This window comes from Haliaeetus leucocephalus, unplaced genomic scaffold (genome assembly GCF_000737465.1).
Source record: "Haliaeetus leucocephalus isolate CR32 unplaced genomic scaffold, Haliaeetus_leucocephalus-4.0 Scaffold1, whole genome shotgun sequence".
Classification (NCBI taxonomy): domain Eukaryota; kingdom Metazoa; phylum Chordata; class Aves; order Accipitriformes; family Accipitridae; genus Haliaeetus; species Haliaeetus leucocephalus.
Window position 1 is genome coordinate 14,858,260 of NW_010972437.1, and position 72,089 is coordinate 14,930,348.

Below are 72,089 nucleotides of genomic sequence, written 5' to 3' on the forward strand. Positions count from 1 at the left end.
GTTGACAGTATTAACTGACTCTTCTTCTAGTAAAGAGACAAAGTGACTGTCTGTGCCAAGCAGACAGGAGCACGCTCTCAAGGAAGTGCAGATAGTACCACAAATAACTCACCTGACTTTATGTTGGCCTTGTGTAATCATTTTCTGCCTTAGCTTAAAGAAAAAACAAGTATCAAAAATAGCATCAAAGTTTTTTATAAGCCTTAATGAATTTATGCTCTGTAGAATTTTTCTTCATCTACAGAAGCAAAAACTGAGTCTAATTTGCTCTTGTTCCCTATAAATGCCCACATTCCTGTGTTATGTCTGGCAGAGCCAGGAATAGATCAGCTGTTGTGAGTCCATATCCAGTGCCTTAAGTACATCACTGACCTTACTCTACTAGCATGATATCTCTATTCCATATGTTGTTTTAAAACCCTTACTTGGAGCTACTAACTCTTAGTAAGAGCTTTTCGATTCTTGCCCACTCAATTTAGTCATGCTTTCTTTAGTGGCAAGAAGTAGAAGTGGTTTATATTTTGAATTATCTAAAAAGTGTCTGCACAGTGTTTTCAGAACTGTATCTGGTAGCTTAGTGACAAAAATAGGAGTGAAAAGCTGCATGAACATAGTCATTTTACAGAGCTCTCAGGCAAGTGAGCTGGATCTGATTTCCTTCCTGTCCACCAGCATGAGCAAAATTCTTTGCAAACCTGCCATGGACAAGTCAAATCTTTTACTTGTATAAAAAAAAAGAAGTGGTTATATATGTTTCCCTGAAGGCATAATTGGCTTTCAGAGCCTTTCGGTATCTCACATTTATCAACAGAACTCTTGACTTTCACATCGTGAAGTGGTTCTGCAAGGCTTGTACTTAGAAGTTGAGATGTCCTTTGTTTTATTTTGTTTTGTTTTATTTTATTTTAATTTTATTGGTGTTTGTGAAATTTAAGAGATGAAACTATTCCTCAATGTCATTTTTAGTACTCTTCGGTGCAACTGATGTGTACTTTCATTAGTATAAGTAAATTACTGTAGTATTTCTGTTCAAAATCAAGTCATATCTGAATATTAGATTTTTATTACAAAGTCTAACACAACACTTAAGTTTTTGCTCAGTTCCTAAATAGGTCTGGTCTGTGTATCTGACTGGAGAAGATAAAATACAGATAATCGCACTGAGGAAAATAATCCTCTGCTTCACCTTGCAGCCAAATAGGTCAATATTATTCATAGAATAAAAAGCTGCATGTGCTTTTCAAGAGCCAAGGACCTTCAGTACTCAGGGGTAAGGAAAAATGGCTTGGGTTATTTTTGTTTCTTTCCCAATAAAGCCACTAATGCGATGCACCAAGATTTACAGTTACTGTTTGCCAAACATTTTTCTGTAAGATCCAAGGAAAAAATACAGTAGATTTTTTTGTTCTGGTGCTGCAAACATATGCATGTCTAATATTCCTGTGAGTAAAATGCTTACAGGATCAGGCTCTGGTACCACAAGTTGTTTTCTGAATCTTACAGCAAAATTTTGAAGCTACATTATAGAATTTTGAGAACATGCTCCCATAGGAAATAAAAACTGTGTGCCTGAAAGGTAAAAACCTAATTGCAAACACTTGACATTTATCATAGCTATCTCTAGTAGAAAAAGATGTTCATTCCAAATGTTACAGAATTAACACTTTAAACTTGATCTCTAGAATAGTTTTTCATTCTTCTGATTTCTCAAAACAGTAATAAGGATTTTGGACTGGAGTTTAAGAGAGGAAAAATAAAAGTAAATAAATACAGTACCTTAAACCTAGAAGATTAGTTGCTATGGACCTGTTGCTGCTATAGACTCAATGTAAAATGAGTGAAAGTTAAACCGGAAACTTTATTATTAACAGAGCTGAGGAAATGCATAATATCTACTGTATTTTAACTGGTTTTATGGCTTTATTAAAAGCTCTTGTTTTAAAGCTAACTGAACAAGGATCAAATGTCTGTCTCCAAACAAATTCTCGTTGTGACTTGGCATCAGTTTCTTACCAGGTTTTTTCCATCTTGTATGTCTCAACCAAGGACAACAGGTTTTGAAAGTTTAGGAAAATATTTGTCTTCACTTCCTATTGCTTGTCAGTATTTTATGACTATTTGAAAGCTGCAGGTAAAATGCCAGTGCATTGTAGGTTTTAGTTCCTGGGAGGGAGCCATATTCTTTTTGTATTTATGGTGTTTGTTCTTGTTCATCAACAGAATTTACCTAAGCCCTACTGATTTTAGGATTTTGAGAAAGTGATTTAGCATGAAAATAGATGCTTTGAATCCATGGATTCTAAAGTGTTTTACTGGTGCCATTGGCCTGTTACATAGCTTTTGCCACTTACAAAACTGTCAAAACAGAAAATTACATGAAATCATATTGTTTATCTTTAACTTGCCAGTATATGGTTTCATATGTCTTGGAGACAAGAGTTTTCTTCTAGATGTTTTGGGATTACTGCAGAGTTTGCTCATCTCCAGTTACTGAGGGAAAAGCACTATTAATATGATCTAGTGAATTTTAGCATGGATTATTGTAATATTTGCCAAGTCAGTTCTGAATGCTTCTAGGACACATACATTAGGTGTATGCTAAATAATATACTTGCAGTAACTTCCTATGAAACTACAGTAGTCTGCATATCTGATACATTATTGTTTGAGAGTTATGATTGCCTAATACAAATAATTTTTGCGGAATGTCTGCAGTCTTCACCTATGGTGAGCAATGTTTCTGATGCAAACTGCTTGTTCAAGAGTTACGAAAGAAATATCCAATACCACAGTTCTAGCATCTGTTTTAATAATTTGGTTTACAACAGGATTATTGCTTAGTCATGCTGCATAAAAACAGAAAACTGTTTTTCTGCTATTAAGCACGTTATGAGACCTTTAAAAAAAGATTATAGCTTGCCTTACCATATAAGCAATGCAAAATTTTACTCTTTTTGACGAAGAAGGAAAGAAAAAACCTTGAGTTCCTTAGTAGAACCACATTAATGAAACCAGACTTGTTATGCAGATATTTGATACATAAAGTAAATATGTGAGTGGGGTGATCAACAACTTGAGTTCATAAAACAGTCTTAAATTTCACTTGTAACATTTTATGTGACACATTTTCAGGACTTTGTTGCGTTGCAAAGGTAGAAATTGCATTATTTTAAGTAAAAGGGGAGTTTTGCTGCCACTTTGAATAAAGGTAGTTAAAAATCATAGAATTAAACTCTGGATTCGTGCATCTATTCTTACGCTCAGTTACTTTCCTGAAACCCTAAGATCAGAAGCACTGAAGAGTATTTTGTTTGCTGGAAAAAGCCAGGGAAAAAATGCAACACTGTAACCACTGGCTGTAAAGTGCTAGAATACAGTCTTTACCCATTTGCTTTTTGGTTTTGTTTTGACAGTGAAGACAAGGTTCTGAGTGATAGAAATGCATGTTGTTCTGGTTATTTTTATAGCCAGAGGTATCAGTGTGGGCCTTTCCAAGGACAGAAGATGAGTTTTCAAGCTCTTCAGTTGGTTGATTTCTAGTTACTCCTACCCCAGTGTCTTCTGTAATTGGCTTTGAGTAGGACTGGATTCACATAAACAGAGTGACATTTACTACGTCCTTAGTCTTTTCTTTGCACTGCCTCTCCAGTATTTGGGTTATGAAAAGTTAGGCTTCAAGGAATATTGCTAACTACTTTGTTCTGCTTCATGTTATCACCTGGATGAAGGTTGGCGAGTTCTCTGAAAAGCAGACATGAGTTTGTCTTCAAGAAGAGTAACATTGCCTGCAGTTATGCCAATAACTCTGCAGAAATGGGTATGGCATTTAAATCAGTCTTGTGATTCTGACTTTAGTATGGGTTGGTAATACATTTGCTTAGTGTAAATAAACAATGTTTAAAATAAACAGGGCTATATTTAATTTCTCACTTGATTTTTTTATTTCTGTGGTGTAATAAGACTTTTTCTTTTCTGATAAATGTAGATTTTTTTATTTCATCATATGAAGTATATGTTTGCATAATATACATATATATGTGTACATAATTGAATATTTGTTACTGTGCTCTTTTCTCTGTTACTATAATTCTGTACCTTGTGCAAGAAATTGATTTTGCTTACAGATTAATGTAGTTTTTAAATATAGTGTCATAAATGCGTTTCAAAATTTTAAAATATGCCGCTTTAGAAGGCTATGGTACTGTTCCTAATGGAGGATTATTGGAGTCCACTTCCACAGGCTTCGGATCAGCCTTAAACACAACATACTTTTTCCTCACCCTCTCTGGCTAACACCTTAATAGTGGATGGTCCATCATGTATTTTGGGAATCAGGGTAACACTGTGCGGTGTTTCTCTGTAGCCACTGTAGCTTGCCTTTTTTTGTTATCTCCCTAAAAAGTGGACGCAAGGCAAAATCATTACGCCTATGTACACTAGGATTGCCTAGTGTAACTCTATGCATTGGTGGTATCTATGAAGTTAAAAATACACACAGAACTGAAGTATGGAAATATGACTCTCTGCTAAGTCAGATATATTAACTTCTAAGAACTTAGTTCAAACAAACTGTAAGTAATTCAGTAGTTCGATTTATTTTGTAAATGTGTAGATATTTTTCAAAAATTCATTGCTGTATAATGTGCCTGAATCATTGTTAATAGACTCTTCTGTTACTCAGAGGCTTTTAATATACCAGCAGTGTGAAAAATGAAATGCCACTGAAATATTGCTGCAGTATTAAATGGTTCTCATGAGCAATTTACACAAGACACAGCATATACTTCTTATGGCATAAGTCCAGTGGGTCTAAAGTAGTATATGAACACATAGCTCTTACTGATTTGGGATGTATGGTATTCTTTTAGACTACTTCATTGTTTGAGTTGGAGGGAAAACCTGTGAACATACAATTTTAGTGTGATTGATTGGTACAGATTAGATTATACTACTGTCTTAACAACATGATCGTATACTACTTTTCTGGTATAGTAACTTCCTTTTCAGATTTAGATGCGTGCAAGATGTGCTCTTACAAAGTTGTATCCGAACAATTTGGTATATCTCTGTTTACACTCCTCAAAAATACTCTTTTAAAAACTGTGGTTTAACTTTAACTTCCCAGCTCTCAGCCTCTCAATCCTGTGGTTCCCTCCCCTTCCTCTCTTCCTTCCCTCAAGACCCCACCCAGTCTCAAATCTTCAGTTGTCATAGTTATTTTATTTTGGGCTCTTCTTTGGTTATTTGTATGTTAGGAGATGAGGGTGTTCTTGCAGCATGTACTTGTGTTGGACTCCTCTGGTATGCACACAGCAGTACTTGGTGCTGTGTGGGAGGGGAGAGATGTGTAACTTAGCTCAATCTAGCATTCAGAAGGCTAGGAAACTCAGTTTTAACGGTACTGTATATTTTAATGGACTGCTTTTCTTTTTTTGGTGTTGAGAGGTGAGCATCGTTCTCTGAGGAAACTTAAGTTTTTTTCTCTTTTAACAGTGCACGGTGAGTAAGACTGTTTTCTGTGCATTCTCTCCTATTTTAAAAAAACAAATATTTTCACACTACTATCAAATTAGCTGTCAACAGTTACTGGCTTTACTTCTCTTTATCTGTGCACTTTGTAAACTCAAAATAAAAATAATGGAAGTAGGAGGAGGAAGCAGCACAGGATGTTGCCTTAGGTATGTAGGTATTAGGTTACACACAGTTGCAAAAATTCTCAAAGGCATGTGTCCTCACTGAGGGCTCACTGTATGCCAAATTTAATAGTCCTGTTTATGCTTGTGATGTTTGTATGTGTGCATGTAGAATTCCTCCTGAAAGAATCTCTTCTCTCTATTCAGAAGGAGCTTTTGTTATTTCTGTAGCAATACCCTAATTTCTGGAACTGGAGTACTGCAGGGAGGGAAGGCAGGAAGGCAGGCAAGAAAGAGCCTTGCTTCTAAGAGGTAATATTTGTGAATGCATATGCACATACAAATTTGTTTTTGTTTCTCGTGGACATTAGAACCTTAGACATCACCTTTGACTTAAAGTAGTGCAACTTTTATTTTTTGTAATACAAGAAGGACCTGGAAATGTAAAAATGTTAGCACTGCATAGTCAGGAGAAACTTAAAGATTAGCTCATAAAGTATTATTTTAGGCTGTTGATCATCCCCAATCATTATTTCTTAAATTCATGGAATGGGTAATTATGTAAGTAGTCTAGTTTAGTTATGGTACTGCAAAAATGGCAAGTCTCTTTTTTCCTGCCTCTTTTTTCCTGCCTCTTTTTTCCTGTCTTTCTCTTTCACAAAAGGTAAAATTTTGCATTATCAATGTACTAATCTGGCTGTTCTGCCAATTTCTTGAATGCATGGGTTTTTCTCATTTTCATTCCAAATATCTAATATGCTTTGTCCAAAGTTAGTTCATACTTCTTTCTGTTTTAAAATCTGACGTGAAGTACTTATCACAGTTGCCATGCTTTATTCTTAAGTAATATATTTTTAACTAAAACTACAGGGCCTCATTTAGATTCCAAGGGGTCTTTTAGCACAGGCAGAAAAATGACTTGCTTAATAAGCATGGGGAATTATGCATATTGAGTACTACTACAACCAGATTTATAGTGTGTATATAGACTAGACGTATAATTAATCCAACACAGTTAGACTAAATGTCTTCTTTATCTTTTGTATGAATAACTTAGTACTTCTTTAAAAATGTTTTTAAGAAATTAGATTTAAAAGGTCATAATGCATTCAAAACATTGTTTTACAGTCGAAGACTGATCAAACACCCGCAAGTCTACTAGACTTGTGATGTGATAAGTAAAAGAGTACTTACGCACCTGATGTTGGATGCAAGATGTATAAACAGTGAAAGTTGTAGGTTTTTTCCACAGCAGCTGGGAACTTCATAGCATGCTAGGTCACACAATGTTAAAAAGCCTTGGGTCCATAGGCAGTATGTATTGCAGCAGAACAATTTCTAGTGGTTCTTGAAGAAATTGCATAGTGTCTTTTAAATGGAAGAAATATTGATTAGAAAATGAGGATGTGATTTAGACTGCTCAAATCTAGGACTGGTATAAGCATGTAAATTTCAAGATTCTTTTGCATCTTTATTCCATCTATTTTTCTGGCCTGAAATCACACGCTGTTTTAATCAACACTTGCCCCTCCCCCAAGCAAAAATGGTCACTTAAGCCAAAGCGTACTGAGAATTAGTAATGTCTGTCTGCAAGGCTAAGAGCATGAAAGTAATTTTTCGGTTTTGCATTTGGGTTCCCTGAGTTGAAAGGCCAATGTGCTAATCCAGGAATTTTACATAAGGCTCTTTAAGTGACATGATAATGGTGTCATTAAATGGATACCTTTTATAAAATAACTGGAGGCAGACAAAGCATTCATGTATGAAACATCTCTTCATAAGGACAGTTTGAAAAAGTCATTTAAAGATGCATAAACAACACCTGTGCCCTTTTGTCTTTTGTACAGTAATAAAAATAAAAGAAATACAATAATAAATAATATAATAAAATAATAAAATAAAAGAAAGGGTAACATCCTGCAAAGATTTGAAGACAGATGAGAGGTTTAAGTGGGAGATGGACTTGAGTGTGCTTTAAAGACTTTAGGAGCAGTGGTTGGAAAACCTGTGGTGGTTAAGTATTTGAATCACTGTAAGGTCTTACTCTTAATGGAATATTTTGTTTCATGACTTATTGGGGGGTCTGAGAGAAGATAATGGCGATAGCCACAGGTAAAACAGTAAGATGGGCCTGACTGGAAATTCAGTATAGAATTAAATCTTAGAGATAAATTACCAGAATAAAGCATCAGGATGTGCTGCTACTGGATCTGCAGAGTTTGATACAAACAGTAAAGGTTGTGAGCCAGAACAAGAGTGGAGGAAGGCTGAGGAGGAGGAGGAATATATATGGGAATGGGCAGAGACCCAAACTGGATTCAGGAGACTGGTATTGTGTTTTTTGAAAAAAGTTTATGTTTAAAATTGCTAGAAGGCCAAGCTAGTATGTAGGCTTAAGGAAATGTCTTGCCACCTCTGTGTATCTAACATGTGCTAAGATAGCTGCATTTTGTTTGGGAAGATCTGGAATTCTTGCTTCCTCTTGATACTGCATAAAAACTTTGCAAAACTAGTTTTACAAGTATCTACCTCAGGTACTTGTTTGAAGGAGCATACAACTTTCCTGTTAGCTATGAAAGAATTTGTGAACTGCCTAGAATTCAATCACCCGTCGTATTGTACTTGCAGATACTAAGTTACCTACTCATGGTGGAGGCTGAAGTGATGCTAGAGATTTAGGTTGTGGATGATAGTCTGCCACCCTCCTTCTTCCCTATCATTTTCTGTCATTGCGGAAGAGGTCTGGTTAGGTCCGGGGACTGTTGAGAAGAGAACTACTGACAGGGCCTCCTCAGGGGAAGGTATTGCAGGACTTTTGCACTCCCTGATGATGTAGGCCAAATAAATCTAGATCTGATACTATACTTGAGAATGGTTCTAGGACCAATTTTTGCTTTGAATGTGTACTCTTTATACTCAAGCAGTCACCTAAAAGTGGGTTCTGGTATAGCAGTCATATACTGGTTGGCCAGTCATGTTTCCTGCTTTGAATAACATGAAGCCAGTACAGCTTCCTACCATTTCTATTGCGTATAAAAATGATCCCACATGTATACATGAAATAAAAATGGGTCTGACTTCAGCAGTCCCTATGGTTCAGCTACTGGGTTGGAGAGGGAGGTTTTTTCTATCCTGTGACATTCCAGTCTCTACAAGGAATCAAATTTTAGAGAATATTTTGTACACAAATTTATCAACAGTCTTGAAATTTTAAATGTATAGCACTATGCTGCATAGTTACCATGAAAGGTAGATAGGGATGTATGTGTGTGTGTGTGTATGAGAAGGTGAGTAATAAGTGCACACAGCTTTTTAAAAAGTGTTTTAAAATCTCAGAGGTTTAATACACTTGGTCATTACTTGTCCTTTGTATAGTTTGACAAGGTTTAGTGGCACAATTAACGTTGCACTCTGTGTCCTCTCTGTCTTCAGTTCTTGAACAAATCTTTGATATGTTTTTCAGTTTCTTCTTGCCTTCTTTGAACATCTAACGTTCTTCATACAGTAACCAAGGAAATTGGCAGTGTTTAGTGCCCTACTCTGCTCATAACCCTTTTCTGTTGGCAGAAATCCTTTGGGAAAAAAACCAGCTTTTTCATCAATTGAAGAAAGTGCTTGGCCATTTTCTAGCTCTAGTACTTTAGTCTCCTCTTGAATAAATTAGGCTTCAAGAAGTCAGAACTTGACCTTCAGACTGTGTTATCTAGCCTTGAAGTGTATCAAGAGCTATTGCTGAATAGTTATTTCTGCTGGTAGTAAACCCTGTACTGATTATGCTGCATTGCTGTATATGAAGGGAGAAACTCAACAAACTGCACATGAAGTGTTAGTGTCAGTCCTATGCGAAAAATCGAATTTCCCTTACTTATATGTCTTCTGTGTGTTACTTTCAACATGCTACAATACATAAGCAAGTACCTGAAAAATTGGAAGATTTTATTTACTTTTGATATATTGAAGATATGCCAGTGAATACAAAGAAGTTGCATCACCTTGCACCAAGGAATTATTCATATCTAAGCTCACTTTCTTCCTCATTTTCATGCTGTTGCTATGGGTACTGGCCATGCCCCGTGTTGCCCCACTCATCATTTTTCTGCCTTTGCGTCAGGAACAGAGGCAGGACCAACCCAACAAAATGCCAGCTGCCTTAACGACCTAAAAAAGAAGTTATGACTGTATGATCATGTATTGGGTTTGCATGGCAAGGTTTCGGTAACAGGGGGGCTACAGGGGTGGCTTCTGTGAGAAGCTTCTAGAAGCTTCCCCCATGTTGAATAGAGCCAATGCTGGCTCCAAGACGGCCCTGCCGCTGGCCATGGCCATGCCAGTCAGCGATGGGAGTAGTGCCTCTGGGATAACAGATTTAAGAAGGGGAAAAAGTTGCTGTGCAACTGCAGCCAGAGAGAGGAGTGAGAACATGTAAGAGAAACAACCCTGCAGACACCCAGGTCGGTGAAGAAGGAGGGGGAGGAGATGCTCCAGGCGCCAGAGGAGAGATGCCCTGCAGCCCATGGGGAAGACCATGGTGAGGCAGGCTGTCCTCCTGCAGCCCAGGGAGGTCCACGGTGGAGCAGATATCCACCTGCAGCCTGTGGAGGACTCCCCGCCAGAGCAGGTGGATGCACCTGAAGGAGGCTGTGACCCCATGGAGGGCCTGTGCTGGAGCAGGCTCCTGGCAGGACCTGTGAGCACATGGAGAGAGAAGCCCAGACTGGAGCAGGTTTTCTGGCAGGACTTGTGACCCCGTGGGGGACCCACGCTGGAGCAGTCTGTGCCTGAAGGACTGCAGCCCATGGAAGGGACCCACACTGGAGCAGTTCATGAAGAAATGTAGCCTGTGGGAAGGACTCACGTTGGAGAAGTTCATGGAGAACTGTCTCCCATGGGAGGGACCCCGTGCTGGAGCAGGGGAAGAGCATGAGGAGTTCTCCTCCTCAGGAGGAAGGAGACAACATGTGATGAACCGACTGCAACCCCCATTCCCGTCCCCCCTGTGCTACTGTGGGGGGAGGAGGTAGAGAACTCAGGAGTAAAGTTAAGCTGGGAAGAAGGGTAGGGTGGGGGGAAGGTGTTTTAAGATTTTGTTTTATTTCTCATTATCCTACTATCATTTTGATTGGTATTAAAATTAAACTAATTTCCCCAAGTTGAGTCTGTTTTGCCTGTGATGGTAATTGCTGAGTGATCTCCCTGTCCTTATGAATCTTTTGTTATATTTTCTCTCCTCTGTCCAGCTGAGGTGGGAAGGGATAGAGTGGCTTTGGTGGGCACCTGGTGTCCAGCCAGCGCCAACCCACCACAGGTCAAAGCTTCTGAATGACTATAATTCTGTTGTAACACTGGAAATTTTACCCTGCTTCCAGTTCATCTTAGGAAGTCACTACCAAGTGTAAGAGACTAAAGTTTCTGTTTTGAAGTTGTTCAGTTGCTTTCAACCTTTTATTTATGTTTACATTATTTCAAGGCAACCTGTTTTTCATAGTTTAAAGTAGTTATATGAGAACAGATTTATTCTGGCACAGTACAGTACATAATGGTGCCTAGGGAACAGTACAAAGCAAGGCGAGTCAAACTTCCCAAGAATGCATATCCAGCTTCTTGAGCCAGAGTTGATAGGCTCTCGTCGTATTTCTCATATTTCATCATATTTCTCATAACATATTTCATCTCCTCTCTCTGGCAGATTCTAATGGCTGTCTGGACAGCCAACCTATATCTCTACCAATACACGTGCTTGGGCATCAAAAACGTTAACTTGGAGAGACATCTTTGGTTCCTTTCTTTCTCATGCCTTGCACATGCCTGCGGTTACAACTTCCTAATATTTGTGTCTTTGCTGATACCTTTTCTGTTTAGAACCACTAAAATTCTTATGAAGGACTGAGACCTGGGAGGAAGTGTTCAGTTGACACCCTTAATGCTTTTCCTTTATTTCTTACTAGAATCTTCTTTTTTTCACTATTCCTCGGTGTACTCTGATGTCTTCACAGTCTTTTTCATCACTCTTGTTGCATATTGTATCATTTCCATCTCTGACCTCTGCCCTAACATAATATTGTGCTTTTTTTCTTAGACCACTTAGACTGCTTTTCTGAACCAGTTAATTCCCTTCTCCACGAGGTTAGCAATTAAATGGTATCTAGACTGAATAGCAATTGGAGCTCTCTGCTTGTCTTGTATTAGCTTGACAGCCAGACTTAACTAGCTCATCAAATTACCCACCAGCTGTGTATGCAAGCCCTCAATGTTGTCATTTTTCTTTTCGTCCTATTGATTGTAACTTGGTGGTGTCTGTCACCATCCTTTTGGGTATTCTGCTTGACGAGACTTTTAGGATGATCATAACACAAATAAAATACATACATTTATGATGATATAAACATGGCTTGTGTGTGGGGAAGAGAAGCAGCAGCCAGACAACCCAAAGGACCTCTGAATGTAGGGTGTTGCAGCATCTGTAGAGATAAGAAATATGCTACCGACTTCTCAGTTTTCCTGTATGACTGAAGGCTGTTCAGTTTACATATCTCATTTTCATTTTAGAACAAATGATTAGAGGTAAATATTGTCAAAATACACTGAATTTCTGAAATTGTTAGTCTCTCCTTATCACTACATCATCAACTTAACTTTATCTTTCAGCTCCACTTTGCTCTCTTGTTTTAGTGAGTGTCTCCTGCATTAGATGACTATTACATTTTTGCCAACAATTACAGGGCCTGATTTCCACATCCAGGTGTTCCTGGTGTTTTTTTCTGTTCCTGTAGTGGTTTGGATTTGTTGGCAACGCTGACAAATCTGTAATAATGCCACAGTGTATAGCTGAAGGTTTTACATGGTTTGAGTAGGCTTACTAGCTTTATTGCAGGATTTACTCTTTATTTGGGTTTTATGCTTTGGCCAAAGGGAACAATGCTATGTGAATAAAATGAAAGACGAGTTGAAAAGTGCTGAGGGATAAAATGTTGTGTCAGAATAACTATTCTGCAGCAGTTAAACCTTGCTGTTATATACCACCAGAGATACCCAGAGACAGTGCAGGGCTTGAAGGATGTTGTAGTCTGACCCAGCAAGGCAGGTTTTTTGGTCTTATACCAAGTGGCAAAGTGCTTCTGCATTCTAAAACAACTATTTATTATAGTGGGTTAACCTACATAGCCTTTGTCATATTTGCTCTGGACATTCCTTGTACTGCTCCAGAAATTCTGAGAATTTCCAAACTGTATCTTCTTTAGTTAAAAAATCTAAACTTTGCTTAATCTTACAGAGTCTACATTTTTTTTCTCCTCTAGCGACCTCCACGGGAATACATAGGTGGTAAAGGTGATGACAAAGGCGTTCTTTACTTTGAAGCTGTGTTGTACTTCAAGTCAGAACTTCTGTATAAAATTGTAAAAGTGAAAGGACATTTTAAGAATTTTTTTTTTTTTTTAAATTTAAAGAATCTATATTAGGACTGCTGCAAAGGAAATGGGAAACTAATTGGTCTCTTAATGGTGTTATTCAGAGACTTGGTCTTTCTCAGCTTCAGCAAGAGATCTGCTCTACTGAGAAACCAGCAACATAGTGTGAAAAACCTGGTAGAAACAATAGGTACTTCTTTTTATAGCTGGTATCTCTTCAGAAACATAGGGTGCAGCCAGAAAGTGGCAGTAACAGATCTGCTTTCTCTTGTACTGGAACACAGCATTCTGTTTATCTCTGACAAGTGAAGGATATGTTGGACAAACTGCACTATTAAATACAGAAAGCCTTGTTTAAATAATGTTAGCGCTTTGACATAAATAGGGGCAAGTTATTGAAACATGAGGCTGATAACATTCTGCCCTTAACTTTTCTGTACACAGAAAACAGATGTGTATTTTAGTGGCTTTATATTTAAATTTATTTCTCCCCTGATTTTCATACATGACTTCTTTGGAAAGTAGAGCAGTATGTGGATAATTTCTACCATATTTCTAGTTCGGGGGATGAAGAACATTGTTGCACTGGGAACTTTTTTCATTTTCTGTTCATTTTCTATTTCACAAACTTTTTTTTTTATTAAGTACTGAAGTTCCTCCTTCAAGTCAGATTCTTTGAATCCTCTAGTATGATTTTCTATCTCCTCCCTCTTTTTAAGTCCAGTTAGTCTAACTGGATATTTTTCCATCAGTATATGGTAAGCGCATTCTAAATGTTGCTGTTGTATATAGTAAAATGTAAAACTGTGTATTACTATTAAATCTGTAAAAGCTATGTAAAGTTAAGACTTAGCAGGCAGTGTGGAAGCAAAGGACTGAAGATACTAAATACCATGAAGTTTACTAACAGGGCTGATAAGCTGTTCACCTCCACTAAATTAACTTTTCATGAAGAAAAGTTCACATGAAAGTATGCTCTTATTAACCTTAATGCAATAATCAAGTCCAGTCTGAATATTGGCCTCTTTAAATTGAACAATAAGTCTTTTGAACCTTTATCATAAAGGATGTGGTTTGAGGGCAAAATATGAAACTCTTAGCCATTACCAATGTGAGTCTTGTACCTTGCTAGTTATTATAGCAATTTGCTATGGATTTCATGAGAAATATTAAGGTAGCTCCGAGTGAAGATAATGGGTCATAAAGCGTGTACATTTGGCCTAAATAATTTAAGCTTTGTATTGTGAGCTGTATTGTTTGGACATACTGAACTATATGGAAGAGCATGGTGATTCTGACACTAAGAGGTGGTGATGCATGGCTAGAACGGAGAATAGCTTGTGCGCAGATGTACTTGTTTGAAAGTTGGATTATGTTATGTTCTCCTCTGAGTTTTACAATTACTCTCCCTTGGTTAAAGAATTTTACCCAAGTTTCACTGGATTGTCATCATCATTTATTTATTTATTTTTAATGGATAGGAAGATGTAAAACTCTTGTCTTCCTAATTGAGATCTACATGTCTATGTACTGCATTTAGGTTAACTGGGGAGCCACATGTACTGTGCACTGAGGTTGAGGACTGACCTACATTTGATTAGCTGTCTGTAAGTAGGTCGTACATAGAAGACAGGAATAGGAAACCTTTTACCTTTCCCAGGGCCAAGAGGTTTTTCAAATAGCTTTGTGTCAGATGTTAATGTGCACACTTAACATTACTCAATAACGTAATGAAAAAATACTGAGACTTATTTTTATCATGGCTTGTAAGACATGGGTTCTCCACTCTGATTTCAAAGTTAGTATGAGTAAGAGTCTGAAATTACTTGACCATAGCCAGCTGTTCCAAAAATGAACCGTGCATTCCAAGTTTATCTTTATTTTGCAGTCTTTCACTCTATAACTGTTTAAGCTTCATAATAGCTCTTCTCTTAAAGGACTTGGGAAAAGTTATTGATACCAATCAATGTGAACAAGTATGATGATTACTCTAAACCATTCTAGTAACTGCTATGAACAAGATGGGGAGAAGCGTTCATAAATTTAAGCGTGGATTTTCTTCTAGGAAGAGACAGATTCGGGTAGTATTAGTAGATTCTTGTCTATCTGCCTGGCAACATTGGCTCACAAATTCACAATACAACACCCCAAAATTAATCTGCTACAATAGCCCTTGGGCTTTTCTTCTTTCTCAGGACTCAACAGAAGTTTATACCCTATGCACATCAGATGAAGTAATAAATGAAGCCTAAGTCTCCTTTCCTGTTCGTGTTAAACTGAGGTTTGCCATTTAAGTTTCTTTAAATTTTAGACTCTAAACCTTCTGTTAACTATTTGATTTTTGCCTTTTTATTTCCAGTGTCCCCTCTATTTAAACTGGCAATTTTATTTCACCTGTAAAGAGTAGATCTGGGATCGTGTTCTTCCATATCTGTTGTGAATAATTAACACAAAGAAATAATTTAGCTGCTCTGCAGTGTGTTTATCTTTTACAAATGATCCTTTGACTGCTTAATCATTTGACAGACCTGCTAATTTTCTTTAATTTCTCCTATTCCATGGAATTGTATTATTTGAAATTTTTGCTAATGATGTTTGAATTTCCTCACAGCTTTCGAGTTATTCATACGCATCTTACCAGTTGTACTTGAAATGCCTCTTTAGCTGATTTTGTTTGGAATCTCCATAGTCTGACAAAAATCTCTGGTAAGGCAGAATAACTTGAGACTCTCTATTTAAATAAATTGTCCCATCCACCCCTGCCTGTCCTTATAATATGTGCATTCCTTCTAAGGACTTTACTGTGGTTTTTACTTCTATAGATGCCTTTGCATTTCTTACTCCTGATTTGGTGCTTTGTAGTGGTAATGGCTGTTGATGTTGATAAATCTTTCACTTTCTGTGTTTAATCTCTGTGTTATTTATTACCGTAATTATAGTAACTTTTTAAGCAAAGTATCATATAATTATAGTTATCATACCGTTAACAATACTCCCACTTTCTGCTCTAAAAGTAGTTGTACTATGACCTAATTGTCCAAAGCATGGAATTTGCTTTCTCTAGACCTTGCCTTTTGTTCAGTTTTATACAGAGAAATGAAATCTTCTATAACTATTTTATTACTATTTATAACTAGCTTCTGTTGACCAATATTGAAAAAGTGAATGTGTCAAATTCAGGATTAAATAATGATATTTACATTTTAACTTCCCTGTTGTCTTTCAAACCTTGTTTCTTTTCAGTTTTACTGACGTTGTCTTTGAGATGATTGCATGTCAGCATTGTCCTCATTCTGCTGTTTTTTCTAATATCATAATGTGATTGTCATAACCTCAGTTTGAAAGAACTTTGCTGATATATTTTTGCACATAGCTGCTTATAATTTGGAGATCTGCATAATTTAACCTCCCTTTTTATAATACAACGTGTTTACACATCTAAAGCAGTAGTCATATGAGGAAGTCTAAGTGCTTTACAAATCTTATATGAGTTCAATGTTACCCTGCTGTACAGAAACGGATTTCAGTTCCCCTGCCCCATTTTACAAAAAGGAAACCAAGGGACTAGTACGGATTTGCCCAAAGTCAGATGGCAAATACATATTTTGAAACTAAGAATTGGACCTTTTTTGCCTATAGGTAATCTCAAATATTTTGTATCACTTCTTCACATTGCTATTCAATTCCCTTTTTTTGTATGATTTTTTCATTCATGGGATGGTGTCCTGGTTTCAGCTGGGATAGAGTTAATTGTCTTCCTAGTAGCTGGTACAGTGCTATGTTTTGAGTTCAGTATGTGAAGAATGTTGATAACACTGATGTTTTCAGTTGTTGCTCAGTAGTGTTTAGACTAGAGTCAAGGATTTTTCAGCTTCTCATGCCCAGCCAGGGCACCTGACCCAAACTGGCCAACAGTGTATTCCATACCATGGGACGTCCCATCCAGTTTAGGAACTGGGAAGTGGGGGGCAGGGAATCGCCGCTCGGGGACTGGATGGGTGTTGGTCGGCGGGTGGTGAGCAATTGCCCTGTGCATCATTTGTACATTTCAATCCTTTTATTACTACTGTTGTCATTTTATTAGTGTTATCATTATCATTATTAGTTTCTTCTTTTCTGTTCTATTAAACCGTTCTTATCTCAACCCAGGAGTTTTACTTCTTTTCCTGATTTTCTCCCCCCATCCCACTGGATGGGGGGGGAGTGAGTGAGGGGCTGCGTGGTGCTTAGTTGCTGGCTGGGGTTAAACCATGACAGATGGTCAATCTTGTGCTGGATTAGGTAGGGCACAGAGTCTGTACTAAGAGTGTGGGGAAGGGGAGTGACTGTATGGGCTATATAATATAGACAGTTGCCATAGTAAACTATCAGAAGACTACTACAGAAAATAAATAGAAATTATTTTAGTTGATAATGTGCGCATGCTGTTACCGTGAAATAAAACACTTTTTTTAATATGGTCTAACCGAATATTTAGGTCTAAAAAAATTCATTGTGTTTTGAGGTAACAAATCAATGAGTTGCTAGAGAAATTGAGCTTGTCAGTGGTCTTATATTTGAATAAAGGCTGGAAATTGACATTATTTTTGCTTTTTGAAATGTGATTTTAAAAATGGCTAGATTTTGGAAAAAATGTCAGATTTTTCTAGGTTGTGGTAGGAAAGATAGGCAATTTTCCTAGACTTTGCTCTTCCTTTCTTGGCACTTTGGTTTCATTGCAAGACAGACATAATTGATTATTAGTGGTTTTATATCTTTTAGTGCTTGTGGGATCATATTGCAGTCTATCAATAATAGGTAAGTGTATACAGAGTTCACTTTTGGTCACTTGGAAGAACAGCTCCTCCTCCTTCAGGCAGGTGCTTTGTTCTTTGATATTTGCTGTCCTTGTAATCAGTGACTTGGCTTACCTTCAGTTTCTTTAGATTGATCTCCCAAGTCTTCAATATATGGCTTCACAAGTTGTACAAGGTGCTTAACTTTTCCTTAACAGTCTTGACAGTCCTACTGAAGAAGATGACAGTTTCATTTCATTTCATGTCACTTCTAAAGTGTCCAATCTGCCTATTTTGGCTTTTATAAATTTTCTGGTTTGTACCTTGAGAAGAAAGCAAGGTATTCTAGAAAGTTGGAGCTATAGAATAGAAAATGTTGCTGGCAACAGGATCTTAAAATTCCCTTTCCTGAAGTTGACAGGAATACAAGGAGTCTGTGCATGATGGAGATTTTAAGTCTAATGCTAGTGTCACCTACGCTACTCTCTATATATCCTGTATAGTTTTCTGCATGGGAGCAGTGTTCCTTCTGCCTCTTGAAGGTATAATGTCTTCCAAATAAGAACTTGGGATTTACTGGGACATGTATTTTACATAAATTTGCTTTTTTGGATTACATGCTGGAACTCCGATTTGCCCTCTTCCCCTATGGACAGGCTTCCAGGTAATTGTCCCTAATCACTGGGTGACAGTTCCTACCTGCGCAATTATACACGTTGACAAGTCTGCACAGAAATCGTGTGGTACCTTGTGAGCCCTCTTCAGAAGAGAGGTTGACAGGCTTAACGACCACCATTTTGGATTTGAGTGCCTGAAATATTAACGAATCCTCTGTTGTTTTGTGTCTGTGCTTCAGTTCTCTCTGTTCATTCTTCACAGGGACAGGACAAATTTTGGAAATCTCCTGTTGTGGTGATTGAGAAAACAGTTGCTTTACGATGAGCAGTTACAGTTTATCATTGTGTGCGCTTTTTTTTTTTTTTTTAATGACAGGTGTAGATTTCTGAAAACATGAGAATCCTTTTGGCCTGGAAATCTTCCCTTTGGAGGAAATACTGGAAACTGGCCTTTTAACTGTAGACTGGGATATTTAAAGGGAAAGTCTTGCATTCACACCTGATAACGAAGACAGTAGACTTTACTAACATGCTTTTCTTTTTTTAACTAGTTGTGAGTTAACCTGCCCTTAAATATTTTTATGAATGTAGAATTTTTCTGATTCTCTCTAAAACCAAGACAGACTATTGCTAGAAGTCATAAAATAGTTCAAAATGCTAGAAATTTCCAAGTGCTTCCATTGTAGTTCAAATACACTCCAAATTCCCGTACCCTCTGCCAATATCAATAAGCAAAAAACTTTGTCTAGCAGGGGACAAGGTTGGAAGTTGGAGAACAAATGCTTCAGGCAAATAGCCTGTTAGTTAGCACTAAAGACAGAGGTTAGCACAGTATCAGGCAGGATCTCAGGGGAAGGATGGCACCCTGGAGTGTAAGACTTTTTAAGGCCTGGTTTTGCATACAATAACTGTGCATTTAACATAAATGTGACTGAAATTGTAATGTAAGTACAAAATGTGCAATGTTTTATTCATGAGGGAAAAATAATTGTAGAAATGATAAGCTAATGTTAGGTGCTTGTATCTTTATAAATAAAAGTGGCCTTTTTTAAAGGTGCTGACCATCCACTGTCTTAATGGCTATGCAGGAGCATTAAGAGTCATGTAAATGTCAGGTCATTTTGATGTAGGCATGTAAATATGGACTCCATGTGCTAAGAGGTTCTTTTTCTGTTGCACCTACCTGGCTTTTTTCACACGTTAGGACTTTGTTTGAAATTTGAAATTCCTCAGTACGGGGTATGGTCCTTCCATATGTTTGTGCTGTTTCTGCAGATTGGAACTTCCAAAACAGATGGCTTGAAGATTCTGAAGAATCAGACTTGGACACCCTTTCTTAAAAGTCTACAAAACACATTATTTAATTATTGTAGTGATGACAATTGAGTGTGGAGGAAGACTTGGGGGAGTAGAGTCCAGCCTTCTCTTGCTCCTGTCTCCTCCCACACTGATTACCTTATGTATGTACTCTTTTACTTATTCTTTGGAACGGTTTCTGATTTTTTTGCTCCTTCTGATTATTTTTTAGTGTAAAAACCAGGTGTTAAATACTGGGTTATATTTGTCAACATTGATTTTACATTCTAAGTTTAGATGATCAGTGGAATACAAACAATAATACATTTTATTTTGAAGCAACATTTCTTACAAAAATAATTTTTTTGAGGGGTAAAGATGCATTGCTGGGATCTTGGCTGATTTTTAATATATTGAAAAATGGAAAGAGGATGCGTAGGAAAGCTGTACCTTCTTGCCTGCTCCCATAGGCGATGAAAATGATTGATGCTTGTCATGCTCAGCTTGATGCTTTCCTCTTATAAGAAGATCTCGGAGCTGCTAATTTTTTACTTCCAGTGGCTTAAATGGAAGCTGGTGAGATGTTTCTTTTTGTGACCTTGGGAAGAACTAAAATCTCCTTGTATTTATAAACTAGACAGGAAAGAAGAAGATTTGAGCACTACTGAGGCAACTTTGTGTAACTGTCTACTAATAGGTGTAGTCGAGGGAAGTTAAATAGCTTGCTTTAGAACATAGCTTGAGAGTGTATGGTAATGAAAGCTGTAGTGACAACTTGTTCTCAATTAGCAGCTATTTTCTTGCGTGCTACTCCTCAGACAAATTTTCAGGGGAAAAAATGGAAGAGAGTGGGGATGATTGGCCAGCCTAATGCATGATGATAACTGCTAATAAAAATAAAGAAGTGGTCACTCAAGCGTCCTCATCTCCATAGGAGGTCAGCATAACTGCATCTTTAGCATAATCCTGCTACCCTTTGTTAAAGCATCCTCTGCTTCTGGGAAGAGAAGTATTTATTGCAACATATTTCCAAGGAAAAACGGGATTTTGAATTTATGCTTTTTCATCTGATCCGCTCCCCTTGGAACAAATACATTCCCAGCAAATCCTACAAGAGACTTTGCTTCAAACACAGCAGAAAGTGCAGACTGAGCAACTTTTTCTAATTAAAAACCCCCTCAAAGGTCACTCTTAACTGATGAGATTTACACCATCACATTCAATTCATTAAACTAAAACTGTAACAGAAGTTCAGAAGGGTCTGTTAGGTGGCTGCCTGTCTGTTGTCTCCTGCTGTATTTGAATCCCTTGCAAGGAAGAGAAAAAGGGCACAGCATTTGTGTTTTGTAAGGTAGCACGTGTCATAGCTGTGAGCTGGGTGATCCCTTGTCCTAGACTTGCTCAGGATTTATTTCCCTATACTGAGAAAGCTGAGTGAGAATACTCACAGAGAATATAAACTCTGTGGGTTTTTTCCGTTGTTTTTTGTTGGTGTGTTGTTCTGTTTTGTTTTAGCTGTGCTCCTGTAGTCCAAGGCCACCTCCAAGGCTTCCCACTCTCCGAGTTGAATGGCCGCAGGCAGCTCATTATCATGACTTGTGTTGCTGTCTTCAGCATTTTAAAAAGTCTTTTTCTATTTCTTCAGCAATAAGAGTGTAGTCATCTGCACTGTGACTCTTAACCCTTTTAAAAAGAATTTCTGTAAAAATCGTCCGTCAAGGGCCTCAGCATGGGCTGTACGTGCTCTTGCTGTAAAACAAGCACACCACCTAGCTTGATGAGTACCTGGAGAAAACTGTAGTTGCTAGTATGTGCTGGCAGGGTCCCTAGCCAGGGCACTGGCGTGGATTCTTACCCTGGCTGTACGGCAAGAATATTGAGAAATAGATCAGAGTATTTCAGTTGGAAGGGACTGACAGTGATCATCTAGTCCAATACTAGGGAAGTCACTTTAATTCTCTCCTTTCCTTTCCCCTTGTATACTGTCTCTCTCCTTTCTGGCACTTCAGCCTGTAAAATCTTTTAGATTCAGCCTGACACAGACTTACTGGAGAGGCTGATGAAGCTGTCCCTGACCTTCAGTGCTGCCCAGAGTAGGGCATGTTTTAAGGTGATGGGGTGCTGTTTTGTCTACTCGCCTGTACAGCCCTCCATCCGATTCACAGTGCACCCTGCTAGACACCTCTTTTAATTTCATCTTTGAATCCTTGTAAATACTGCAGGAATTTAATAATTCGTGCCGGTTTATCCTGAACCGCAGAACATTGTTTCTGTGTGACTGGAGTAGGAGTTTAAGTAAGTTGTGTGTGTGGAACAAGACCCCTACTGCAAGCAGGTTGTATTGCTACCAGTCTCACTTGCTTAGCAGCGGGAATGCTGCCAAAGCATAGACATCATATAAAACCAACTGTAGCCATCAACCACGGCTGTTTGGGCAGTATCAATCAATGAATTCAATATCAATGTGGTCTTTTTGCGTTTTGTATGAAATGTAAGTACTGAGCTGTAGCTTAGGCCTGTGGAAACTTTGGATTGACTTTCTCCAAGGTCTGCCTGTTTTCCATGGAAGACTCTGCTTTGAAATGGTTCATTCATGAGAAGAGAGAGATTTTTCACTACTTTAGAAGCGTGATTTTAATGTTTGCTGTATCCCGGAGATTGGTGTTGTGACAAGGGTGGCTGAATGTCATGTGGAACTCTTGAGCTGTCATTATTTATTGGCTGAAATATTAAAGCAAATCATCACGGACTTCATGCTGATCTAATATACAGGGCCAAAGTTTGTAACAGAATTGCTGTATATGTAGTTCTATAGAGAAAAGCAGGTTTTTGGAGAGGAGTAGGGCCATCAGTGTGCTTTAATATCTATGCGGTTTTCAGATGGAGTCCTTTTTCCTTGTTCTGATGTTTGGAAAGCATGGGTAAGCTGACGTGATTTTTTTTTTTCTTTTTTTTTTTTTCTGTTAGTTGGAGAGAAGCAGGTGGCAGGAGATACAGTTGCAGCTCCTTGCTCACTTTCCTACCAACTTCTGTAGAAACCAGAGGAAGAGCTGCTGTAACAAGTTAGGGCAACAATACATTGCTGATAGTTCATTAGATGCTTGAAATAAACATGTGTTGAAGTAAGGTAGTAATTAAGGACTGGCTGACAATAACATGCTTGTTTGTCTTTAAAGTAAGAACTTGTGTCTTGTTTAATGAAGGGTTTACAATGGTATTTAGGTTTTGTGCATGAAGTTCAGGTTAGATGTGTATTCTGATGAATATGGATAAATTGAATAAACTGAGAGGAGGATCTTTGGGATAAATTAAAAACATCTTGGATGCCCTTTGTCTTAAGGATGTCTGTGCTTTGGGACAGACAGGGTAGGCAGGGTAGTTTAACCTGTGCCGAGTTCCTTGCTGTTGTGGTCAAGAGCGTCACTAGCAAGTGGGCTGCTTAGTGTTTCCATTGGCACAGAACACAGCAGGCACTGCACTGTGGAGGGGCGTTCAGACTCTTACTGTTTAGATGGAAAGGGAATAATGTTGCTCAGTGTTACTTCACACTACTGAAAAAAGTAAATGTTGGGGAATAAATCCCATTCTTACAGATGAATTCATGCATTCGCTTCCCAATCTCATGACATTGAGTGGCTTTTGGGTGAAAATGCTTGTCTGAAAATACAAAGAGTAAAAAAGATGCATTCTGGACTTGATCACTCACTGTGTTTCTGAGTACCTGGAAGACTTTTATGGCATGTTTAATGTTGCATCAAATCTTCTCTACCTACTGCTCATGTTTACCTGCCTGTTTGTGTTTATAATAAAATCTCAAACATCTGTTTTATTTTAGGAACTATGTTACTATTCCAAGATACAGTACCACAGATAAGAGTTGATCTTTGTGTCAGGAGTCTCAATATTTTTCACTTTTTGTGTTTTGTCTACTTTTAAAAAATGAAAAATAGAGGAAATCTAACAGAGTATTGAGTTTCTTGACTGCTGTGAGGAATATGAAATTATTTTCTACTCTTATACAAAAAAACCTTCTGCGTTGACTTTAATGGGATTAGTCACTGTGCAGAGCTTCTGAAGACAGAGCACTTGTGATTTGCATCAATTCCATCCAATTCACTGATTCATCTGAATCATTTGATTCATCCTTCTTCAGAGAAGGAAAATACAGGAAAAAATACCAAAATGATCATGCGTTCTTTCAAACAGTCAATATGCAATAAGACTTCCTCAGCCTTTTCATTTGAAACTAAGTGTAAGCAGATTTAGCTTCAACTCTTCCAAGAACTTAATGGACACCCATTCTTCAGGACTCTAAAATGTGTACCAATGTTGAAAAATAATTTTTTTAAAATGAAATTTAGAAGTTGAAATGACAAGGGTAAGTCATGAGAGTTTGTATTGCCTACTTCCCTCCCATACCCCTATGTACTTAATAGAATAAACTTGGAAAAACAACTGAGGTAAAACACGATAAAAAATGTCTACTTTGTGATAAGTTTTTTGCATGTATATCTTCTAGAACATTTTATTTACTTTCCTGGTCCTCATATGATGGTAATTCTTTTCCATGTATGATGGTTTTGATTCTGTATGTATGTATATGCCTTTTTTTACTCGTAGTTCCAGTTCTTGCTTGTCAAAATTTGAAGCAGCTCTCTAGCATCTCCTGTTTTTATTTTCTATAGAATTGTGAGCATCTCAAATCTGATTGCCATTCTCTGAACTAACTCTAACTTTATCAAATCTTTCCACAGTTCTGCAGTCAGAGAGTTCTTGAGTTTCCCTGTTTATCCTCTGTGGTTTCTTCTTTAGCTTATATAAGAATGTACAGTTTCACTGGCTTTATTTACCTCTCCATTACAATTTTTTTTTTAAAGTGAATGCACCAATCTGTCCAGTGTCCTGTGGCAAGGGATGTCCATTAGCTAGATTTAGAAGTGGGATGTACTTTGCTCAGCTGTTTTGTTCTCAGTTATGCCATTGCACTAAAGAGAAATGGCTGTCTTTAGTATTGCATCCTAAGTGTATAGGTTCTTGTTTCAGTCATGAAGCTGAGAGAGGAACATATTTGGGCTAACTGAATCAAAGATTAAACTTACGGATATTTTAGCTTTTGTATTTATTGCAGGTAATTAAAGTGTATAGTGAAGATGATACTAGCAGAGCTTTGGAAGTACCAAGTGATATAACAGCCAGGGATGTATGTCAGCTGTTGATATTGAAGAACCACTATATTGATGACCACAGCTGGACTCTGTTTGAACAACTTACCCACACAGGTTTAGGTAAGGCTAATACTATACAATGGTATGGCAGTAATAAGGTGTTTGGTTTTCATTTTCAGGTAGAAGTACAATTGTATTAGAAAAGCTTGGAAGCAAAATGATGGGAGGGCGTATGTGAATTTGTTCTTTTGGGGGTTTGTTCCTTCTGTTTCTCTTTTTTTGAAAGCATAGCTATAAAGTACATTTTGTCATAGTATGTTTGCCTCACACTGCTTGATCTGCCTCTGTAGGAGTGATTTGGAAGACACTGACCATTAAGGTTCTTACTGCAAATTCTTACTTGCTTTTCTTTGGCAGTTCTTCCTCTTTTGCTTATCTCTAGCAAGACTTGGGTTATTTTCATTGCAAATAAAATCTTTGTTGTTTCCAACACACCTGAATAGAATCTCTGATGTGAAGGACAGAAAGCGGTTACACAGTGCTATTCTATCTGGACAATAGGACTCAGTCTTCGGAAGCAGTATCAGAGTAGGCTGTCAGTATTTTCCTTCAATACAGTCAGTTTGGATAGGACTACTTAAAAAGCAAAAGAAAACCATTCTTCTAAACTTCCAGTTATGTACCAATGAATTGTGTTGAAGTTACTTTATGCTTAGTATTTTAAGTTGCTGGAAACGAAATGCTCTGAACTCCTTCCACATCATCAGTGTTCCTCTAATGTAAAAACCCCCTTTTTCTATTACACAGTTTAAAAGATGTACTCTGTGGTTTCAGATTACAACTATGATTTTAACTTCTGGTCTCTACTCCTTTTTGTAGTATATAGACCTAATTTTGCAGTATCAAAACACATTAAGACAAATTAAATATAGGGAGATGTAAAAAATGCAGAACACAGGAAAGACTTCACTCAGCAAAAGATGAGTTTAGAAGCCCACTGCTAGAATGTAGTGCTGAATTGATACTCTAGTCAGACAATCTTACTTCCTTTTGCAGCACTATGTTTCAGTACTGTATTGTGTTTCATTTTGATAGGGAATTATATCAGAAAAATCTACTAGAAGACAAATGCCATAAAAAATATGGTTTTAATTTCATGTCACTCAAAGTTTCCATATTATTCTTGAACTTTGCACTGCACTACAGTTACCAATGGTAGTACTACTTCTGCAATGTCAAGGGCAGTTCCAGCTGCTAGTGCAAAGTGTGGCTTGAGAAAGAGGATGGTTTGGGGGCCTTCCTGCATTCTAAAATACACTGAAAACTCCCTGAAGTCCTTAATTCTCAGAAGAGTCTGCACTGGTACCTGGTAATTCCAGTACTGTTGATTTAAAAAACCCCACACACCGTCAACAAAACCCCAAACAACCCCCCCCCAACACACACCATGGATATTTATATGTGACTGAAAGCTATTGTTAAACTCCCTTTCTGTGTATGTATCTAGGGAATCTGGACTCGTGCAGTTGTGTAAAATAAACTTGACTGTGCATCTCTGACTGTATTATGTTTAACAGCCATATTTTAAAGATGAACTACAAAAGCTAAAACTGTTTTCTGCCCTTTTCTGCACCTTTATCCTATGAAGGCAGCCACAAACGTTTTTCAAATTTTTTTTTCTTGCTTTGTAACATTTCAAAGATATTTATAACCTTTTGCACTGAACGTATCAGTTGTAAGATGCTTCCAGCCCAGAGTAAGGTCAGAGTTAAATCTGGGTCGAGGCTATAAATGACTGACTGCTACAGAAGAGGCAGTATAAAAATGGCTTTAGACAACACTACTATATAAATAGTAGAAGTCTTTTCTGTATTTTATAGTGTGGCTGGTGTTTAAATAGTGTAGCAACTATTGAAGACACTTTTGACAATCCATGCCAGAACAATAGTGGCACTGTTTCTCTAGGTTTATTTATTTGCACGATACGCTTTTTGTCAAGTAGTGTGTTTGCTTCAGTCTGAAGGATTTCTTGGAAGATTTCCATATCAAATCATTAGTGAAGTTGCTTTTCCTAAGATTCTGAAATTCTCAAAATTGCTGGCATGCAGGTCTGAAGACCTGCATTCACCATATGGTCTTCTGATTGCTCCAGCTGCTTTAAGCATAATTTTAGAAAAGGTGAATTTTTCATTTTTAAAATAAAATTATTTCCTAGATGATGAGGATGGCAATTCAGCATTAGTAGCCAAGGAAAGGAATAACTTGAGATATAATCTATTTTTTTTTTTAATAATACTGAATAATAATAATGGATTTATTTTTATGATACTGTTAGATCTGGTTTTGTTTGAAAGGTTTAACATACTGATCTCGACTTGCTTTAAGTATATTCTTAAGCACTGGATGAGTAGCGTGGAAAAATATTTTTCAAATGATGATTTAGTTTTGGACTGTTTGCTATTTATTACTCTGTTGTATGTTTTACCCATGGAAATTTGGTCAGTCTTTTTCTGCTCCCAAGTTAAACGAATGGATATAGAAAGGAGAAGTACCATGAGTGAGTGTGTGTGTCTGTGTAAATTCCAGTATGATGGGAATTAATAATTCATTCATCAATTAGTGAACATTTTCTTTAATAACTAACAGCTGTCTGAATACTCCTGAATTAGATATAATTGCATGAATCTTAGTGAGCTGAGCACAGCGTTCTGCTTTTAATCAAGACAGACATTAATTACATCACCGGAGTGTGACTTTATTGCTGTGTGGAGGTATCTGCATGTGAAGGTTAAAAAAAGAAAAAAAAAAAATCCCACCTAAAAGAAAACATGAAACCACGGTCTGTATACTCCTGTTTTCACAAACCTCTCTGCCCTTTATTGTGAAGCTGTATTATTGAACATTAAGCATGGTTGCGTCCTCGCAGCTTTGCATGACAAGCGCTGAACGTGTGGTGTTGACTCGGGGCGAGTGGGCAGGTGAGATGGTTCCTCCACCTGCGCTGCTTCCCCGGGGTGCTGGCCGGTGCACCCCATCTGCCTGCCATGGGGCACCCACGCTGTGCGCAGCCCGCTGCTGCCGCCTCATCGCCCAGGATGCTCAGCATTCCTACCCGCCTCCGAAGTTTTGCGGGAGCCTGGGCTCCAAGTACAATGATTATTACAGCGCTATAAATCGCAATATATTTCAGAACCGTGTGCTTCTGGTATGTGTCCTGTTTGTCCGAAGCTATTGAATTCAAAGATATTCTTGGATGTTTTTCACCTTGTCTAAGATTATTGAAGGCAGCTGAGGTATGCCTAGATTTGGATGATGCCATGTCACCCCTGCTACTAGGTACCTTGGTGCTGGAGTCCCATACTTCCACTGCAATTCCCCTGTACAGGGCAGGCGGTGAAAACAGAACAGTTTTCCATAGCTGTTCTCCTTTTCAAGGAAAGTACTGTCTTCATCCTGAAATTTTTCCTTTTCTAGTGAGAAATTTTTGTTTTGACAAAACAGGCACATCGTCGTCGTGTTTCAGTCTCTCATTTTTATTTCACTATCTGCATTCTTTTAGGTAGTCTAAAGGCTCACAAAGCTCTATCTCTGCAATAGTACTGGGCAGTGGCTTTTCTGTTTTTTTATGTAGTTTAAATGTTTTTCCCCTGCTGGGTGGCTAGAGAGGAGGCTATTTGAAATGTGTTCTGTCATGCACTTCAATATTAAATCTTCTTTCATGCACTTTAGGTACTTTCCATAGTTAAGGAGACTGTTTTGGACTGTAGCAGGTGCTCCTCATGTTAGAAATAATAGTAACAGAGGTGGTAGAGAGGAAGGTGGACACTCTCCAGGCTAGCTGGAAGAGAAAAAATGATCTAACTAAACCAAAGTGCAGCTTTTTCATGGCAACATTTAGGGATTTGATTATGGGGCTGTGTTTTGGAGGGCACTAACTCAGTGTTTCAGTTCCTTCAAGAAAGTAAGTTGAATCAATTGTAAAATATTCTGTGATGTGACACCTTAAAAATAAAGAAATACCAGCATCCTTACCTATCCGTTGGGGTGATGCAGAATGTCTTATTTTTGTACAAGAAGTAAGTCTTGAGGAAATGGTATTTTCTTAAATGTCACAATGCCAAGCATTTAAGAGTTTTAAATGTCATCCCAGAGGAGCACTTTCTCTATATAAAACTGAAAGGAAAAAAAATGCTGGCTTTCAGTAAGAGCTACAATTCTTTAGTGTCTCTTTACCCCTGCATCTGAAGAATGTGTTTTGCAGTAGAGCAGCCTGTACAAGATTTTAAAATGCTCACTTTTCTTTCAGTATTTTGGGGGTATTTTTTGTTTTCTGAATTGCTTTATGTTTTTATTTGCTTCATTTGATCTGTTTACAAAATGTGGGTTCTGTGTAGCATCCTTAATCTCTGTCTTTATGGGCTCAAGAATGAGTTAAATTCAATGAAGAATGAGTTAAAAGCAGTGGAAGTTTAACTTCTCCCTATTTGATCTGTAGATCATGAGAGCGCTTTGTCTTCTGTTAGTCGTGAGCTTGATATTTTCCTATTGAGATGAAATTTAGCTGTATGAGTGTATTGTCTCTGAATTTGCTAGCTGGAAACTTCCTGAAGAAGCTTACAGATTTGCAGGCTACAATAAGGCTGTTACCCACCAGGTTGGACAGTGCGGAAGCATGAAGCAGTGATTGGCGAAAGAGGTGGCAAGAGAAGATAAATAAAAAGGTGCTATAGTTCTAGTTTTTTTGTTTAGCCAGGACCACTTGCAAAAATTTACCATTTAGATTCATTTAATATTACACCTAATTAAGTTTTTAAAAAAATCTATACTATTCTTTTATCTGTTACGATTTCTAAAAAATTTTCTGAACGGGCAGTTGTATGAGAGCATCAGCATTCATTTAAAGTATATCATAAAATCCCTTATGGTAATGCAGTGAAGTGGAGAAAATGTGATCAGAAAATTGTGAGTTACATGGTTTTTTATAATATATTTTTAATTGCCTTTTCCCTTTGAAACCATGATCAGAATTGGATGTTAAAACCCCATAATTGGCAGGGAGACATAAATTTAGATCTCAAACCTATTCTTAACCTGTAACTCATTGTTAGAGTGTAATTTAAATTTGGAGGTGCCAGTGATCATTTAAATAAAATCTACAACTTCGTTCATCTTCATCTTGTTCTCATTAGTTTGAGTCTACAACGAAGTACAAGTGGCCACAAAAACTGTACACTCATTTGGAAGCATGTTCATCCTTTTTTTGTAACATGATTTCATAAGCTGCTGAAATTTATTAAAAAAAAAAAAAAGAAAGTATAAATAGTGGCGTACAGGAATTACCCATAGTCTTTCAGGATTTATGCTTAACCTCCTGCACTGTGAGTAGTCCCATTGCATTACTCAGAATATGCAACATGTCAACGTACACAGCACATCTACAGGAAAGTTTATAAATTCTGTATCTTTCCCATAAGTGCATTTCCTATTGCTGTAAAATCTAAAAATTCACTCAACAATCTGAGTGGCAGAAGCAGTCTATAGCAGTGAGAATACAGATTCTGAACGCCAGTGCTGTGGTACAAATAACTGAATTCTTTGGCTTTTGTTCCCCTCGCCCCACTGCAAAGCCAAGCTACACATTAGGATTCACTTTGTAGGTTATTTTTCTGTTTTGTTTTCTTTTTTGTTTTTTTTTCATGGCTTACTTTTACCATTCCTTTTGCATATGCTACTTCTCTGGCTGCTAAAATTCTCAGTATCCCTGGTTTGTGCAAAAACATTAATGCACTGAAATGCCCTAAGTTCACTGGCAGTTTTGGAAATGCTTCAGAATATAGTAGGGGCTGGAGAGGGGATGACAAACTAGTGCTTTTCTATATTGCAGATAACTTTCACTTTACGAATGATACATTAGAGAAAGGAGCCTTAGAAGGACATTCCTGACACCCCAGGCAGGCTGAGTGAGTGGTTGAAGTGTTCTGCTGCCACCTGCCCCATGCATGACACAGCAGGAACTGCCTGGCTTCTGCAGGGTGAACGTGGATCTGGCCATGAAATGGAGGAAAGCCCTCTGCTGCCCCTGTAAAAGAAAACAGCAACAACAAAACACATCCCCCCCCGCTCACCTGTGACCTACCTCAGAAATGGGGCCCTACTGAGGTGGAACAGTAACGTGGTGTAACGTGGACCTGATTAATGGACTGTGTTCAGATTGCTTGTTTCATGTTTTGTGTTCATTTAAATTAATTTAATTTAATAATATTTTTATTATCTGACCCTTCTGTTTTCATGTTCTACTCTTAGGCTCTTTGGTGCAGGTTATGTGTTGGGTTTTTTTAATTTGTTTGGTTTTTTTTACAGGAAGAACTATAGAGGACCATGAATTAGTGATGGAAGTCCAGTCAAATTGGGTAATGGAAGAGGAAAACAAACTGTATTTTAGAAAAAATTATGCAAAGTATGAGTTTTTTAAAAATCCACTGGTAAGTCCTAACATTACATCTGTGAAGTGGTGCAATTGCTGTTGCTGCAGAAGAGTCTTTTGCGTTGCACACAGATAGGCAGAGTATAAAGCTGTTGGTGTAACATGAGTCAAAAGGAATAAATGGGAGGGAGTATATGGGATATAGGAATATATTGTAGTGCATGTAACTGTTGGCCTGACCCTTTGTTGTGATTGTAAAACATCCATGTTCATACTTCTTTTTTTTTTGGGTGAGGGAGGCAGACATGGGTTTAACTTTATTGAAGTTTGCACACTACGACCTACGACAAAATAAAATTTTTGAAATTGAGTGAAGTTTCCATCAAGTGACAACAAAATATAAACTGAAGCAGTGTGAGGAGGGGCATCTGTAGCAAAGATGATTTTATTGTTAAAGTAAAAATTGAATGTTATGGCCCAGTGCTGCCCAATGGCAGCTTCTCACTGCTGCAGCTAAATGACAACTGACACAAAAGGCCATGAGCAGCCATAACCTATTAGGAGTAAGTGAAAGTGAAGCCAAAGTTAGTGTATGTAAGGAGTGGAAAGAGAGGAGAGGAGACACAACTCATAACTCAAGGATGTTGCCAAAGGTTAATGCTGCTGATTTGGACCTTGGCTGATGGCAAAGGCCATGGAAGCAGTCCTGGCTCAGCAGGAGAAACTCACCATCTGGTTGCTCAAATGCATGGTGTATTTCGATCACTCCTAATGCTGTCTCTTATAAAGCCAGCTTGTTTCAGATGTCAAAGGGAGAAATAGCAGATATGTATGAGGACTTGAAAGGTGAAAAGTGGAAGGGAACTCAAATTAGCTACCTGTGAAAAGGATGAAAAGGTAAATATTAAGATACCAAAAGACATAAGAGATCTGAGCGTTTTTTTCCTGCTCTACCTCGGTTTATCTGGGCAAATCATGTAATCCCCTGACATGGAGATACCACTGCACTAGTGAAAAGTTCTAAGCTTGAGATGGTCTCCAGTTAGTAGAGAACCAGCTGTGGAACCAGCTATGGAGTGTGGCAGACACGCAGCTATGACTAGCATCAGCAGCTGTGGCTCATCAGTCCTTACTGTTCCTGTTGAGTCATTCTTCTGGGTACTGTGGTCCCAGGTGTAGCAAGAATGCTTTATCAGAAATGAGTTGATATGAATTAACCCTACCAGTAGTTCAGTTTTATTAAAAATGAAAGTCAGTGGACATTGAGTGGTCAAGGGAATATTACCTTCAAACTTGTCCAAGCCTTGAGAAAATTCTATTAGTAATGCCCAAACTCTTGGCTGGTTCATATCTGCATGACTATATTGAACTTCCCAGCTGCAGGTCAGTCCCATAAATTACCCCTTGAGCTTTCCTTGGTAGTGAAATTGGCACTTGAAATGTGGACTTTTTAACCACATGGTATTAATGTAGTCAGATTTTGATAATTTGTATCATTAAAAAATAGACAATTAAAAAAACCTGAGAGGACTTGTTCTCTATTAATGGAAGTTATTCCAGAATATTTTATTGGGTTTCTAGTATAATGAAAACAATAGAAAACAATGTATTTTTCAGCATGTTGGTGTATATCCTCTCTACTTTGTAGCATATTGAATCCCCAGGCAAGTCTTATATGTCAGCAGCAATAGAAATTACTACTAGAAAAACAACACTAAGGGCCAAGTACAGCAATATGACTTGCACTGCTGTATGAAACCCTCTTGCTTTCAGAGACCATTCATGTTTTCTCAAAATTCTAAGTTTTTCAGCAAATAATATATAGGATGTCACAAACTTAGGAATGATATTAAGCTTAAATTATTGGATCAGAGAATCTGCAGAATTGCACTGCATTGAGAACTTTAATTTTACATCCAAAAGAGATAGGAAGTTTTATATTTATTTTTATAGAACTTTGATACAAATTGTTACTGTTACAGAGCTTTTTTCCAGATCATATGATATCTTTTCCAAGTGAGACCAATGTAGCTGTAAGCCACACTGGGATATTACAGGTATGTAATCTTTGAATGAAGATGAGCCAGCATAGCTGAGAATTTCCCACGGTCTGTGTTGTGTGAGCATAGTTCTTTGTCACTGTTGGATCTGTTGCTAGGTTTAAGTAACTCAAAACATGGTTAATAACCTTTTTTCCTTATGAGATATGAAGTGATGTGTCCCTTCCAGACAGTTATTATATGACCACACTTGGAAACTTGCGCATTCTTTCAGAATCAAAGAGTGCCAAAGCAGACAAAATGCAGTAAAAATGGTTAATACCTTTATTGGGTGTTTTAGGTGAAAGACCCTGTTTCCTTAAAAGGATGGAGTGCTGCAGTACTGAGCACATACTTAACAGCAGGCCTTGGTAGAATACTGAGGAGCTGGTAATGTGATAAAAATGGATATAAAAAAAGAGTTAAATGGTTAAATTTAATGAGTAGAAAATTTAGACTGACTAGTATGATTTGTTAGCTTGAAGGCTACTGTAGCCTTCGGAGAAAAAATATGTTAGGTCACTCAGTGTTAGTCATCTTTTAAGTGGACACAAGTTTTTAATTTACAGTGGGAATAATTTCACAGAATGACCATATCAGGGATCATCATCTTACTTCTCAAAGAGGGGAAAAATGAGTAATAAAGGTGGAAACATACACATCACTCTTGTTTGCTTGTCACTAGAAAAATTAATTAATCGAAGAACTTCCACTGGTCTTAAGACAACAACCCTATGTGTAAGTTTTGAGGATAAAGAATGATTGGAAAGGCAACAGAATAACACAAGATATTTAAGGAGGAACTAAAATACAGAAATTAAAAAATTTTTTTTGCATCTATATAATAAATTCTACCTTAGCATCCACCAGTAAATGAAAAACATTAAAGAACTAATTCTCAAAGCATTCTTCTGTATTAAATAGTTATATCTTTATAGAAGCGGGTGTTAGTCAGGAGATTAAGATTATCCCAAATATAGTAAAAAATGTTTCAAATTAAATTTGACATGTTCTAGATTCTCTAAATCATACAAACCTAAATAAAAACTTTGTAATTTCAGAAGGTGCTGCATATCTATATGAAAATTGGTTCACTTTTGCTACCTAAATAGCAAATATATTTTGCAGTTTAATGTAAACATTTAATTTAGAAAATCTTGTTCCCTGTGTTAATAGAACTTGATATTTTTGCTTGCAAATGTAATTTGGTAGTTTGAAAAAAATAATAAGGACTTTTATAATGGAACTGTTTGCCATATACTCTTGCACAGAACTTACTTAAGCCTATATTGTTAGATGTAGAACATATGCAGAGCTTGTGGGTAAGATTAAGAATAATTCTAAATATATATATTTATATCCCATTTTGATAGCTTAACAGATTTGTTGTGAGGTCTCCTCTGTTGCTGTTTTATGTTGTATTGTCTGATTAATTGTATTTCATCAAATAAAACTTACTAGGCACAAAGTAGAGAATACCTTTGTGGATTGTGCAGCTGTTATGCATGTTTCAGCAGAAGCTGTTGGGTAAATTGTTTACACTGAGTTGCTATTTCCTTGGAAACTTCCATTAAGACAGGTTAATGGGCTTGTGTTATTATTTGTGATGTGCTTGGTCAAGTATCAAGAGAGACATTAGTTTTAACAACTCAGTGCTTACAAGTGATGAAAAAATCACTTGTGATACTTCTGTAGCTTTTTGTGGATTGAGCTGTAAGCAAGTAAAATGTTTTTCAAGTATGTTTTTCTTGACTTTCATTGAAAGTGAAAGAGTGAGTATTTTGGCTGATGACTTTCGATCAGGGCTTCTAAATAGCCTCAAAACCAAAAAGAAGTTTACCTGTCTTCTATCCACTTAGCATGTGCTAAGTAAAACTACTAGGTCTGACAGATACCAAATGTCTATGTATACCTAAGAGAGAGGTTTAATCTCTGCCGTGGCGATCTTTAGCCTAAAAAAAGAAGTGTATCATTGTGTGGATTAGAGTATGTCTGCTCTGAGACACAATGCTGTATGTACATGTCTAGTGGTAGGCAGTGGGGATCATTTGGAACTTGCTTTAGGTTATTTTTGCCAGTTGGATGCTTTAAAACATGTCAAAAATGAACGTAGTATGAAGATTTTAATCTGAGGCCTCTCCTCATAGTAATGAAGTAATGAATTATTCATAGTAATGAATTATTTTCAGAACTTGGGGTGGGTTGGTTGGTTGTTTTTTGAGAATTAACAACTTTCATAGGTGAGCAAAAAATTAATTCACTTGGTCTAGTTAGATGTGAAACTGTTGAATGCAATTTTAAATGGGGCTTGTGACTTGTTTAAAACATTTCTTATTTTAGACATATTCATGTACGTACTAGATCCTTTTGTATTCATATTCATGACAGCATTTCCAATGAATAGACTGCACAGCATAGATAGTGTTGATATAATTGAGTCCTTCTGAGTTAGTAGGTGAAACCCTAACCTCACTGAAGTCAATACATTTTTTTTAAATTACTTTGAAGGGTCAAAATTTTATCCTAGGTTTCTTTCATTTTGTTTTTGTCTGCAAATAACATTTCTCCAATTTTGTAATTCTGTTTTTTCAATCTTTGATTGTATTTATAGCAGAATTCTTTTCACTGTGCAGTATGTCAACTAGTGTTTTAAATTTAACAGTGACATCTTCAAAGTAGAAGGATGAAATTACTTGGGTAATTACACATTTCTCTGGTTTTGCTTTAAGAATAGACCTATTCCCCCCCACCACCCACCATTTCATTGTTTAACAGATGCAATTGATAGTCAGGTTCTGTAGGTAGACTTGAAGTTTAGAGTTCAATTCTTCTATTGACCAATTTAGCTGCTTCTTTCTAATAGCTTTTTACATATAATGTGAATACATTAAAAAAAGCTATTGTAAATAGCACATGTCCAAGCCATCTTCCAGAGCAATGAAAAAAAACTTGCACCTGATGTTGAATATATTAAAGAAGGGAGCATATGTCTTTCCTAAATAAACATTAAAAAAAATGTTAGATATGCAAAAATTAAGTTAAAGACAGAACAGGATTACCAAGACAAACCCTCATAATTTTGTGAAAGGTAGAATTACTGGTAGTGTCTTTCCATTTTGCCCTTTCCCCATTGCCATCTCTTGCCCCAAGTTCTTAGTTCCCATTCTTTGCTTTCACAGATTTAAGATTCAAGCTTTCATTTCTTTAAATCTCTCTGCCACAGCAAGTCCCTCTTTCTCTGACCAATTTCTCATCTGACTCTGTTCCAGTCTTCAGGCTGAAATAGCCGCACTGAATTTCAGCCTCTTATCAATCTCCTAGATGTGTTCTAGTCTGCCTGTTGCCTTTCCCTATCTTCCAGTCTAGGTTTTGCTGGCCTTTCTCCCAGTCTAAACCCCTCAGATTGACTGAAGTTTATAGGAGACCATACTGAGAATCAGTATCAGTTCTTCACTGGAATTACTTGGTGCCCCCAAAATTTATCAGCAGGTTCAGGGGAAAATCCTGCTCATTCGTAGTAGCATTGTGCTGGATCATGGCTGGCTATCATCACATCTTTGAAGAAATCAGTCATCAAATTCAAACTTGATTCATAGATGGTTTCTTTAACTCTCCGAAATAGTGTGTAAGTGCTCAAGAAGCAGCCACCTTAGCAAATGTTGTTGTCTCCGCTACTGCAACCATTCTGTCATTGAAAATGTTGAATGTGCAGACAAATAAATTGTATAGTTGGGAGTGCAGCTCTCAATCTTTATTGCATTCAGTGACATCTAGTATTTCTGCATTTTTTGTTATTATATTCACCCAAGACAGTGCAATGTTTTTCCTCTTCTGTTGTTTTTTCACTTGTTGATTGATTTGATATTTTGGTTTGTTTTTTTCCAACAAAATACATTTATTTGCTTTGGGTTTTGTTCATATTGATTTTAAATTAGTTGGTTTTACAGCTAATCAAATCATAATCGAGTCCTTGATGCTGTCCTATATTAGTATCTGAAAGAAATGGTGACATTTAACACCACTCTACGTATCACGTTATGTATTTCACTGGGTGGGGGAGAGGGTGCAAGCTTATTTCTGCATATTGTGTGACCAGTAATCCCTGTCTGCAGCATACTATCATTTAACTCTCCTCACTTCTTCTTTGTACATTAAGGACTTTACTTATTTTTCTTATTTTTGTCCTATTTTGATTACTTCTTATCTGCATAAACAGGGATCCATTCCCTTCTATAAGAAACTTACGTGTACCTCCACTAAAAAACCCCCAACAAACCAAAACAACAAAAAAACAACCAATACCAACCTGCAACAAAAAAAACCCAGGGAAGTTATTTTTTCTACTATCTTTAGTTTTAGATGTTTTTTACAGACACTCTGAAATATTTTTACTGCTCATTCCTTCTGACAGTTAATGGTTTTGTCTACAGCTTGTTCATGTTATATTTTCTCACACAGTCCTTGGCTGTCTTAGAAAGAAAAAGTTTAATCTAGGATTGCCTTTTCCCTAGCATTATTGCTGCTTTATTTTAATTGATAGCATGGGTACAACAGTGACTGTTGAAGCTGAGCTTTGTATTGCTCTTCCACTTTGGTCTGCTGAGTAAGAAAAGCATTTTTCATGACAGCACTTCTGGTTTGAAGCTCTTATGGCAGAAATCCTGGGGAAGACACTTGTGCAAGCTGGGAGCCAACCACTCCTGTCATCTTCAGCAGAGATACTAAAGCCAAAAAAAAAATGCTCTTTTGTTTTTACCTAAATTGACTCTTTTAGAGTTTTCTAAAGCTTCCATTTGACTTTGTTCATGGAGTTGTCATGGTTTAACCCCAGCAGGCAGCTAAGCACCACGCAGCCACTCACTCACTTCCCCCCCCACCCAGTGGGATGGGGGAGAGAATCAGGAAAAGAAGTAAAACCCATGGGATGAGATAAGAACGGTTTAATAGAAGAGAAAAGAAGAAACTAACAGTAATAATGGTAACACTAATAAAATGACAATAGTAATAATAAAAGGATTGGAATATACAAGTGATGCACAGTGCAATTGCTCACCACCCGCCAACCGACGCCCAGTTAGTCCCCAAGCAGCGATCCATCCCCCCCACCTCCACTCCCCCCAGTTTCTATACTAGACATGAGGTCCCATGGTACGGAATACACCGTTGGCCAGTTTGGGTCAGCTGCCCTGGCTGTGTCCCCTCCCAACTTCTTGTGCCCCTCCAGCTTTCTCACTGGCTGGGCATGAGAAGCTGAAAAATCCTTGACTTTAGTCTAAACACTACTTAGCAACAACTGAAAACATCTGTGTGTTATCAACATTATTCTCATACTAGAGCCAAAACATAACACTATACCACCTACTAGAAAGAAAATTAACTCTCTCCCAGCCAAAATCGGGACAGGAGTTAAAATGCTTTTTGAATTCAGCATTTATATTCACCATCAGTGAACCTGTTAATACATGGCAAATGGGAAGATTAACGGGCTGGAACACCTACCAGGACCCACCTGCTTCAATGTGGCTGAAATAGCTTAAACTGCATTTGCCCACAGCTGTGTACCAGCAGCACACGTAGATAGATGTACATAGTCTTATTGTAATTTAGCTACTGAGGTGAACAGTGGTGAAGCTATTCATAATGCATTTCTAGTTGTGGGCTAGGACACTTCCCTATCAAATGAAGCCTGCCCATGTTACTGCATTCACACCAGCCGAATTGAATTAGCTCAGGTTGGTCTACGGATGGTACAGTCATGCATCTGACTGCAAGGTAGCAAAACAATAAAAGGGAATGAAACCTTGTGTGTCTTGGTTGGGCTGCGTTATTTAGTGGCCAAAGAACTTGCTGTACTTCCAAAATCACATTCACTTCATCATTTTGCTGCAGTCCGGTACTGGCCAGTCTGTCTTTTGCCTGGTAATCAGTTGCTTCATGTCCTCAAAGCAGATTTTCTGGAAGTGCCAGTGGACAGGAGGAAAATGCAGCAATGAAAGCTGCAGATATCAACCAGAAAATCCTTTGTTCCCTACTTCTGTATAAGCCTAGATAGTATTTATTATACTGCAGGCCAGCCTGGGGCAAGGTTCCTTGAAGAGCTTAGTGATAACATAGATTCCTTTGCACGATGGAAATTGAAGAATTCTAGGTTAGTATGTTTAGATGTGAGTCACACTGAGAAGTTTTATTGGAAGAAGAGTAATAAAAATGAATGCATTACATGGAATTAGAATAAAGTTAACATGGTTGCCAGCTTTTAGTGGGTACTTTTGCAGACTGAATGAAACTGTGTACTTGGTCTTAGCAGGATAACAGCTGTGTTGCACTCTGACAATGTCTGGTTGAAATGGCTAAAGAGAAGCCATTGAATGTCTTGAGTGGAGGCAGGAGCTGTTTTGGTGACTGGCTCAGCCTCTTTTCTTTTTGGTTCAACTAAAGCTCCTTAAAGCTCTTACTTAAGCAGCACTTCAGGTCCTGAGACCTTTGTTCCCTCCTTTTGAAAATGGTAATATCTGCCTGACCTGCATGGTTTTGTGATTCAGATTTTGTGATTTTTTTTCTGAATTAACTTTAACTCAGGTCAGTTCCCTTATCTAGATTGTAACACAGGTGGGAAGGAGAGATGGCTTTTTTCTTTCTTCCTTCCATTGGTAGCATTGATTTGCAGTTTTATATAAATAGGGTCTGAGGTATGGGATCAGAACTTCTTAAACTGGTTTTGTTGCTGAAGTCAACATATTGCATAACTAATGCTCTCATTTCAAACCATATGTTCCATATAAATATGTAACTTGCTTAGCATACCTTGGAGTTGTGTAACATTCTACACGCCTTAAATCAGAGGCACTCTTAATGGGATTAGATGCAATCATAACTGAATTACTGTGGTGATAGTGGATTTAGGGGTTTATTCCCCTTAGTCCTGTCTGAGTATGTTAATGAAACAGAAAGATCGTTCCAGATGAAAAGAAAAATACATGTCTGATATTCTCTTTCAGATGTTCCTAAGCTCCAGCACGTATCCTGAGATTCATGGTTATTTGCATGCAAAGGAGCAGGGAAAAAAATCGTGGAAAAAGTTGTACTTTCTTTTGAGAAGATCTGGCCTTTATTTTTCCACTAAAGGTACATCTAAGGTAAGGGAAGGAAAAAAAAATTTAAAAAAGAGAGAGAGAACTATGCGGTTAGAACAAATGTGTATGTATTTATCATTTGTTGTAATAATAACCAAAATTTGAATTTCAACTCACAGTGATAAAAAGGAAGAAAAATATCTGTTTATTATAGATAAAATCTAGAGAGATACTGAGATATTGTCTTAGAAACAGCAGTTTCTTTTTGCTTAATAACTTTGCCTCATTCTGGTTAATATATTTTCAATCACTTAACAGAGTGCTCTTTTAAAATGAATTTTCAAATAGTAGTTAAAATTCTGAAGTATAAGTAGATACTCTGAAAAGTGGACATAATGCTTCATTATCTAAAATAAACAAAAACCTATGTATAGAAGGATTTTACAGGAAGATTTTGAGAGTTCTCAAATTTTGTCACTGGACAGTTTTTTATTTTACTAGTTCAACTGCTTGATGACAGTACTTTAAATGTGATTACATTAAACAGGATACATTGGAGTTGAGACACCTTTTACATAAACCACTTGAAACAATGTTTTTTCTTTTTCTGAATTTTCTCTGTTAACTGCCAGAGTATTCATTGAGCTGTTTTTGTATCCTTCAGCAAATTTCTTTTGTTTGCTTCCTTGACTTAATTAACCTTAGAGGATGGAGATAATGGTTAGAAATAGTACTGGACAGTTATTATTACACTATGTTGTTTTTCAGATTATGAAAGTATATTTTATTTTGATGTTCGAAATGCATACTGCTCTCAAAATGTGACTCCTGCTCATAATATTATTGTCATTTGAATTTAGTGGATGTTTTCCCAGAAATGATATCACTCGTACTTTGGTTTTTATTCCTCTCTGGAAGAATGAACTCTTTGACTAGTTTGAGGTGGTTTTTATCTGCCTTGTAAAATTAATGTTGAGTTGCCTCTTTCTAGATTTGATGAAGTCACAGTTAAAACTGCAGTATGGAAGACCGTATTTTGGAACAGGATAACTACTATACTCTGCTGAGTTTCTTATCTGGAGAGGCTGGCTAAAAATAGTCTAACTGTATTACATTGCTCTTCTTTTTAGGAGCCAAGGCATCTGCAGTTTTTCTGTGAATTCAGCAATAGTGATATGTACATGTCTTTGACAGGCAAAAAGATTTCTGGAGCACCAACAAACTATGGATTCTGCTTTAAGGTACAAGCTTATTATTCTGATACATATTAAAGCAAGCCACAGTTTTTAGGTAAGCTTAAGTTTCTTTAAGGTTTTTGAAAACAATATTCAGCTGTCTGTTATAAAATAGGAGAATTAGTGGCTTTTATTTCAACAGGTATTATCTTCAAGATATGCATTAATGCTAAAAAAATGTGCTGTGGCCTTCTAGCCTAACAAATCAGGAGGAACCAGAGACCTGAAACAGCTCTGTGCAGATGATGAACAAAGTAGGACCTGTTGGATGACAGCAATTAGGTTGCTTAAGGTAATTTTTCTGTGTGGAGTTAACTTCTTGCTTAAGTTTACTATCTGAAATATTGATATTGTGTGGTAGAGAAGTAACATAATTCTAGGTTCCCATGTAATACCAATATTAATTTTGTACTCTGAAAGTTTATTTTTCTTCATCCCAACAAACAGAGACCAAATTACTGGAATCATTGTAGGGTATGTGATGATGTCCTGAAGCCTCGGTCCTGCAAATAGTTAATGTTAAGCATATGCTTATATGTAACCATGTTGAGTTCAGTGAGATTGTTTAGTGATGTTGAACAAAGCGACAAGAATACACAAGAAGGGAACTTTTAATATGTTTTTAAAATATGTCTGTGACAAAATAGGAATAGGTCAGTTGGTGTATTAAATGGGTAGTATTTAATGCAGAGTGTACATTTATAAAGGCAGCAGCAACAATGATGATGTTGTGCATTTCCTTATCCTAACAGCATTTGACCCTGGTTTTTAATGGTAAAGAAAAGCATATGTTATCTTTTACATCTGGAAAAAAAAATTTCTTGGCTTAGGTTTATAATTTAAAATGCTAACCATGTTATTTTCTGGTTTTAGTATGGGATGCAGCTGTATCAGAATTACATGCAACCATATCAAGGTAGAAGTGGCTGCAGCCCTTTGAATATAACATCTATGGTATGTCCCATAGTAGCTCCATGAATAAATACATTGTTTCTGCCATCATGCTATTTTTTAAGTAACTTGTGTCAGTTATACCACTGACCTGATCCTGCAAATCTTTGCATGTGCGAATGCTTGCTGAAATCTTTAGGGCTGTCAGGGTTGACTAGAGAGCTAATTAATTAATTAATTTACTTAACACAAATCGAGTCGTTCAGACCAGTTAACAGGCTTTTTCCCTTTGTCAAATCTCCGGTATTTTGAGAGCTCGTTGGCTTATTATCAATGTCAAAAAGAATGGAAAGAGGATTTTGGAAACAGAGCAGCAGAACTATAAATGCATTAAAAAGCAAGCAAAGTGTTTAAAGTTACAGATGCTGTAAATGTTGAATTTTAAAGCTATAACAAATCCTTTCTGGTATATAGTAATACTTCTATTTTATTATTATTTTTTTAATATAAAATATTAAGTACTTGAGATGAATTTCAGCTGGTGTATTACTGACTGGATTTCAGAGGAACACCATAATTTGGCAGAATGGGGTTTTGGAGGAACAACAGCCTATATTAGATGCTGTGTCCATCTTCTCAGTCAGATAGTTGGGATTGGATCAGGTTGTCCTTTAATATCTTATGTTATCCCAGTTCTTTCCGAGTCATTTGACTTCAGTCTTTTTCATGGATGATTTATATCACTTTTGTGGTTTTTGTTGGCTACATTGGGTAAAAATTACTTGTTGCAGGGACTTGTGATGGTGATTTTTATGGTGGATTTTTTGAGCTTTTATTATAGTTCTTGCTGTTTAAATGCCTAAAATATGCATTTGCTATTACAGATATTCACAACAATAGTTTTCAGTGATATTGCTAATAAGCATGGCTTCAAAATTGTGCTTAATACACTGACTGTGTCTTTACTTTCTCTTATGCGAAGCTGTTACAATAGCTGGCTGCTGCTTTTATAATGGATCCGGGAGCCATTACTGATTCTCTGCCCTCTTACACTGTTGTGTGCCTTTTAGCTCATGTAGCTTCTGGCACAGGCAGAATCTATAACCAGTATTAAGCATGGCACTGTTTTTCTACTTGTGTATAATTCATGAATTAAACAGCAAATTGGATAAACTTGGGAATTAAGTGCACAGGCTAATGAACATACTTCATAGGGGAACCACTTCCATGTTTCACATTCCTCTATAACTCACAACCATGTCAGCTACAAAGATTTCCCTTCACTTTCCTACAGGCAAACATTTTATCTTATTTTGCCATTGTTTTTTTTGCTTTTGTAAAGTTCTTTACAGGTTACAGTTACTCAGGCAGAACTTAAGAGTACAGTGTCAAGAATTGCAGTGAACTACAGAATTGCTGTCTTCCATTTCTAGTTATATTCATGCTTGTAACCAAACAGGAACAAAACAGAGCTGCTTTGGTTTTGGACTGGGTAGCTTTGCTGCTAACCCTACAGAAATCAGGGCCTCTTGTGTTCCAGATGTTACTTTAACTTAGCGAATGCTAGAATGTTCTTTTAATTATTTGATATTCCAGTGCCTGCCAACATTTGAGCCATTACAATCCCTGTTAAACTTGATTTTGTAAACCTTGGTTTCTGAGAAGTATTTTGGTGAGTTTTAAGACTGTTTTGTCACACTTCAGTGCTTTTTATTCTATTTTTACAAACTTGATCTTCACTGGGAGGAAAAAAACCAAGCAATTTTATAACAGATCCTACAGTTACTGAGTCTGTGATAAGAGTTAGAAGGGATGTATAAAAATAGAAGTTAAATTCCATAGAAATGGCTGTCTTCAGTGCTTAAATCCAGTAAACTTTGAGTGAAAGTTTATATAGAAAATACATAAATTTGACATATTTCTAACAAAATATTTAAAATCTCTGTTAATTTGGTGGTTATGGATAAGAATTTGTATTTACCTTTTTTCTGTTACTTGGATAACTTAATAACAGTTTCCTGATGCTTTGACATGCAAAGGGCTAGTTATAGTTAAAAGTATAAATGGAATTTATGGTAAAGCGATGTATTTATCATTCATTGCAGTAATGCAAAAAGATGATATGTCCTGCCAGACTGTAAAATTGAGCTTTGCAGCAGCATACTGGAATTACAAATGCTCTCTAGGGTAAAATGAGTTTGACTCTGATGGGAAACACTACAGATACTTGAAACACCACTTAAAAACCGTAATGTTTTCTCAGAACCTCACTTTTAAATGATGGATCTTTTAAAAAATGAACAAACTAAATTTAATTTTATTTGTTGCAGAGAAGCATTTCAGAAAATTCTTTAGTAGCAATGGATTTCTCAGGAGACAGAAGCAGAATTATAGAAAATCCAACAGAAGCCCTCTCAGTTGCAGTTGAAGAAGGATTAGCATGGCGGGTATAAACACCTTTGCTTGATCAGAATAGTATTTTCTGATTTGTTTTGTTTTGTTTTGTTTTGTTTTTTAAACAAAAAAGCTTTGAAATCATGTTTTTACTTTTCTCTCATACAGAGGAGAGGGTGTCTGCGACTCAACTCACATGGTAGTCCTATTGCCATGTCTAACATGGGTATGTGTGAGTTAATTCATTGCCAGAGAAATGCAATAGCTGGTTCTTTCAATAAAGGCAAAATGTTTTTTAAAGATCTTTATTTCTACAGCTATACACAGATCTCAGTCATGGTTTCATCATAAAATCTCTAGAGAAGAGGCTCAGAGACTTATTTTGCAGCATGGACTTGTAGATGGGTAAGTTAATTCTTTACATAACTCTTCTGAGACACATTTCTAGTCAACAACTCCTATTTTCAGGTACTTCTTACTGGTGGGAGATGGACGGAGGAAGATTTTGCACTCACCTAATAGAAATAAAAATTATTTTATATAAGGATATCTGGGGATCAGTTGGTTTCTATTTTATATCTTTTGGAAGCAATAAAGTGGTGATCTAACGCTTCGATTCTGTCACTGACAGATTACTTATGTCCGCTCAGAGCCAGGCACTTGAGCTCTGTATTTGCACAATATTCTCTGGGAACTCTCAACTTTAGCACCAATGTCTTTTGTATCTCTTACTAGTGCTGAAAGAATGAAAGAAAGCCTGAAAACATTATTCTAAGGTGAACTGTGCAGGGACAGCCATTGAAAAAAGTATGCTTTTCCTCATTAAATGACTAAAAATTTTATTATCCCTTAATGGTATACAATACACATTAGGATAAGACTTTTATTTTTCTCTCATTTAAATACTAATTTTAAAAAATGACAAAGCAAGTAGGTATTTTATGTTCAAATCCTCCTGTTTTTCATTTCTGTATTTTTATCCTTACTCCTGTATTAAATGTAAACTTGGGCCTCCTTCATTCATCGAGTAATTCCATAAAAGCTTAAGTTTCTCTGAGTCTGCTTCCAGTTAGGTACCTGTAACATCAGATTACTGGTTAAATTCCTTCAGTTTTACATTAAGTATGCTGCAGTATTGTTTTCTACATCTGCAGAAAGGGCTCTAGGGAAAAAAAAACAATGGAAAGGGAGATAAAAATAGTCATACTGAACAAGGATGGCTAATTGGACTTCCCTTTTTGTATTTTTATTTTTTTAATTTCGGGGGTCCTGTTTTTAAGCGTGGCCAGTCATCCTGAAACTGCTTCTGTATTCTGCATTCATTTTTGCATTTGTTACATGGGAGGGATGGGACATGGGGGTGAATCCAACATGTAGTTCTGAGTATTATGTCATTGTAGGGCTGATGAATCTTCCAGTGTTATTTCAGTGGGTACACACACAAACTGTTAAATGAAACCCAGTAGATTTGGTGAGTAAAGAGCAATGGTGTTTAAGATGAGACAGTGAATACCTTGCTAACATCAGTGTTGTTCATGTTACATTCTCGGATCTACTCATAGATACGCATTGTGGTTTTGGTGAGGATGATCCTCTTGCATTGACCGTCTAGAATTGACTAGAACATGCTAGTATGAGCGCTCATATGCTGTCAGATACATATTCAGGAGTTTAAATGAAGTCATGAATACATTACAGCATGTGACAAATGCTGTGCTTTTTGATGGGCTGAAAGAATGAATTATCACCAGAAATAAAGAAGTTTTTCATGGGAATAGTAAGATTTTAGTTTCTGGGGTCAGGTGCAGAGAAAATAATCCATGTTGAGCCTTTTAAGGTGATCCAAAGCAGGGAGATCTCCTGCATATATGACAGAGATTGTAGGACCTCTGTAACACCAAATGTACCAACAAATATGCTGTTCATGATGGCTTATAGAAGATAAAGGGACTATTATATAAAGGCTCTACAGTAGTCTCAGTATTTGGATAACCCAATAACAGAATTGGGGACAGCAACAATCTTAAGGTGTGCTATGAAGGAATAAAGTTTTTGGATCTATTGTTCTGGTGTCAAACCAACTTCTTTAAAGAAGTTTATGTAGCAATAATGTAGATTTCATACTTTACCCCCTAAAGGATATTTGAAGACTTTTCAGTGATAAATGGTTGACAGGATTGCAAACTGACGGCATCTGATTGATGAATGGGATAATAGCATTAACGAAAGGCTCATGACAAAATGCAACTGGTAGTTCAGAGCATTCCTTGTAAGTTTATGAAGGAGCAGTTGTTTGGAGTCATCCAGCATGTCTAAAAAGCTCCCTTCCAACAGACATTTCTATGATTCTGTGAACTGCAACCCCTTTCTTCATAATAAAGTTTTTAAAGGTTCTTTGACAACTAAAGTAGGTATATTGTGATAAGGTTAGAAAAGAGTAAAGATCTTTTTGTGTGAAGGAGGCCAAATGTTACTTATCTTTGCTGTTAAAACAAGGAAAAAAGTAAGAAAAGGGACTTTAAAAGAACTGATGAAAGGCAATGTAAATTCTAATCAACCTGTATTTTCTTTCCTATGCAATGTGATTACTTTGCATATTGTTTAATGTGGATCCCAGTATTTGGGTGTAGAGACCCCATTTTGGATATCTGCAAAGTAGCACATTCTTGTCGTGTCATTTTTCTGAATAAAATAAAATGCCAGTCCTTAATGACAAACATACAAAAGATTTCAGTTCATACAAAGGATCTATCTAACTGTGCTCTGAAAAATTTAATTCATGTCCTGGAGAGGGTGAAAGGCCACTAGGTGGTGAGAGAGAGCTTATTAGGAGAGCCTGAGTCTATTGAGAAGTCTTGTTTGGTCTTGTATTTGCCGTGTGCTCTTACAAGCCGTATGCAGAGTTGGCAATTATCCCTCTTTAATAACTGAATTAGTATCAGAGCTCCGAATTAGACTGGATGGGGATTTTGGTAGAAATGTTAATGATTATGGACTCCAATTTCTTAATTCCAGGTGTTTTCTTACTTTGCAAAAACAGAACTCTTTAAAAAATTTGAGGATGAAATTAATAGTTTGGATCCATGCTGTTAGTCAGTGAAAATCCACTGGAAGCCTTTGTCTGCTTTCTTCTCCTGAAATCCTTTCTTTTCATGTAGTAGTTGTGCTGTCGTTCCTGGTATGTGGTTGGGCAAAAGTAGGTGGCCACTAGTGCTCACTTGGTTGATGCCTGCAAGTCCATCTTGCCCATTTCTTTTGTGTCCTGAAAGAGGAGCATGCCTGCCAATGGCTGTCCCTCCATTTCCCTTCTCTGGTACAGTGGTTAGCTATATCTGTTCCAGGCCTGCACGGTACAAACAGTTCAGACTCTCTCCACTACAAAGCTGTGAATCAGGTACTTCCCTCTGTCTTCCAAACTGTTCTCTGCTGATATTCCAAACCCAGTGATTTAGGGAAAGCTGTCTCTTGCTGGTAACCATCCTTTGCCTGTACCAGAATATCCTACCAGAATTATGGTGAAATTATGTCTGTCCATAACCTGGCTGGAATAAGTTATCAGTGAACTAGTTGCAGTGACACTGTTGGCCATTGAGAGTGTTGTGATTTGAATAATGATGCTATAAAGTGAGCAGAGTGGGAATTTTGCGGATGTGCAGAAGTGAGTGTGCATTTATGAATATTGGCCAGATGTGAAAACGATTCTGGTATGTCTTGCATTACCTTCTCTGTAAACTTCCTGTTGAACTACCTTTTGAATTTTCCCTATAATACTTGTGATTTAGGTAACTGTCAGAGTCCAAAGAAAGCTCTTGTTCAGAGCAGAAACTTTGAGGGTGCATTTCTGTCTGAAGAGATGCATTGTAATTCTATGCAGCGTAAAAACTAACGCCTACAGTGTCATTCATTTTGAGAATGCATATTTTTCACATAATAGACAAGGTGAAGAAGAATTTAAGAAAAAGTATTTCCAGTGATACATTTGCAAAGAAATACTGATTAAAAGCATAACGTACATAATTAATATTATTTTTGCTTTTCACTAATACTTACCGTAATGAATTAACAACAGTTTTAACTGGAGGTTTACAAAAGGATTTCCAGAGTGATCTTACTGTGAAAATTTTCAATCTCTTTTAGGGTATTCCTGGTACGTGATAGCCAAAGTAACCCCAAAACATTTGTGTTGTCATTGAGTCATGGATTAAAAATAAAGCATTTTCAAATTGTACCAGTAAGTAAATTTTTCAGTTTATATATACAATTGTAAAACAAAACAATTGAATAATTGTGATAGAATATTGATGGATTTTTTTCTTTTGCTGTTATATGGAAGGTGTAAACATAATACCTGTATCACTAAAAACAATTAGTATTCTTGACTAGAGTTGAACATTTTTAAGCTTTGCTGTTTGATTTGTTATAAAGGTTGACTAGTATTATGAAATCCTAAAAAGTGCTTTGAAAAAATAGACAAATCTATTTGAACTGGAATAGAAGCAACCCTGATGGCATGAAAATCATGTACTAATAAAGGTCATATTGCCTTTTCATTTTTCAATATGTGCACAATTTCTTTTTAGTAAGCTGTTTAGGTGGATTGCCTATGACATGTGTGTGTGTATATCTCACTGACTTATCCGTTCAGGATAGTTTCTCTCAGTATTTGGAGTCCAAACATTTTTGCTGACCTCTCTTCTTGATTCATGTTACTGTGGTATATTCATGTTCAAGTCTTCTTCAGGGGGACAATTTTAGCAAAAAATTTGGTATCCTTATTTAGTCCAGCTACTTACAGGTAAGCTGAAATTTCCTAAATTGAAATCATATTTGCATCAGTTTTCATTGAAGATACCATCCAATTCTCCTGCCCAAATGGCTAGCTTTTCTCATCACTTCCACTCTCTGCAGAGGTGGTTTATGCTGTTTTCTTTACAGGCTGCTTCTGTTGAGATGAGAAACACTTCAGCATTATGTGTTTTAGCCACAGATGCTTGACATAACTGAGCAAACCTGTAGCTTTGTCTTCTCTCTTCAGAAGAACCTTTCTTCCAGCATACATAATACTCTAGCCTCCATGTTTTTTCCTACTGAAATTTCTAGGAGTTTCTGCTGTTTCTCAGTAGAAATGAGTGTAGTGGCATTTTTTTTGTTTCTGATCTGGTGATCCCCTATGATCATTCACCAAATTTCTGTATTCCTTATCTATGGCTTGTAGCTGATATCCTCCCCTAAAAAAGTTCCTGTAGAATAAAACTGAAGCATTATTTGGGAGGAGGAAAGGAGTGAATCAATGTTAGTTAAAAGAATTGCCCAGGATTTTTGTTGTGTTTAGCTACAAACAGTGGAGGAGTCCTTAATCCAAAGGTGATAGTTATGCCTGGATCCCATGCAAGTGTCAGCATATGCTCTGTGATCAGAATCCCAGGTGTAAGATCTCTGTCATTCTATTGACTGTGGTCGCTTCTAGTATTTACTTTGGGATAACTGTTGTGTGGTTTAGAAAACCTTTTGAACTCTGTACAAATACTGTATGATTCTACTTCATTGGGATGTCATTTAACTCTCAAATTTAAGAGACCACTTTTTTCTTTCCCTATCAGGAAACAGACCCTCTTTTCTCTGAGAGCAGATGTAGCAGGAAGCTGCAGTTATCTTCAGTTTCCTCTGAGCTGGATGATTCTTCTCTTCCCTTCAAAAAAATTATCCAATCAATTCTAATGTTCTTCTGCAGATGTAAGCAGTGCATTTGAGGAATTAATCGTATACACGCATGCTAAAACCTTGCTCTCCTGTGGTAGGGTCTTTGGTGGAACCAGGAATTCTTTGGTTTGACATGGATTGTCTACAGACTTGGGTCGATTTTTCCATGCTGATGATCTAGAAGACCTGTACCACTTCAATGCAAAACCTGTCTTACTTGAAGGAAAATTTTTAAAATTTTTTTTAAAGTAGAGCAATTTATCGTATGCTAGTTACCAGAAAAAATAAATGTGTAATGAGAACAACTTAATCCAGAGAGAGAATGTGAATATGGAAACTGTTAGTTCCCCAAACATAGGCGTATTTCAATTCCTTTCTGTCATTTAGTTTCCAGTCGCATTCAGTAGCCTCATGCCATTCTCGGTACCCCGACTTACCGCATGCTCTGGTTTTGCTAGAACAATACTCTTTTAAGGAGTTCAGAAAAGTATTTTTTGAGGAGGAAAAGGTTTTTCTTCCAGTTGCTGCTGATCTTCTAAATTAAGTTATCATTTTTTAAGAAACAAGGCATTTTGTGTTACTGCAGTAAGTTGGTGGCTTATTAGTTGGAGATCAAGGTTACCTTTTTGAACTTCAAATCCTATTGTTCTTCTAAACTCTTGCCTTTTTCCAGTCTTTGGGAAGAGGAGATAAATTTTCCTACTAAATGTAAGTAAATAAATGGCATTTAGAAGGTCTTTTTACAAGTTAAAAATCATTCAGTCTCTAAATGAATTATTTTTCTCTTACATTTTAGGTTGCTTCAGGTTATACTGCATTTAAAAATGTCTCCTTTCAGATAGGGCATGCAGCCTGCCAATTCAAGCTTCCCCCCCATTAACAAGTGCATCATGTTAACATTGGTAACATGTGCAGCAGGTATTGCAGGTGGGTGGCAGGGAATTGATTGTAAAAAGTTCAAAAGAAAACCTTTGGGATACATTTGAGATCCCACACTGTGAAAATTGGAAAACTTTATAGCTTAAATGTATTTTTCAGCCTTACTACTCTGAGCTGATACAAGTTAACTTCAGTGTAGTCTATCCTGAAATTAGCTGTTCTGTAGTCCATGTGAAAGAAGAAGAATTGATATACATTTCTGGGATTGTCTTTTTCCAGTAAATGTTCTCTCATAACAGCCTTCTTAGCTTTCAGAAAATGTTAAGTTCCTGGGCAACATAACTTCGATACAAGTTTTTACTTTGTTTTTACTTTAGAATTGGAGATCTGTCTGGTGTTCACTTCAAGGTTTGGAATTAACTTCGAGGGGGAAAATAAGCTAAAAATGAAATCCCAGTCAACAGGCATCTGAATTGTCAACTCTTCCTTGTCTTCAGTGTGTTGGCAGGAAAATTGCATGCATAAGGAAAGGCCAATGGATGATAATCCATTTTCAGGTTCTTGACTGGAGCACAGGAATTTACACATGCACACATTGGTAATTCCTTAACTAGCAGTGTTTGACCTGGATTGACCAAAGTCTGAGAACAAAGAAATTACAAACTTCCAGATATGGTAGAAAGGGGTAGAATAACCAGGAATCATAAGCAGTTCAACAGCTGCTTCAGATGAGAATCTTAATTACAGGTAAGAGAGCTAATTATATCTTCTCCCTTCCCTTGTACTCAAGTAGCATAGTTGCATCTTTCTCTAGCACACCATCTGCTACTGTATGCTAGCCCTACTTCAGGATCTTCTGTTCACTACTCTCTCAAAATTCTGAAGTATCTTTTTTCCCTTTTCTTTTTAAAAATAGTTTAAATAGGTTCTTTTTCTCTCTATTTATATTAATACTAATTAGTCACTATTGCACTGAAGCTTCTTGATATTAGACATATCAGCAGTAGGGGATATAAATCAAGGTAGTACATAGTCAGCAGTGCAATACAAATTGTGCAAGAGCTAATGTTCAGTAACCGAGAATAGGGAAATACTGACTGTAAATTTTTAAGCATCTAAAACTCAAAAGTAATCTTCAAGGTATGTTTTGCAGTTTCTTCTTTCTCTCCTGTATCTATGTTCATACATGCATTTGGAGCCGCAGCAGTTCTTTGGCCTACAAGAAAGAACATATTACTATGTCAAGCATGTTACTTTTGTGATGGGCAGTTTCTTGTGTAGCACATACCATCCAGTACACCAAGGCACTGGTGTGTAGCCTCTTTGCACCTTACAAAATAAGTGATACAAAATGTAGCAGTTACACAGAAAGTGAATGGAGCAAAGGTTGAAATCTGAGTAAGCTGAAACTTGGTTGTTTGCTGTCACTCTGTAAAAACTCAGTGTTCATATTAACTCCAGCTATCATTCCAAAGCAAAGGCATAAAGTGGTATTGTTAGTCCAGAAAGAATATTCCTATACTTATTTAACTGTTCTTTCCTTTTAGGCGTATACCTAACTTAAAGGGGAAGTTAAAGAATGCATTTTTTTTTCTGTTGTTTATTTTTGATCTTGCTGTGAATGATGACCGTATTTTTCCTTCTCTCAGTAGTCATAAGATTATGAATATCTTGGTCTACAAGAAGATTTCTCAAACAAGTATTTCAATCAGGAAGAAATACCATAGCAAAAGAGGATTTTATTCTATCTTGTTTTTCCATTTTTACAGCTGGAAGATGATGGGAAGCTATTCTATACCCTTGATGATGGTCATACCAGATTTACTGATCTCATCCAGCTAGTGGAATTCTACCAACTTAATAAAGGAGTACTGCCTTGCAAGTTAAAACACTATTGTGCGCGAATTGCTCTTTAACCAAAGCATCTGTTGTTTCATCAGAGGGAAAGGAAGATACTAGAATACTTTTTCCCCTAAAGGCAATTTGTATAGTAAGAAGGGAAAAAGCATTACATTGTAAAAATTCTATGTTTAAGCTGCAAAAAAAAATTTATATTCTAGATAGATAAGAACTTTGCTTTGTGATTGTCACAGCAAAATTAACTTTATGGTTTTAGAAAAACATTCTTTCCTATGTAATTCTTTAGTGTTGTCTTGGACTTCTTTGGGGTTTTTTTTCAACTGAAAAGAATTTTTAAAAAAATAATATTGTGTAACTTCTAGAAAAATATAACTGAAGGGAAGATCTTTGTTCTTAGGTTTAAAAATAACTTTTTGTCTCTTCAAATGTTTCTTAATTTCTATTCATCACATAGAAGAATTAGCATTTACTGTGGTGAGGATAAGAAGCTGAACTGCACATTTTATTTGTAAATAAAATGAATAAATATTTTGCACTATATTTTTGAATGCTACTTTGAGGATTATCATACAAAAAGTGAAAAATCATTAAAACTACTTAATAACTGATCAGTTGTATTGAGTTGTGCTATTACTGTTGTAGTATTTTAAAGGATTTTTTTTCTCTAATGACTAAATCTACTTCTTTATATAGAGCTGGAGTGTCATGTGGCTGTGATATGTATAAACATGCATAAAGTATCATGTAGTGCATAACGGGGTTTAGTGTATACCTACAATCTCTAACACAGAGAGAGGGAGAGACTGACCTGTTAAGTGCTGTGGATTGTTGCAGAGCTGGGGAGGGAATCAACTTCAATTGCCCTTAAAAAATAAAGGTAATGTTATAATACTTACCGTATTTAAAATACTTACAAATAAAGGTGAATCCAGTGAACTTTACTCTTTGCTGAAAACCTGGTGAGAGTGTATTTGCAGTCAGTTCCTAGCTTATTTTATTATTTATCACAGAATAAAAATTTCAGTATAGCTACCAGTCAACCAGTCTTCAGAGATTACCAAACATCTAACATTCCAGCTAAAAAGAACTGTTACGGTAGGCTGAATCAAATTTTGGACCTTAGCATTAAAAATACTTTTGGTATCTGTGTTTTGAAAGAGAGGTGATACTGCTGGATCCTTGAACAAAGACTGTAGTGGAATGGGGCTTGGATTGAAAGAGGTATCTCTGTCCTGATGCTTTGCTATCCAATAGGTTTGATACTGTTACGAGGGTTCAGGACCTGGCCCTGGGCATCTTTACTTGGGGTAAAGGCTGGAGTGCAAGGTAGTGCTTGGAAAGGGGCCATCACACCGAATCTGCCTCCTCCTGCCTGTGCTTGCTTTGATTCTCTGACTGTCAGACATACCGGCTGTTCTGCTGTAGAAGTTGGTGGGGAGAGAAGGTGGAGAAGGCCTGGGCAAGGGATGGAGTACGGTGGACCTGAGGCACAGCAGTACCACTGTGTGTAAGCCGACAAGGTCATGTGGATGGAAGCATTAAAATAGTGTGGTAACTATAGCTTATGGTTTTGTTATTGTGTGTCTGTGGAAGGCAATCATGGTAACATAATTCTGTGATACTTAATTTACTGACTTGATCCACACATCACTGACCTTTTCCTCTGGTATGCAAATACAGTTTTTAAAGCTCATTAAAAAAGCAACTCTTCATAACGTGTACCAAAGATGCAACATATGTGGTGCCTAAGCTCATTACATTAGGAATGCCTTGTAAAACCCTTCACAGTCTAATAAGTTTAACTCTTAAAACTCAAATATAATTTCAAATTGTAATTACAAAAATGTAGTTTTAATTAAGACCTCTTCAGGTTTAGTTTAATAATGTGATTACTTCTCAGGCCTAGTATTATTTCAGAGATTGGTATAGAATAAGGAGAAACATTCTCCTCTGCATCCCTGGTTGTTTGATCATCTTCTGACAAACAAAATGAATCGTCTACTGTAGTCCATTTTAACTTGGACATGTGAAAGCTTTGCCATAATTTTTATTTGAATTTATGTATTTGCTAGCATGCTTGGTAGAGAAGCTAACTGCTTGGTGAGTGAGTACCTGTCACCTTTGGTCCTATCAGAAAAGAAAACAGAATGTGGGGATTATGTCATGTGGTGGAGGGACACCAACCATCAAGAATCTTCGCCTGCTTTTTCAGGTTTTTTTCACAAGTGAAAAGAAAAAAAAAAACAACCAACATCAAACAACCCTAAGTAAAATGAAGTATAGCTTAATGAGCCTGGTTTTTGGACATTTGGAAGTTTTTAACAGGCAAGTATTCAAAGCATTCTTACTCTGTAAAGTGTCGCCTCCTGCATTTTGACAGCTCTCAGTTAAAATCTAAACTGAAATCTTGCTGAGAATACAAAATCTTTTTTTTTTACAAATGTGCATACCTTTCTTGAACTTTGTGGTTGTTACTGACTATGCCATAAAAACCAAACCAGTAAAACCAATAAAATCTAGTTTGGTGTTTAAATGACATAACAGGCTACCTCCTCATTTAGATATTAATGAACGAAGAAGCATGAAGGAGGTAGTCTTAATATGTAAAAACAAAACCAAACAAAACCCAAACCAAACCAATCAAAACTCTTTGATATCCCAGACTACTTTAAAACATGCTAAATGGTACAGGTGGTTGATACATGACTTGCAAGATCCTTGCTAGCAACCAGTATTTTCTTGTCAGAAAAATGACAAGGTTTTTTATGATACCTCCCAGGATATGTCTGACCATGAAGTTCTTTGAGGGTGTAGGCAATGCTGTTTAAACAGAATTTCAGTGTGTTAACTGTGGCTTCTAATTACGAATACTACAATTTGGTGCCCACCTTCACAAAGAAAATGGGCTAATCAGGAGTTGTTAACAGCTCAGGGACAAATCAGTGCTATTTTAGGCAAGCCAGTCTATCTGTCTCCAATGGTTTGCTTCTCTACAAAATGTGAACAACTTTATATTTACCTCACAGAGCATTTAAGGACTGATTTTTTTAAAAAATGATAATTGAAATTGGTATTGTTTGCAGAAGGGTTGTTTAATCATAAGTAAGTGATAAGTTTTTACCTCTACTTTGGGGAGATCAGAGTCTACAGTCTTAAACTTCTTGATGGAAAATCAGTGTCAAAGCACCTAGGTTTGAAGCATGATATTTGAAATACACTTCATACTTTCTTCAGATTTAAAATTGTATACTTCTGTGAGTGTATCTGTGTCGTGCAGCGCAGTGCAGTGCCAGGAAGGGAGAACGAAGCTTGCCATGCGGCGATACCAGAAGCAGTATAACTGTACAAGCCCAGCTTTCTATCTGGGGTAATTAGCCCTGCAGGGGTATGCTCTGCAAGATGTGAGCTAGTTCAGAGATTGCTCTAAAGCTCAGCGTTGTATTTGTTGGCATGCCCTTTGTGCCTTAGTTTCCAATCTTAAAATCTTCTTGGCTCAAAGGAGATTAAAAGTTAATTCACTAGTGTTTCATAATGCATATACATACACGGCCGGAATTAAGGTTACATGGGCAGCATTAAATGACATTTTTTAACTTCTGAGTGTTTTTACTTAACAATCTTATTAAGTCACTTAATGAATTTTTTGAAATGTAGCAAGTCTTCAGTTCATCAAACTAAATGTTTTGAAAGAGAGCTTTAACCCGTTAAATAAAAGAGGATTACATATGTAACTAACTACAAGTAGGATCTTTCAAGGGTAATTGAATTTCTGTCAAATGTTGTCTGTTACATCCTGGTTTAAGAATTGTAGCATTTTGTGCTTCCCTGGGGGTAGAATTATTCTGTGGTGTAAGCGGGTTTGGGGTGTCTCATTTTAAGACACAAATCAGCTTATTTCAAGAGAATAGCCTTTTTTTGTTGTTGTTACATTGTTTAGAAGCTACTCCTCTTCATCTAAATAGAAGCCACTCAGCCACCAATTAGGTTTAACTGTCTAAACCTATTTAATAGATGTAGCTTGCAAATCAGCCTAGCATTTGTCAGTAAGAAATGTTACATTTAATTTTTGTTACCTTTATTACTTTGGTTTAGAAAAATACAAAGCAACTTAGAGCTTACATCAGCGTTTGTGTTTGGTTAGTAAAACAATTATTTTTACTACTGTTCTGATACTTCAAACTACTATTCCTTAGCACTGTAATGCATTCCATTTCTAATTTCAACTTTGTAGCTGAAGCTTTCACTGAAATCATCGAAGATGGGACATACCCCATTACTTGAATATACTTGCAAGCTTTCAAAGGTTAAACACTTATGGTCTATGCATAATCAATGTGTATGGTAGTGCAATTAATGTTAACTTTAATGAAATGCATGAATATTTAAAACTTAATGAATCTGGCTTTACAGTGCGCTTTACAGCCTGGTTCACATATGTGAACAGTATTGACTGTTGGCCTCTGGATGTCAGCAGTGTATCACAAAATTCCTGTAATCAACCGCTGTTTTCCTGATTCCTCCCAGAAATAATCTGTGACTTGTGGTCTCTGCACACCTCCAGAACACCCAGTGCTTTTTCCTCTTATAAATTATTCACTTACTCTGTACCAATTAGTTCTACCAGTTGCTAGGTTTGTTATCAAGTTAAGCTTCAAGACAAGAACCTGAACTCAATGAGTGATTAAAAATTTATTAGCAGAGATGATTAAATATGCAGATAGTCTGTGAAGCTTGTTCTTGAAACCATTATATTACCTTTTTAATACTAATGATTTGTATAATTAATTTTAAAAAAGCCTGAAAGTCTTTTAAAAAAAAAATCAGAGTAGGACATAAAAGGGAAAAGATTAAATGCAGAGGAGGCAGTGAACCTGAGTATTAAACCAGCTCATTCACATGTATAGGCAATAAAGTCATTTCCTTACAGGAATAGTTTGTGTTTTTTTTCCCCTCTGCTAAGTTGATTATTTTATTAATCTTTTAAGCAATTTGGGAAAACTCTATCCACTAGTGAGTCATATTTTCAAAATAGAACTTTATGCAATTAATGCTGATAATACAGATGATTCCCCTAAACTTTATGGTTAAAAACTAAACATACGGAGATGCGGTTACAACAACCTTTAAGCATAAACTGGATTTTAGCCGTGCGAGTAACCCCAGGGTTTCCATGGGAACCACTCAGGTACATCAATGCCACCTGGGAGCTGCTGGGCAGTGTGGCAAATGCCAGGCAAAGTTTCCGAAAGAGGGGCTGTCCGCCACACCAGTTTTTCGAGGGGGGTGTGTGGGTGTGGGTGCGTGTGTGTGTGAGGTGGATGGTGAGAAGAGCCCGTGTCCTCACAGCTGTGCCCAAGGCAGCAGTTGGGCAGATTTGGGGCTGGGGGCAGGTGGGACCCTCCGGAGCCTCGGGGTGAGCGGGAGCAGCCAGGTGCTGTTGAACCTGCAGGGCTGGCCCTGGAGGAGACGGGCTTGTCCTCCCCTCCCACAGGGGAAAGAAAATAGATGACTTTATTGCCCATTAAGGGGATAGCTAGGGCGGAGAGGCGGCCCTGGCTTTTTGCTTTCCACCTCCCTGGGAGAAGTGAACCCCCATGGCAGCCTAGGAGCAGCCCAGAGAGCAAAGGCGGTGGGCACCGGCTGTGGCACGGAAGGAGCCTACGCGGCTGGCGCTAGCCAACGCTGGCGGCGTGGCACAGCTTTTGGCATCTGCACGTGTGTGGGCACACGTGAGGCGTTAGGTGTTTCGTAACGCCTCTGTGAGAGGGTACGGGAGGCGACAAGACCTGGCTACGCAGGGGAGGGTTGGGGTGAGCTTTGTCCTGCCGCCCCTCCGTGCCGGTGCCCAGCGGGGCAGGTAGGCGGTAGGCAGCACCCCTCAGGTGCCGCACTCTGCGGTGGGGAGAGCTGAACCTTACTTTTCTCTCCCTCTCCTTCCAGCTCTGCCTCTGGCCCGCCTGGCACAGCGCCACCGAAGACCGCGGCCGATGGCCCCCCGCACCCCATGGGAGCGAGTCGCGGTGGACGAGGCTTGAAGGAAGGTGAGGGCCTGCCCCAGGGTCTCCTGGCGGCCCTGTGCTAAGGGGACTGCAAACGGCCCGGAGGCTGCTCTGTGCCCTTTGCCTCCTGGAAAGGGAGGAGCCACCCCTCAGGTGAGGCTGATGAGCCCCACCAGCTGGAGGCTGTCAGAGTTAATGAGTTGCCAGTAATAAATATGCGTGCTCTGGGTTTGACTAGTAGGTGTGTACTTGGGGGAGGTGTGTTGCACATCAGATTGAGGTCAGCATGTGTGGTGAGTGAAATTGTTTAAGATTGGGGGGCCTGAGGTGGGGAGGGGAAAGTATGAGGGGAGGTTGTTGTGTAACTGTTGTGTTGCCCTTTTTTTCTGTTCTGTTTATAAATTAGAGGGCCTTTATTTTTGAATTTTACGCTCTATGTGGTATTCTTTAGGCTTCGGTTATGTGAAACGCAGTGTATGTTTCTAGCCCTGGCCATAGTAGGCAGCGGAACTGGAGCACAGCCTTTTCTAGAGTAAGACCCAAGGAAAGTGTTTGTATTGCTATCACCACTGAACTTGCATGGCTAGGATCTTGCTGTGGAGGTTAAGTCTGAGTAAAAATGGTTGTTCTTTATCCAAAATAGTAGGTGTTCCTCTTTGATGGTGTGAAATTAGACTGTGACCTAGGAACTTCCTTAGCAGAGCACAGTCCTGGAAGCATTTCTCTAGTTCTCTGGGAGATGCATTGACTCAGATGTACAACTTCCCTTTCTTGCTTTCTTTCTGCTCTGAGCTAAATTGGAACACTACTTTTCACAGATGTGTTTTAGCTTCCCCTTCTATTATGCCAGCTAGTACTTGGGGAAAGAGAAGGAGCAGAGGAAAGAGCATTAACTAGGGTAAGCAAGTTGGTAGAAAAAATTGAGAGGCCATTGAATGAGGTGCTTCCTGCTTTCCTCCTGGTGGCTGAAGCTGAACAAAAGAATGAGTCCTTAGTCTTGCGTTCCTGAATATGGGGTAGGCTGATAGGCTCCCAAGTGAGATCATAAATTTAGATTGGTTTTTTATGTCATCTAAAACTTTCTAATGTGAAGAAAAATCCTTAAACTGAGGGAAATGAATTTTTTTACAGTGCAAGAGGATGCAGGTGGGAGAAAAAAATGCATGAAGTTTTCACAGGTTGGGGTTTTTTGTTTGTTTATTTGTAGTTTGTTGTGTGGGATTTTTTTTTTAACCAAAAACCCCCTTATTCTGTTAACTTGTGCAGAACTTTCGCAATTGCCAAATCTACAGCCTATGTGAAATGTTTAAGTTCTGGGAAATAACTCATGGAAAAATCTCTTCTGATGATGGATGTGAGGTCAGCTATTCAAACTAAAATACTTTCTCCCCAGTTACATGGTATAGGGCTGTGGTGCTCAGACCATATGCATAGTTAGCTATTTTTAGGCATTTAAGGAGAATGTAAAGGAGGTGATGTGTGTAGGAGGATGGAAGGCTAAGGAAGGAATTTTAAAAGAGATACTAACACTTGGAACAACAATAGATACACTATTGGAGTGATTTTTCCTAGCTTGTACACATCACATCTAAAGGGGTTTGCTTCTGTATTGAACAATTAATGAAGTCCTCATTTCTGAAATGATGCATGTGCTTGTTTGTGTGCTGTGCATAATGCTATGGATTTCAGTATGCTTAAGATAATGTGTGTAAGTGTTGGCAGGATCAGAGTCAAAGACATCAAAAATAACTTGGAGGGCTTGTGGAAATTCACAAAGTGTAATAAGGTGATACTTCAATTGGTGCTGAAGTGGAAATTGTAGCTGATATTATATTTAATGATGGACTGTGGTCACTGGGTTCACTGTGACTGAACAATAACCATCTCTATTTTTGAGGTAAACGAGGAGAAGTATATGAAGTTGAACTAGAAATTAAGAATGTTTTTCATCTTTAGTACCTGTACATTGATAATGCTATTTATACTTATTATCCTGTATTGTCTGTTTAAGAAAAAAACACACACAAAAAACCCCAACCAAAAAAACCCCAAAGCCTTCTTTACAAGAAAGGATTTGCAGTAGGAATCTATATTTGAAGTGGCCTTGGCCTTGTGAAAGTGTAAGATGTATGATACTTTTGAAGAAAAAGTTCCTCATTGCTCAGCACTGTAGAGTTAGGAACTAAAAAGCATTGTGGGAGTGATCTAATTGTTTCTATTTCTTTGCTAGAAATAAAACTAACACACTAATTCAAAGAGTATCAGCAGTACAGGTGGCCCTTAAAAGGGCCTTCCCATGGCAAAGTAGTACAGCTGAATTGTATTGCACCTTTGCTTAAGATAATGGGGGTTTGCAAGAAATGAATTCTACGTTGTTCTGTGATGAAATGAAATGCTCCTTTGTCTGCAGGAAAGTGTGTTCCACTTCTGTTCCTACTTCCACTTGAAATAAGGCCGTATCACCCAGCATGAATTTAGAAACACAGGGGAGAATGAATATGCTTTCGCCATCGTGTTCATCCAAGGAGCTGCAAGAACGTTAACTATTGACGTTCTTCCAGGCTTTCCCTCTGTATATAATTCTTTCTAAATTATATTTTTATTACTTGCAGAAATTCACCTCTTCCTCTTCAAAATATTTTTTTGGTCAGTTATTTATCTTCCTAGAATTCATTCTGTAGAAACGAGGAAAATACCCTCTACTATGTGAAGAGCATCACTGGTTTGCAGTTCTTTTAACAAGTTTTTGGTGTAATCTGGAAGCAGCATTAGTTCTGTATCTACAGTTGCTGAATCTAGTGCTGAAAGCATGATACTGAATGGATTAATGCACATGTACTGTTCAGGATGTTTTCAAAGACATAACAGTAGGAGAAATATGTATTTGATTTTATGCAGGCTCCTCACAAAGAAATGTGGTGGTGGAGAAATTCTGCTATACTAGGTTGTACAGATAAAAAAGTCAGGCTTGAGGTAACTGAACATCTTTATAGTGGAGTGGTTTGCCTTATAGCATATCAGACTGGTTGTGGGTAGCTCAGGAGAAGAAAAATGAAATAAATGGAGAGCTCCTGAAGAAGAGAACCATGGTGATGAAGCAGTTGGAGGAAATGAGCTCCAAGTAAAAGCTGGAGAACTGTGGCAGTTTAGCCAAGTAGGCTGTGGCAGTTTCAGCCCTGAAAAACACTAAAAAGTGGAAGAGTGAATGAGAAGATGAAATGGAAGGGAAGAAGTTAGAGAAAAACAACTACTTCATCTGTTTGGGGCAGGGGAGGAGTCTTAATCTGTTTGACCCATGATTATAAGGCATTGTTTCAGGGAAGTGTATAAATTTGAAAATTGTCAGCAATTCTCAGTCACCTGTGGAGTCTCATGGAGCAATTCTGAGTTAGTGAAACACCAGTATTTTTACTGAATAACTCTGAACTTGTCATTCAGCAGCCTGATGTTGAAGGGGTAGCTTTATTCTGGGGGGGTGCTGGGGGGTGGGTGTTTTCTGAATCTAATCTTATGCTCTGCCTAACAGGAACAACAGCATAAACTGGAGATGGGTGGAGAGATGGCAAGATGGAAGTGAGGTAGATGTGTGGTATGTGCCAAAATTAGGAGGCTTGACCAAAGATGGAGAGAGCAGTAAGAAGTCATATTTTCTTTAGTGATGTGGCACCGTTTGCTGATGGCGCGTAGTTGTAACTAAAATGCAATTGTCTTGTGACTTCTTTCTGGCTTAGGTTTCTTATGCTGAAGAGATGGATCTACTTGTTAAGGGTTAGCTGTAACAATTGTTACCTGAAAGTTTCATTGGAAGCTGCCTGACTTTGAAATGTTGAAATAGTTGAATGCACTGTAAAGTTTCAAAGTAAACTTTGCTGTGACCTCTCTGCTAAAAAGTAGTGTATATATATTAAAAAAAAAAAAAAAAAGTAGAAAGGTGGAAACCACATATGTAAGCATGTTAACTTTTTATTAAAAGAAATCATTCTAGGAGACCTCATTAAGCCAGGACGATATTCTAGAAGTGAATATACATGTTGACAGCTACACCCATAAATTTGAAAACTGCAAACATGTTCAGCATAAAAGCCATTTTTGAAAAAAGCTGTTGCTCTGCCCTTGTACTAATTTAAGAATTGTTCTTTCATTCTGATTTTTATAGTTTCTTTTCACATATATAACTGGCACAGTTTATAAAGTACTTTAAAGAATCTTTCATGATGTCACAAACTTCATAATGCAGATGATTATTTTAAAAATGCACACATTACATAGTGACTTGAAGTGTCAAATAAGATCAATGATGCCATTCTTTTCCTTTTTAAAGAGACAAAATGACCTGTCCATAGACTGTACCTCTGTACAGTATTCTTGCAAAGAATCTCTGTTTCCTGGGAGTATTGATGTGAGTTTAAACCTCTGGGCTCCAGCACTAGTCTTGGTGAAGAGGTTCTCTTGTTCTATTCATACTGTATCTGGACACATAATAAAGTCTGCACAGTGAGCACAGCAAGATCTCAGACAATATCTTCTTTCAGTACCTTTCTGTCAGAGTACATTCAAGGTACATGCATATGTAAGTTGGCTTCAATAAAGTAGAGACTTAATATTAACCCAGTTTGGAGAAGCGTAATTGGTACAGAGGCTCAAGTATTCTGCCTGTGGATGCAGACTCTGAGAAACAAGAAACAACCAGTTGTGACCTCAGGTTTGTTTTCTTTTTGGTGTGGGAAGGAGGAGGAGGAACTTGGTCTGCTCTGTGTGGGTGGAGATAAGATGGTATTCAGAAGCTAGAATAATTTTAAATGAAGATCAGTAATGAGAAATCCCACCAGAAAGAGCATGGGAAGATGTCATAAAGTCATCAGGTGGCTGAGAGGAGCTGAGCAATGGACAAGACCTTGGGTTGGAATGGTTCTTGGGCATTAAGAAACAAAGTGTGAATTTTTTTTTTTTTCCTTTTTTTGGGGGGGGGGGGGCTGGGCAGGGAAGTTCCCTTCTTTTTTGAGTAGGTAGGGATTTTTGTGGCTACTGTTCATATCCAAAATGTGTGTGTATAATCTGATTACTTGTATTTTGTCATATTTAGCAAATAGCTTCTAGGTTTTACATAATGATACTTTAAGTTTGCTTGGGAGGGGATTGCATTTCATGCCTAAATGTGTATGTTACCTTAGATCTTCTGACAAATGGCCAGTGCTGTGTTGTTTTCCCTACTACTTGAATTAACAAAGAACTATTACTGAAAATCATTTGGTGACACTTGAGATAAATCAGTACCTTGCCAATAGAAACAGTATTTATGATAAAGACTTTGATATGTTGACTGAACTCTGTCATAGTAAAGTAGTTCAAAACTTTTGATAGGTAGATAGTATGTTTACTTTGATAGTAAATGGAAGACTGAGGTAGAACTATGAGGTGAATCCTCAAGGATTCACATTAATACATGCACATTCAAATATTAAGATTCCATTTAAGACTTTGTCTTAACAGCCAAAAAATACAGTTTTGCTAGAGAAAGGTTATCAGGTATGTTGCACTGGAGAAATTAAATCCGCACAGAGTAAAGGAAATTGTAAAAGCTACAGAGTTCCTGGACAGAACTGACACAGAATTTTTCCAATGAAATTAATTGCTGTCATAGTTGTGCTGTTTCTGGCCTCTTCCAATCTAACTGAACATAAGCTCCTCAAACAGGCTTTCTATTAGTGAGTATTAGTGGAAGCCATCTGGTAAAGGAGAATCTGTTTGTGCAAAGTACTACTTTATTTCTAATTAGTGGTCTCAAACAGATTTTCATCTCCCTGATAATATATGCGTATGTTATTTGTGGGTAGTGGGAAGAGGAGTAAATGTCTTATCAAGTGTGTCAGCAGCAGTTCTTTGTCAGTCCCAGGGCGTTACTACTTTCCTGTGTATTGAATTAGACTCCTGCCTCAGTTTTATGTTTTGTAACACGTTCTGGTATCTTTGGCATAAGCAGGGACAGGGAAACAACCCCCAGTGTGAGTGTATATAAATAAAAATCTTTTTTAGGTGATGAATAATATTAAAAGAAACACCTTGTGCATCCAAACCAAAGGATTCATATATGAATGTGAGATGCTTTACATGGTAGAAACCCAAGAAAAAGTGAGGCTTCAAGGAATAGTGACTTTGGCACATTCTCTACAGCTGACCCTTCTGAAATCATATAATGATTACACCATGGACTTCCAATAAGGAATCTTGCCTGTAACTTCTCAGGGTTTTTGAACTCGGGATAGAGGCAATAACAGACCCAGACAAGGGCAACTAACAGTTTAGGGAAAACAGTTGTGGCAGAGAAAGGACTAGAGTGATGCTATATGAAGATAAACAACTCTGTCACTGAAGAAGAGAAAGCAACATAGGCTACAGCCAGTAACACATTAGTCTGACATAAACACTTCTATATTGCCCAGTGTTTGTGCTGGAAAAAACATCTTTAGAAGGAAGAATGATAAATGCTCATTATATCAAGCTGCTGAATGTGGAATAAATACAGTGACTAAAATTCTTACTTGTGGAAGAATTTCAGTTTTCCTCTGCAGATTGAACAAGATTAGAGTTTTCTGCAGAGGTAATAGAGAGCAAGAGTACGTGAAACTGTGGAAGAAAGTACCAAAGAATTAGGTGCCCGATGTTGAAGGTGTCTTCCACTTTGTAATTGAGATATCTGCCGATTTACTCAGTGTTGATCCTGGTGATAGACGGAGAAGAATTGTGCTGGTGTGATACCCTGGGGTCAGATAACAAGGTGTGGTTTTGGTTGTTTGCTTTTTATTGAACATTAGCTAAGCTGTTTTTAAGATGACAGACTCAAAATAATTCCATAGAACTTGTTCGAGTGTTATACTACTGGTACCCAGCAGGAAATATTCTTAAGTATAACCTGTGTACTGTGTACATACTAACAGTGAAGAGCAGTGTGCCAGATATATCAATGTGCTATTAGTATGTTTAATGGCATTCAGCCATTATTGCACAGTATTGAGTATTATTGCATAGGGACTTTGTAAATTTTTTTTTTTTATAATGCAAAACTTATTATGTCTTTGGGTAAGCGTTCACATTCTGTTTCCATGCCAGGTAAAGGAATTATCAGTCAAATAAGTAAACAGGGATATTTATGTCTCAGCTAAGAGATTTTTAAATGATGCATTATACCTAGAAGAATACCTGTCATTTAATGGTTTGGGGTTTTTTGCACAACACAAGCTGCTCTTGTATTGGAAAAGAAAATAGATGGAGCTGGCCAACTGAGCAAATATGACCATATGGCAGCATATCCTAGCGTATCCTTCCAGATTCTGCTGTGGCAGTAATAGCAGTAAGACTCTGTCCTGGTTTCAGCTGGGATAGAGTTAACTGTCTTCCTAGTAGCTGGTACAGTGCTATGTTTTGAGTTCAGTATGTGAAGAATGTTGATAACACTGATGTTTTCAGTTGTTGCTCAGTGGTGTTTAGACTAGAGTCAAGGATTTTTCAGCTTCTCATGCCCAGCCAGGGCACCTGACCCAAACTGGCCAACAGTGTATTCCATACCATGTGACGTCCCATCCAGTTTAGGAACTGGGAAGGGGGAGGCAGGGAATCGCCACTCGGGGACTGGCTGGGTGGTGAGCAATTGCCCTGCGCATCATTTGTACATTCCAATCCTTTTATTACTACTGTTGTCATTTTATTAGTGTTATCATTATCATTATTAGTTTCTTCTTTTCTGTTCTATTAAACCGTTCTTATCTCAACCCAGGAGTTTTACTTCTTTTCCTGATTTTCTCCCCCATCCCACTGGATGGGGGGGGAGTGAGTGAGCGGCTGCGTGGTGCTTAGTTGCTGGCTGGGGTTAAACCACGACAGACTCCCATGTTATAAAACAGCTTCTGTATCCAGGCCTTTTTCTTAAGGATAGTTTAACAAAACATAAACCTTGCAGTATTAATTTCATAGTCTAGTCAAAACTACCTATGTGTGTACGGTTCCCTGTTAAACCTCCTTTTCCAGTCAGCTTACTTTCATTCTTCAATTCCTGAATACTTTGGCTTGTAACTGGAGGTATAGGCCCATGCAGATTAGTCGAAGGCTATAATTTCATTTGGATCAAGCAATAATTTTGATGTATCCTCTGTCCTGTGAAACCTTCTGCCCCAGATTCCTGCACCTGGAAAATTGCTAATGATTGCCAGAGGTGGAAATGCAGGCTAACTGGTTCTGTATGAGAGATTGAGAAAGCACAATGGAACACTGAAGAAATGAGATTAGGCAATTTGAAACAACGAGTACCCTTTGCCTCTAGGAACAGCTACTTTGAGAGTAAGGATTTCTCTTCCACTCATCCCCAAAATGCTGGGTGGGGAAATGCTCATTATGATTTTTGGTAATGTCTCCAAATTAATTTAAATCAAATGGACTCAATATTCTCTTCCCACCAGTGGTCAATTGTAAATGCTAGTAGAGGGTATAGGAAACAGAAGCTATATGGAGGGACTCTCACTGTTGCACATCTTTCTGCAACCGGTCTGTTATTGGAGAACTTCCTTACAGTAGGCTGCACCTTCTCTGTTCTTAATTAGTCATTACTGGACCATGAACTATTTTCAGCTCTGTTTGGTCCCATTTATACTCTTGACTTCCACCACCTCTCAGGCAAAGAGTTGCACTTCTCGTTATGTGGACAAAGTTTTTTGTGGGTTTTTAAACATGCTGCTTGATATGTTTACCAAATGTTTGTAAGAGACAAGTAGTGAGCAGGTGACATGTCATCACCTTTACCTCACTGTTTGTTACTTTATAGACATGGGCATAAGTCGTCTTTGCTGGGAAAGAGACTAGTTGAAGAGTTGAACTCTCCCTTTTGGACATTTTCTATATTCCTGATGATTCTTGTGCTTTTCTGGACACTCTGCTTTCCTTTAATAAGGTTAACAGTGCTGCACTTAGAGTGAAAGATTTGTGTGTAACTGGATTTACAAAGTCACATAATGTTTTGGGTTTTTTGGTATGTGTTTTGTTTTTGTTCTTGTTTTTCCTTCTTTATGGTTATCAATACTCTGTTTATTTTTCTGACCTCTGCTGAACATTGAACTGATGTTTTTGGAGTGGTAGTATCTAACTTGTGGCCAATCATTGCAAGTGCATGCTTCAGGTAATTCTTTCCCATTACTTTGAAATTAATGACACTTTATTATTTTTCTATTTAAAAAAAAAAATTGGTTACTGTGAAAGTAGCATGTGGGTATATGTGAGAGAGATGATGTTTTCCTGCCTGGTGTGTTGTCTGATGTCCTTGGTGTTTGATATAAGTTGAATACTTTAGAAGACATACAATTTGGGATTTCAGTGTTCTGAAAAAGTACAGTGAGGTAGCAAAGATAAGAGTGCTGGGCAACAGAGAAAAGGGAAATTTAAAGGGGGTTTCTTGGAGACAGCTGGCTGGGCTGGCTTCATAAGTGAAGAAAGGTACTGATCCTGAAAATAAAGACTGACAAATCTAGGACTTTAATGAAGAAGCAAGAGTGGCATGAACGGAACAGTAGGATATTTGCCTGGAAGGAAAGTGGAGCAAGAGATTGCTTGGTTACGGAGAAGTTTGAAAGTAGAAACTTTTTTTTCTAATTTGGTTCATAGAATCATTTGTGTACACTTTTACAAATGAGCAGTAAATTAAACTTCTGAAAATTGCCATTTGTAACTATTCCAAACTGCCAGTTTGAATGGACTGTGAAGATATCTTTCCATCCACTCCGCTTCCCCTGCCACTTTCAGTTAAGATTGGATCCTGATGGATAGCATCATTTTGTCACATTGTGGCACTTTATAAATAACATAATGCAGTGATGTACAGTGCACTGACAATTGCAGTTTTAGTAGCTATTGGGAAAGCTAAAAATGAACATTTTCCATAATCTAGATCATTTACTTTGGCTGTTGGGCTTTCTGCACATCTCCAGTATGTATTCCCATAAGATATTAAAAAAGATGTATATGTTTTTATTATATTGTGTATACACTTTGGTAGGTGTAAAATAAGTTTACATTTTAAATGCATTTGTGCTGCTATCAGAGAAAAGCAAAACAAAATAAATTGATGCCAGGGGAAATGTCAAGCATGCAACACAGATTTGTTAAATAAACATTACTGTGTGGCATTAGCTAATGTTATTACTTTGTTTCCCTAGTGGCTCTTTTTTTGATTATCTGCATTTCTAAAGACTGCACATTTCATACACACTAAGAACAGAGCACAAGGATTCTGCTTGCACGAAGAGCCTTGCAAAAAATACAGAGTATGATGGCATTTTTTATTTGCAACTCTGCTAAAAACATGCTTACATTTTTGTTGTGGAAGAGACAATGTGAAGAAATTTAGCTATTGAACTTTTTTGAAACTGTATGGGTACTATACATAGAAAAACTTAAAAAAGCAAAATAGAATCTCAGGGATTTAAATAAGAGTCAAAAGTATATCATGCTTTTCCTGAATATCTTCAAGAATGGAAACCAAAATAAAAGTCTAAATTAGAATTTATTTAAAGCACTGGATGAAGGATGGCATAGATATGCTCGTAACTGTGGAAGTTGACTTTATAACTTCCACTCAGCCTTTTACACATAAATGCTTGTTATTCACAGAACAGGGCTGTTGGAGCCAATATGCAGTGTAGATGAAGTTCATACATACTGTAAACTTGGGAAATCTTATGAAGAATTCTGTTGGTGGGAAATCCCTCATTCTGTAGCCAATTCATATCCAAGCATAGAGATTGGAGTACCTGCAGTGCCACTGCATGACTTATTTAAACAAACTAGATTTATTAGCAAGGATTCATAGTAATACCAGCTAGGGGTTGGTCTGTTTATATATTTGCTGTTACAATATTAGATTAGATAATGTACGTGTATTTGAAGACTATAAAGCTCATTTTCAGGGTTTGCGTAATCAGCATATTTCAAGTAAGTCTGATGCAGAAAAGTGACTGGGGTAAAAAAGAATATCAAAGCTGAATGTTCTTACCATCTGTTCAATTTATTTCATATACCATGTTGCTGGTCTTAGTCCAAGTCCAAATAGTCTTCTATCCCTACTACAGCTGACATCAGCTGGCCTACCTTTTGGCTGTTGGTAGAGGAGAGGGAAGGCCAAGGCAAGAGAGCTGATCGCGAGCATGATTTAGACACATTGACTAGAGTATTTAGAGGGGAAAGCTTGCACTGACATTACCGTTCTCAGGAACACAACTTCCTTTGAACTCAAAAGAGTAGGTTGGATATGTGTAATTGTCAGTGCTTGTTTCATGTAGTGTTTCCTCCGTTGAATGTTGACTTTGCAACCTCAATACTATTTCAGTATAATTAGTTCTTTTTGACGATAAAGTAGAGAACAAGAGAAAACTTGCATGTAAGAAACAATATTGACTTCTCTCTTGGCCAGTCCATCTAGTATATCCTACGGTATGAATCTTTACTTCACTTGACTTAATGGAGCAACTTGTAGAAGTGGCAAAAAGAAGTTACTTAACCTCTGTTGGTGAATAAGAACCCGGGTTTGGGGGATTTTTTTTGATTCATACTTTCGATGTGTGTGATGTATTCATGGTCTGACTTTCCCTTCAACTTTCATCTATCAGACTCAGTCTTCTGGCTGCTGTTGCTTTCTCTTTATGGAAAGAGGGCTGACAAGGCATTGGTCTCTCCTCTTACTGACTCTTGGTTTTGACTTTCTGATCATTGCACTGTTCCCTTCCCTAATATAATGATATCTTGTATGTGTAATACCAAAGAGGAGTCTTCCTGGTTTCCCTTCTAGTGCCTGCCCCACCTTAGGGATTTCCCGCTGCCAAGAAAACAGTGTGTCCTGGGTCTGACTTCTCCAGATCCTGGTATGTTCAGAGCAAACACACTTTCTGAGGACTTTGCCAAAATATGGCAATGATCATTTTGGTAAGTGCAAATTAAATATAATCAAAAGCCTTGTAGCTTTGCTAGAACAGGTGGAATTTCTGTGTAGGTTAGGGCAACTCACTTTCCCAAATTTCATATTTCTCATGAGAAAACATATTCTCCAAGATTGAAGTTGGTTATTTCTTTTTTTCCTCCCATGAGTTAAAAGATATTCAAGCAAGAAATGATCACTCTGGGAAAAATGTAATTTCAGGAAAATTAAGATCTGGTGAGGATATGATTTTATGATGGAGAATGAGACATGTTTAACTACAAATATTCTCTGTCTTTATTAATTATGTTATAGAGTGCATATATGCTGGAGACATGCTGAAGAGAAACCTTCTTTTCTGGGGGAATGTGGCATGCCTGGATAGACAGCTGTCAGAGGTTCATTGTACATCATTCTGAATCTGTATTAGGTTATTTTAAAATGAAAACTTCAAAATGCTCGTGAGCCTGATCCAGCTGAAGATGATAGTTGGTATCTCATTCATTAATTTAGGAGCTGGATCAGCTCCAAATTATTCTTCCTTTGTTGCATAAAACTGAGAAGAAATTCAACGAGTTTTGCTGTAGGTATAAAACTAATTGCCACAACTCTAAATTCTAGGCTGGTTTTCAACTCTCTTCTAAAAAACGAACTATAACAATAACCCTTCTTTTTTGTTATTGTTAACCCTATTAATGGATTCTATCACCTAGTGGTAGGACTTTAATCCCAGCACCCACCCTTTCCCATAAT

At 37.4% G+C, this 72,089-nt stretch overlaps 1 protein-coding gene across 1 annotated transcript; it reads left to right on the top strand.

Annotated features, from left to right (window-relative positions):
- The first annotated feature begins 3,754 nt into the window (after positions 1-3,754).
- Positions 3,755-53,683, top strand: GRB14 (growth factor receptor-bound protein 14). The gene is made up of 13 exons (XM_010567530.1): positions 3,755-3,817; positions 24,856-25,012; positions 31,253-31,374; positions 33,299-33,373; positions 40,354-40,491; positions 41,559-41,669; positions 41,860-41,955; positions 42,537-42,617; positions 44,885-45,001; positions 45,117-45,174; positions 45,266-45,353; positions 49,086-49,179; positions 53,297-53,683. Exons 1-13 carry the CDS (start codon positions 3,755-3,757, stop codon positions 53,441-53,443), a joined length of 1,347 nt encoding a protein of 448 aa, XP_010565832.1. The 3' UTR covers positions 53,444-53,683.
- The last annotated feature ends 18,406 nt before the right edge of the window (positions 53,684-72,089 follow it).

What these genes read in the sequence shown, in the direction of transcription:
- GRB14 (XM_010567530.1), top strand. Translation starts at nt 3,755, where the DNA reads ATGAGTTTGTCTTCAAGAAGAGTAACATTGCCTGCAGTTATGCCAATA. An exon ending in ACTTACCCACACAGGTTTAG is followed by an intron (nt 25,013 to 31,252) that starts GTAAGGCTAATA and finishes TTTTTTTTACAG; the next exon opens with GAAGAACTATAGAGGACCAT. An exon ending in GCCACACTGGGATATTACAG is followed by an intron (nt 33,374 to 40,353) that starts GTATGTAATCTT and finishes ATTCTCTTTCAG; the next exon opens with ATGTTCCTAAGCTCCAGCAC.